This window comes from Telopea speciosissima, chromosome 8 (genome assembly GCF_018873765.1).
Source record: "Telopea speciosissima isolate NSW1024214 ecotype Mountain lineage chromosome 8, Tspe_v1, whole genome shotgun sequence".
Lineage (NCBI taxonomy): Eukaryota > Viridiplantae > Streptophyta > Magnoliopsida > Proteales > Proteaceae > Telopea > Telopea speciosissima.
The window spans coordinates 57,611,280-57,673,417 of NC_057923.1; the positions used below are offsets into that span (position 1 = coordinate 57,611,280).

At 38.1% G+C, this 62,138-nt stretch overlaps 6 protein-coding genes and 1 long non-coding RNA gene across 8 annotated transcripts; 5 read left to right on the forward strand and 2 right to left on the reverse strand.

The window, feature by feature from the left end:
• Nucleotides 1–540: 540 nt before the first annotated feature.
• LOC122670669 lies at nucleotides 541–2,262 on the forward strand. The gene is made up of 2 exons (XM_043867629.1): nucleotides 541–1,110; nucleotides 2,161–2,262. Exon 1 carries the CDS (start codon nucleotides 621–623, stop codon nucleotides 1,098–1,100), a length of 480 nt encoding a protein of 159 aa, XP_043723564.1. The 5' UTR covers nucleotides 541–620; the 3' UTR covers nucleotides 1,101–1,110; nucleotides 2,161–2,262.
• A 4,170-nt stretch (nucleotides 2,263–6,432) lies between these two features.
• On the forward strand, nucleotides 6,433–7,578 carry LOC122672476. The gene has a single exon (XM_043869941.1). The coding sequence runs from the start codon at nucleotides 6,433–6,435 to the stop codon at nucleotides 7,576–7,578; it is 1,146 nt and encodes a 381-aa protein (XP_043725876.1).
• Nucleotides 7,579–17,551: 9,973 nt separating this feature from the next.
• LOC122670947 lies at nucleotides 17,552–19,018 on the forward strand. Its single transcript, XM_043867998.1, has one exon. The coding sequence runs from the start codon at nucleotides 17,727–17,729 to the stop codon at nucleotides 18,846–18,848; it is 1,122 nt and encodes a 373-aa protein (XP_043723933.1). The 5' UTR covers nucleotides 17,552–17,726; the 3' UTR covers nucleotides 18,849–19,018.
• A 1,035-nt stretch (nucleotides 19,019–20,053) lies between these two features.
• Nucleotides 20,054–20,419, reverse strand: LOC122672477 (uncharacterized mitochondrial protein AtMg00810-like). The gene has a single exon (XM_043869942.1). It carries the CDS (start codon nucleotides 20,417–20,419, stop codon nucleotides 20,054–20,056), a length of 366 nt encoding a protein of 121 aa, XP_043725877.1.
• Nucleotides 20,420–31,580: 11,161 nt separating this feature from the next.
• LOC122670948 lies at nucleotides 31,581–32,008 on the reverse strand. The gene is made up of 2 exons (XR_006334291.1): nucleotides 31,944–32,008; nucleotides 31,581–31,695 (listed from the first exon to the last, which is right to left on the reverse strand). It is a non-coding gene; the product is annotated as an uncharacterized LOC122670948 (long non-coding RNA).
• Nucleotides 32,009–36,592: 4,584 nt separating this feature from the next.
• Nucleotides 36,593–38,115, forward strand: LOC122670944. The gene has a single exon (XM_043867992.1). It carries the CDS (start codon nucleotides 36,697–36,699, stop codon nucleotides 37,873–37,875), a length of 1,179 nt encoding a protein of 392 aa, XP_043723927.1. The 5' UTR covers nucleotides 36,593–36,696; the 3' UTR covers nucleotides 37,876–38,115.
• A 6,321-nt stretch (nucleotides 38,116–44,436) lies between these two features.
• On the forward strand, nucleotides 44,437–54,353 carry LOC122670946 (transcription termination factor 1, mitochondrial-like). Of its 2 annotated transcripts, none has more exons than XM_043867997.1 (2): nucleotides 44,437–45,469; nucleotides 54,082–54,353. In XM_043867997.1, exons 1-2 carry the CDS (start codon nucleotides 44,514–44,516, stop codon nucleotides 54,242–54,244), a joined length of 1,119 nt encoding a protein of 372 aa, XP_043723932.1. In that variant the 5' UTR covers nucleotides 44,437–44,513; the 3' UTR covers nucleotides 54,245–54,353. The 2 variants fall into 2 exon arrangements, with proteins under 2 accessions (XP_043723932.1, XP_043723931.1); XM_043867996.1 differs by having other exon boundaries at nucleotides 44,437–44,605; nucleotides 53,215–54,353.
• The last annotated feature ends 7,785 nt before the right edge of the window (nucleotides 54,354–62,138 follow it).

Sequence of the window (62,138 nt, forward strand, 5' to 3'; positions counted from 1 at the left end):
AGTGCTGGCCACACTCTCGGACAAAGTTCTTTTTCCCTAGGATTCATTACTTTTCATGATGGGTTATGTGATTGGTTTTTTTTGAATAAAAATTAGGGAAAGAGAATACCACCCCCTAGTCGCACAACACATGCTGCCCTGTGCCTAGACACAGGGGCTCACAAAATGACAGTTGCATCCTATGAAAAGATGGAAATGACTATGTATGTGGTTGGCGATCATTTTGTGCGCCCTTATGTATGGGTGTAGGGGTAGAGTGCGCTGCACAATCGGATGGTGTTCTTTCTATATGATTATTTGAATCATCTATTTTTGACATGTGATCATCCAGTAGAACTCATGTAGGATCTATCCAACGAACTGCCAACACCATCGCGTTATACCTCTACTGTCTACATAGCTCAAATAATTGACACGTGTATAGAAAGAAGCCAATGGGAACAATGAGAGAGAACCGAGCTATACTCTTTTTTTTTTTTTTGTTTTGGTAAAAGAACCGAGCTATACTCAATGGGGGAGAATTGGAGATGCGGAGGAGAAGAAAATTAAAATGGAGAGGTGGTTCTGGTTCATGCCTTTTCCAACTTCCCCAAACCTGAAGAGTCCGTGATCGGGAGAAAATGGCAATTAGGGCTGAGAAATGGCGAAAATTCGCTGTTCTCATGGCCGTCAACACCATCAGATGCAACCCTGCAACTCGTCGTCAGCTTCTACACAACGGCCCAGACACATTGGAAGAGCTCTTAGAGAGGCACTTGGTGAAGAAAGACAAGAATAGCGTCGATGACGAAGAAGACGTGCTTTTAGCTCGTCGTCGCCTCACCAGCACACGAAGAGAGGCTCTTAGTCTCTACAGAGACGTCTTAAGAGCTACTCGATTCTTTGTCTGGCCTGATTCTCGTGGTGTCTTGTGGCGAGATGTTCTGAGAGAGAACGCTCGGAAGGAATTCGAAGAAGCCCGGTTTGAGAGGGACCCTGAGGTCATCACCAGATTGATTATTGCGGGTAGAGATTCTGTTCAGTCTGCCATTGATAAGCTTGTTGAGAAGCAGAAGCAACAGGTGGAGCGCGAACGTAAAGATAGAGATCGTGGCTGGTAATACATGTAACTAGTTGTTTTTTTGGGAATCGATGTAAGGATTAAAAAATTATTGTTTATGGGAGATGATGCTGTTCTTTGATTGAAGAAACGGATATTTGATTCGATGTGCAGTTATGAATTTCTTTGGCCATTTTGTGGTTCTTAAATGCCCTAAATTTTGATTTTTGAAGAAACCCAAATAAGAAACAATGTCAAATAGTATGAATTTGGTTTTAACATCAATTATGAACCATTCGATTACTTTTATGGCAGATTTTGTTGTTCCGAATTTGAATCTTTTGAAATGGACAGTATTAGGAGATTCTGATTTAGGAAGAAGGTGGTCCTAAGCAATTAGTATCGATTTCAGGGCTTTACAATCTTCTATATAGGCTGAAAATTCCCAACTGAAATAAGAAAGATGGATGTTGAGGAAACAGAAAAAGAAAATCACTGAAGAATCTGAGGTGGGGAGAACTTCAAGTTTCAATTGTCATGTTTTTGGAGATTCAGCTGCTGTTGAGGTCTATTTTGGTTGCTTTCAATCTCTTTGTGGGAAACAAAATCGATGTTCAGTCAAACCTTGTCTAACCAGCTACTGTACCATACTTGTTGTCTTGTGTATGGTACAGTAAGAGATTTTGGTTGGACTTTGGAGAAAGGCATAGCTTTCTCATTAAAAGCTTCCTCTCTCATTCTTTCTGGCAAGTTTCAAGAGTCCCTGGATATGTTAGCTTGATTTTTAGATCGCTTACATTGACAAGTTTCTTGAGAAATAAAAACAGATGTTTCACAGCACAGTCATGGGGTTTTTGGTGATTAGGCAACTAATTGTTGCTTTAGACCAATGTAAGAGATACTTTATTGTCCTTAGTTCCTTGTCTAAATAAAAAAAAATTGAAATCATAGGGACAGCCTTGAGACATCCTGAAGGAAATTGTGGTGCTTGAGATCATTATAAAATTGTTTTATTCTCACTTATTTAATTCCATAATTGGTTTGTTTTATTGATGCCAGTGTATAGATACAATCAAACAACCATTGTTTAAAAGGTTTTTTTTTGTTTTGGGTTTGTTGGGAGGCTTAAGAATTTGATGGTTGGCAATTTTGGTGAAAGAACCTCTACTATGGTAGCAAATAGAAATGATATCTGGGTTCAATTATTCACACAATATATTTTCAAAGGGTTGTTTTCTATCAGGAGAGCCATGGTGGAAACAATCTCTGAGCTGAAATGATTCATCATTTGGAATAAAAGTGGTGTTGAAGGTGATTTTCCTACATTAATCTTTCCACTGTGTTAGCCTTCTAAACAACTTTCTTTATCTTCACAAAACTTAGTAGCTTGAACCTTGAAACTGGGGAAACATAATTGCTTTCAATATGATATTTAGCACATCGTATATTATGCTGGTTTCATTGTGGGACCTGTGCCCACTGACAAAGCTTCATGTTCTACTCTACTTAACAAAGCTGCGACATAGATCGTAGGTCATGTTGGTTTCATTCTACATCTTCCTGCTTCCCAGCTTCAGAATGTCTCGTTGAACAAAGATGTAGAACCCAAGTCTTCCAAATTGTGCTTGCTGAACATTTCTAATGGATGTTTACATTTTGTCTACTAGAAATCAGTAGAGATCTCCATATCCTCACTGTTAGGACTGGTTGAACAACGATGTAGAACCCAGTCTTCCAAATTGTGCTTAGATGGAAACTCTGCTAGTTCTTTTTCTTCTTTTATTTTTTTTTAACGTTTCTAATGGATGTTTACATTTTGTCTACTAAGAAGTCAGTAGAAATCCCCATATCCTCACTATAAGGGCTTGTGGCATTTCCTCAATAAAATATCTCACTGCTTTAGTATTTCTACCACAACATAATTTTTGCATTTATATTGTTCGAATCCAGGATCAATACTGTGAGAAGTTTATTCTCATGTATAGAAATACTCCCATCCTTATCAACTATGCCAGTGATGTGGCAAGATGATAACATGGAAGTAAAGTTTTTTTTTTGTGTGTGGTAATCACATGGAAGTAAAGTTACCACATTCGGATTGGTGCCGTTTCCCTGCCATTCTGAGAACAATTTGATTTCAAGTCTACCGCACTCCATGATTTCTATATCTATGCCATGATGATTACGCTCCAGGAAATTACATCCTGCGACGCCAAACTGTCGACAAGACAACTTTCATCCCAGAGCCAGCACATTGTCACATTTTGCTTATTTGTTGTCTAATTTTTTATATACTTACCTTTTCAAGAAGAATTTTAATTTAGTTTTATTCATACCTGACTCTAATTTTCACTGTCCCTCAATGGGGCTAACTCCACATTGGTAGCTAGGATACTTTGTAATCTTAAGATTATCTGGTCTGAGTGGCTGTTTCTGTAGGTTACGGGATAGTTACTGGGTTTCCATTTCAAACCATTGCAATCATGAACCATAGTCATCAGAAAGCAACCAATAGAATTCACTCCTTTTCCCTCTCCCGTATGGATCAATAGATCAATAAGTTATTAATAGCTTCAGCCCTGCCTCAGGGTTTTATTCACTGTTCTTTCTTAGTTCCTTTCAAGACATCTTCCTTCATTGATTACCTCTTTGCATGGCATAGGAAGGGACCTAAAAAAAACTAGACATGTGCTGTAGGATGATTCAGCTTTATGAATCCTTCTTCTTTTAGTGTTATTATGTTTATTGCTTCTTGACCATAGAAGAACGTGAGGAGCCATACAGGGACAATCAGAGAAGTTGAGTGGATAATGTTGTCAAATTCCTACCAGTTGAGGTCTGTCCATCTATCCTTCTGTGTATGAGAATGTTTTCACTTGACTGCACATATAGTTCTGCAGGAGGTTCTTTGCTCTCTGTGTGTGTGCTTGGAAGATGTTGAGTCTGCCTTAATGTTGGCATACCCTGACTTTGGACTTCCATTCACCAATAAAACAGAAGCATGTCCAGCATATTTCTTGTTGCTCCCTGTGGATTTAAACCTCAACACATTGGTCAAAGATAATGAAGAACTAACGGTCAGAGTAGTGGGAAGGGGTCATGCGGCCAAAGCAATTTCATCCTTGGCGACCTGGATCAGCTATGGTTCTGTTCAGTCTGGAGAGCTGTGCAACTAGACAGGTAATTCTTATTGCAGAGGCTCTGGGTCTCGCAGAGGAAACAAAGCCATTTCTGAGGAGATGGTTGCATTTATAATATGTTCATTAATGGGTCTGGAATGGAGTGATTTGGAAACAGCTTGAGATTGTTTGAAAGGATGCCTAATGAAGGAATTAGACCAGATCTCATCACATGGTGGGGAAGGACTGATGCTTTTACAATGAGGAACTGAAGTTGATTGACCTTGATCTTGATTTGGATCAAGACTTAAAGAGTTTGTAGGTGTGCGCATATACATGTGGATGCATACCAATACACAGGAGAGTATATGGTTGAGTTTGAATCTGAACTTTGGCTAGTTGCTTATCTTGACCGTTACTGTCTCTAGTGCTTGGAATTGCCAGATCATCTAGTCATATGGCAAAATTGTGTAGATCATTAAGGGATGCTTATCTTGATGGGTGGAGCAAGGGTAATCTCCTTTGCAGGGACTCTTAGTTCTGTCATACAATAGGAGGATGTGGCAATTCTTAACATTAGATAGATGGGTTGATAGGAGAAGTTGTGAGGGAGGACATGCATAGTCTCGGTCTTGTACCAAATATGACCTTGGATAGAACCTATTGGAGGGTAAGGATCCATGTAGCAAACCTCATTTACCTAAGATTATCCTGACTTATTGGGCTGTGCCTCATTCCTCTTACATATTTCATTTTTCCTTTTATGTTACATCTTTCATTTGTCATTTTTCATTTTTGTATTTCTCATTTCATTCCTCATTCCTCTTTTCCCTATCTCTTTATCCCCCCCCCCCTTTTAGACCTCAGTATGCCCGATTTTTTTTGTTTGGATCCATGTAACCTACCCCATTAAGTTGGGATAAGGCTGTGTTTGTTGTTGTTGTAGATATATGGGTCGATGTCTTGGATAGACAAGTCAATGTCCAGAGTGGTCAAGTGTGAAACCGAAATCAATATGCCCTATCATACATACACTTACCTTCCATGTATGTCCATGAACCCCATTGGTAGGCCTATGCATCCTCTCAGCAATCAATTTTGTTTTTTTTTTTTTTTTGGCCACTTGTTTTCTCATTCAACATGCTACATGGCAAATATGCTAGGGCCATTAAGATAAGCTTGCTTTAGTGGATTTTTTATTTTTTGTTGGGTTAAAAACAAGGAGAAAGTTTTCCTTCACTAGGCCATAAGGGTGCACTTGTTTACCCATCCATGATCATTATTTCTCTCCTTCTACTAGTTAAAGTCGAAAACACTCTCTCCACCATTCATGATATTCATTCCATCACACAGACATCTATCGGTCAAGAGGGTGGATAACAAAGAAGCATCTTCGACATTTGATCCATTAGATCATGGTATCAAGCATTTGAATTACATTATATACAAATCGTTTTTTAGAATGTGAATTCAAGGATTGAGAGAGAGAGAGACCTACTTTTGTTAGAAGGATTATAAGTTACTAAGGATATTTAAGTATCCCCCATCCTTTGTATTTTTCCAATAAATTTCGCATTTTAGTGGTACTTGTTTCGCTTTTATAACTTTGGAACATCTTTTCGCTCTTGAAATTGGAGCACATAAAATAAAACATTGAAAAATTCAGAACTACAAAAGATGCATGAACATACTTGAGAAGGTAAGCCATTATGTCACTAAAATTAACCAAGAAATTTGCCTTGTAGTCAAATGTAAAATTGACTACCAGTCCTCTCTAGTCACTTGAAATTATTGGTGAAACAAAAGGAAAAATATGGGATAGCACCAATTCCATATTCCGCGCCATCGCTTTATGAGGATCCATGGCCATGCGACGATATGAAAGGGTAGAAGATTTGCACAAAGTTAACTTAATTTCAAAATTGCATGGTGACACCCCTCATAAGACACAAATTAATATAACACACCCTTGTAAGATGTCTCATATGCCCTCTATTTGGATTCGAACCAGCCAAGTTAACCCTAATTCTGGTTGGTCCGATTTTGATCGGGAATCGATCTAGATCCGGATCGGATTCCGAGATTTTTAAACCCTGACCGTGGTTTTTCCCTGTTGAAGAAATGCAGTATAGGGCAAGGCTCGGACATAACTCAAAATGGTTCTTGAAGATGTTTGTGCCTGAAGATGTTAGACTGATTCTGGAAAACATGATTTGAAAACCGTCCAGGAATCCCTGTAAGTCGTCGATCGCTTTCATATCGTTGAAGCCTCAAATGTTTCGTTCATTTTGCAAGAAACTACTGCAGATCATAGTGGGCAGTGATTCATCAACCAATATCCCTATTCTTCAAGACCCATCTCTAAGATCCATCTCAAATGCCAAAATCCAACCTTCTGGATTGTCCCCAGATTTATCTCTTGAAGCCTTTCAAAAGGCTTTTATCAGAACCAACAGCACCAGCAGATCTGAGACAGTCCTTGCACTCTTTGACACCTATGAATTGCCCAAACCCCAAATCTCAAAGCTCATTACCATGTACCCATCACTGCTCTTTGCTGATCCCGACAATACCTTACAACCCAAATTAGAATTTTTCTCTAAAATGGGGATTTCAGGTCCCAATCTTGCAAATATCCTCTGCAGGGACCCAAGCATTTTGGATTGCAGCTTGGAGGACCATGTTATCCCTTTGGTCAACTTCCTTAAGAATTTCATTCACAGCGATGAAGATATGGCTGTCATTCTGGGTCGCTTGAGATTGCTGAAGGGGGTCCCTGAGTTAATGGGTCCAAATATTGAGATCTTGCGCGAACAGGGCTTACCTGATTCCATCCTTTCAGAGCTAATATTACGACGACCTCAGTTGTTAACTTGGAAAGCTAGCCGGTTTAAGGAGAAGCTACTGCAAACCAAGCAAATGGGTTTTGACACCTCAAGTTCCCTGTTTGTTCAGGGATTCCAAGCATTTGCACAGATGAATAAGCCTACCTGGGAAGCGAAATTGGAGGTTTTCAGGAGTTTTGGATGGTTGGAGAATGAGATTCTCTCTCTGTTCAGAAAGCAACCTGGTTATTTGACTCGTTCTGAGAATATTATCAGGACCCATTTGAATTTCTATATGAACAAATTGGATTGGACAGCTGTTGATATTGTCGAGAATTCAGAACTTTTACACCAAAGTTTGGAGAAGAAAGTTATTCCAAAGTGTCTTGTTCTTGGAGTTCTTTCCTCCAAGGGTCTGTTCGAGAAAGAAAGATTGGGCAAGGTACTGAAGATGAATGAAGTTAAGTTCTTGAAGAAATTTGTAATGAAGTACGAGAAGGAACTACCTGAACTGTTGAAATCGTACAAAAGTATGACAGAATCGCCCAGACCAGAAACTGGGTCTGAGGAAGGCAGCAGGGATGATAACTTGTAGAATGTTCACTTCACACTTTTGAGAAAGTATCTACATTTTCTTGTTTGATGATGCTCATGTAAATGTTTTTGTTTTATAAGTATACGTTCGCATTCTTCTCAAGTAAAGGTTATTGTTTTAAGTTCTCCCTAATTGGTGGATAATGATGGATAATGGAGCATGACCCAGCAAAGAAATAGTGAAATTCTTAGTTACTGTGCAGAAACATTGGGGAACTTGATATCATATCAAAATAAAGATGGGTACCTCAGAATAAGTTGAGAATTAAAAGTTACGGTGGAGAGGTTTCACTTGAAAATCAACCTAGGTCATTTCACCTTTTGAAGAGAACTCTTCCAAAATTGACAAATGAATTACAGGAGCAGCCTAACAGATAGTATATGATGTCTGTTAAATTGTTTTATGATCTGAAATCATGCCTAAATATGGAGGTAACAAAGGTGCGTTTTCTTGTCATTTTTGTTGCAGATTTGAAAATTTTGTCTTCAATTTGTTTTTCCCCCTGTACAACCTAATTTTCTATTTACTGGAGAGATTGTATGAAATAATTTTGAGTTGTATGCTGTTATAGAAAACTTATGAGGACAGGAAAACAGCTTTGTATTTTAAAGAATGGTCTTAAAGACAAGTTGAAAGCCAAAACTTTACTCAGGTTAATAAATGTACTTTTGTTTTCAATATATACTTTTGAAACACAAGAGCTGAAATATGATGACTTCATGACTACATGTACAGTATTGAGAAATGCTTTGAAGGTAGGACGTGGTAGGCTAAATTTGATTATACTATCCAATAAATGTTAATGCTCCAAAAGATGTTTGATCATGTCTAGGCCAATCTCCAATGCAGTTATACTGAAGAGGATTTTCATACGTGAACTGCTAAGCTGTATTCACAATAATCTCATGGAACTCAGATGGGCAGAAGATGTCTGCCTACCTTGTCATGGTTATCTGCCCCAGTGTGCTACTCTAAGATGCTCCTGCTTTTGCTAAACCCTCTAAGCACTTAAACGTTAGTTAACTGATTCAAGGATCTTAAACTCTGTCAGGAAACAATCCCGTACATTTTGCTTAATATCTATGAACTCTTTCTATCAGGGTCTTAGGATCTAAACCTGAAGAAAGTTCTAAATCAAATCTTTACATTTTCCTGAATGAATGGGAGGACATTAGCGAGCAGGTAACATATTGATTGTTAGCAGTTAAAGACAGGACTTGAACCCAATTCTAGGGTATGAAGCCCTACAGACTTTACAACTAGGCAAGCCAGTATCTTCGAAGTTCAGCTTTTATGAGAAATCATCATTTGTGTTTTGGAAAGCATCCACGGAAGGAATAATTGCACAAAAGATCTTTCTGGTTTCAATTATTGTGTAACATCCACAGCCAGTCTGCAACCAGGAAAGAGTCCTGATTAGGAAACAATGCACGTGATTGATGACTATCTCCTTAGAAATCTCATTAAAAATGAAACATATACTCTCAAGCACGTTCTGGATTATCGACTTCAAGATGATACTCTAATTTCTGGATTCCCTTTTTGAACCATAATCTTATATGTGTGAGTTGATCAAATCTTGAGAGTCAAATTTCTTTTTTACTTTGCTAGGGATGTTCATTTGGGCATGGAAACAAAATTCTAAACTAGTTTAAGTCACTTACACCTCCAAAACTTCAAGTTTCTATCATTACCATTTCTCATGTTTCCAACATAACCTCGAGAGATATAACTCAAAACCAGGACTAGAGAGATTGGCCCACCCAAAACTACATTTTTGCTGAGGCCCCATGAGTGTCTTAGTTTAGTTTCCACATCCAACCAGAAAAATCAGCCCTCATTCAGTTTTGTGCATCATCAACTCAGGAGGACCTTATCTTTCAGCTAAAGTATAAAATCAATCATTAGTGGAATGTTGTTGGTAGTATGATTATGGCCAACAGTTCTTGCTTAGCTTCAGAGAAAATACATATTTAATTGCCTAGGCCTCTCTGATCCAGCTAAAAAAAAACAGGGTATCCCAGTGCATGAGGCTCCCACTACTGCAGGGTCTGGGAGGGGCAAATGTACGCAACCTTACCCCCGCTTCGCTGAGAGGCTGTTTGCATGTTTCAAACCCGCAACCTGATGGTTGCAGTAGCGCAGCTTAACCGTTGCGCCAAGGCTCGCCCACGCAGATCTTTGACCTAGCTACTCCTTTGAAAATACTCTGATATTTGAATGGAAAAATACTTCTCCAATAAATTGCTACTCAAGTACAGATGCTCATTCTGCAGAAACTATGGTGAAGGCGGTGGAGTCTGGTGTAATGAGTATCATGAGCTTTTTTCATGTTTTGCTTCTTACATTCATTGGCCTTCATAATTGAGTGTGATAACTGCTTACCTGTATGGTTGAAGCTTTGTGAGGAGTTTTGAATCTTTCAGTGATTGATGCGGTTCATGATTATATTATGTTGTTGGTGATGATGTGGATCATGATTATCTTATGTTTTTGGTGAAACTTTTGTGCTCTCAGTGCTGTTCACTGAGAATGCAATAAGGTGCCCTTGCTCAAGAAAGCATAAATAATGGGCTGCGGTTTAGATTCTTTTAGATATCCCTCCAAACTCCTTTTCTAGGTTGCAGTTTCACCCCTCTAATCAATAACATTCTGTAAGCGCGCTTAGTTTGGATATATTATAGTGAGGAGCATGCACAACCCTTGAATAGTGGATTCAGAATGACTTTTTGCTTCTCTACGGAGAAAAATGCATGTGACAAAGAAAACAGGGTAAAACCTTTCATTGACATTCATTTCTATTGCCTCTTTTCTCTGCTATGATTTCAATCAAAAAGGTTAAACAAAGGTGTCCCAATGCTTAGGGGTCTGTCTCTTGCTCTTCGTCTCCTTTTGCATCTTAGTTTTCCATTTTTCTTATTTTCTTTTTCTTCTTCTCCTTTCTCCCTTTCTTTCTCACTCTGGATCAGACATCACAGTTATCTTGCTAGAAGCTGCTGCTCTGTAGTTTTATTTTCTTCTTCTTCTTTCTTTGTCCTCTCTCTCCCTTCATCCCTTCACCTGCCCCCCCCCCCCCTTTTTTATCTATCTCTGTAAACCCTCTTCTTCTTTCTTTTTTGCATGTGTATTTCTAATGTTGATGCAGGGGGAACCTGTGACTAGAAAAAAACTCAGACGAAACTCAACCAGTTGGGGTGGGTCTGTTCAACAGTCTAGGAGGTCTACTGAACTTCAACAGAGCATATTTTCTGCTGAGAAATAATAAAATTCCATAAGTCTCTTTTCCAGATTCATTCTTATTAGGGAGATTCATTTATGACCTTAAAAACTTAGAAAATTTTCCCAAGAGTAATATACCATTTGAGACAGTCAAAACATAAACCCAAATCCAGATTCAACTAATTAAGTACTGATTTTGATTTCATATTAATAATCCAATTTTTTTCCCTAAGCATATTTAGAATTACAAAAAATTACTGAAAAGACCCTCTAAAGTATCTCAAAGGTCATTTTCTACTCGGACATAATGGCTTGCTGTATTGGCCTATGTGGACTTGGGTTGTTTGTAACTGGCTAGTTCATTCTCAAAGTGCCCATCAAATTAGGCCTTTAGAGGTTGGGTTGAGACACAGTTGGGCCATGCTAGGGCCTACACCACATTTTCTTCCCTTTGATTTGCAGAATGGTAACTCTATATTAGAGTAGTTGCAAAGTTTACTGTTTCAGCCAAGTTTCCATAACGTGGCAACTATGGTTATTTTCTTTCATATTTCATCCAAGTTTGCGTTTCGGGCTAGGCATCAGGAAGTATGCAATTATTTATTTTTGGTTTTGCTGCCTTGTTAACCAACTGTGCCTACTTGAATTGGAATATTGAATAATGGTTATGTAGAATGAAGATCTATCCAAAGTTGAAAATGTTTCTTCTATGCTGAATGCATATTGTTTTGCTGAGTACAAATTTAGGTAAAATTTGAGCAAAATCATGTAAGAAGCTAGGAGGTTTAGAAGCATTTAACCCAAAATATATGGGTGTAAAAATATTGTTTTTTCCTGACTGGTTATCATGGCTGTACCATCCGCTGGTTGCTGTGAATATGATCTTGGTGCTGTATCATTTGAAAGGGAAAGGAAATCTATATTAATCGTTTATCAGTAAGATGCTTGATCATATTAGAGAAACCTTAATTTGCATTTGTGATGTCTGATCAGACCGGAGAAAACCTTACGGCTCCGTTTGGTTGCAAGGGGAAATAAAGGGAAGCGAAGTGAAATTTTCATACTTAAAAATGGAACTTTTTTCATCATTACCCCATGTGACACCATGTGACAATATATCTAACTTCAAATCATTCTATATTTGGTTATTAAATTTCACTTTACTTTGCACCCATTTCCCTTTGGTTTAAAATGTAAAATAAATATTACATCTAAAATGTATCTTTACTAGATATGGTAAGAAATTTAAGGTTATACAATCACATGGGGTAATGATTACAAAAGTTTTTTTTTTAGGTTTGAAAAATTTCCCTTCCCTTCCCTTTAATTCCCCTTGCACCCAAACGGAGCCTACATGGTTATTTTATGGTTTTTAATTTAGGAGAAGTTCTAGTTAAGGAGGGAATTGAATACTATTTACTCATTCCAAGTTTGGTTCCTTTAATGGCCCATTTGAGTGCAGATTGGGCCAAATTGAAGGCAGCAAGTGTAGCCCCAACCTGCATTGATCAGGTTCAGACATCTACTCAGTCATCTGAGACTTCCCTTGGAAAAACCATGACATTCCTCTGTTCCATGGAGGAAAGAAAACACATTTTCCACTGTAATAAAAAAAAAAAAAAAAGAGTCATGCACTGAAGACCCATGTCATGGAAGAAAATAATAAATAAAATGATAGATATTCATAAGGGCTTGCAACTCTTATCACATCTGATGAGCATACTCTGATGTGTACTATAAATGTGATCTTGTGTGACCAAGATTGTGTATGATCAAGTTAAATCCAGTATAGTCTTAGTTGACCAGAATTCATGAAAGTGTTGTGGCTAGGAATTCAAACTTTTACTCGATTACTCTGCACAGGGAGCTTTGAGGGCAATCATGTTTCTAGTCATTTCAGATTTTTTTTTGTTCAAAGATTGCAAATGATTTTAGTATAACAAATTAGATTTCTGTCAATATGTGTATACTTTATATTGTCTTTACTCATAAAGCAGGGCCTAGAAAAAAATATATTTGCTGTTTGAAAATAGTATCTTAGTTCAGAGTAGACCCTTTTTATCGGTCATCCAAACAACCCAAGCTCCATAGTTGCTTCTAGCCAATCGCATGGTTGGAAATTGGAATAAATCACATGCCTTGCAGTCTCCAACTTTTCATCCTTCTCAGTAACTTGAGTCTGTTAGGCTCTGGTTGAATCAACAGAAAATATTTTATAGGAAATTTTATAGGGCTACAAAAATCAGAAATTGTAACTAAAACGCAATTAAAATTTTGGACAATAACTTCCAAGTTATTTCTGTGAATGTTGTTTTCTGAAAAAAATGGTGGTATCTTGGTCAAGGATGTAATTGCCATCCATGGAAGACACCAATCCCATTGGATGGATTCTTTTCCTCACTCAATGAAAAACCTAAATATGCTTCATTGTCATAAACAATCCAAAAAATAGACAAATGACAAAGAATACCACCATTTTCTTCCCAGATTTTCCCCCCTGTTGAAACAAGCTGGAGCCTTACTGAAATTAGGTTGGAGAATCTTTTTTCTTTTTTTTTTATCTAGTAGGTCTAGGAATTTGTCCCCCCTTTTTTTTTTTTCCCTTTGAGGGAAACTTGCCCTATAATTGCTTTACATACATTGACTGGTACTACTTGGTGATTCTAGTCTTAAGGAACATAATTTGTTGTAATCCAGGTAATGGTTGGGTGGTTGATATATAGAATGACCCCTGGATGGCTGGATTCCTTCCCTCCCATCCTTTAGACTATCTTAGGGGTCTGGTGAATGGGATTTAAAGAAGTTGAAATCTATTTTCTCAAATGATGTAGTTAGAGAAATTCTTAAAAATTCAACCCTCAAGTTGATAATTGCAAGAAGTTCCATTTGCGCCTTTCCTAGGTGTTAGTTTCCAACTTTTTTTGGGTTCTTCCAGGACTAATGGTTGAAATTGGATATGGAAAATTAGGCTCTAATTTTTGGGAGAATTCTGCCAATGATCGAATTTTTCTTTTGGAAATTTCTGAAAGATACACTAGAGCCTAGAGGTTAGAAGACATCCGATAATATTTAAGCTCCCTTTCTGTAGTAACAAGGAAGAAACAGAATGTTTATCTTTTTTTATTTTTTTGAGGGGGTGGATCCCCCCGCTTACTCCAGGAATCTGGATTAATTTCTTTATCAGGGTTGAAGTCAAATCTTAAACCTCAAAACTGTGTTGGATCTTACTTCTTGGGTATTAAGCTTTTGGGTTTTCAATATATGAATATTCCTTTGCTGCCTAAATTTGAGGTTTATTTGATTTGTTATCCGGTTTGGATGCTTTGTAGTGGATAACTTTTTGAAAAGTCTAATTTCATCCATTGAAAATAATGTCTAAGTTCAGTTGTTATGCAATGAACTTGGTCTGTTGAGAAGAGTTTTGCCAATAAAACTCCCAACCCTAGGCAATTCATCCTTTGACAATAGTGTTCAAATTTAGTCATTATGCATTGAACTCTGTCTGTTGAAAAGAGTTTTCTCAACAAACCTCTCAAGTCTCAAGTGACCTTCCCTAGGCAATTTTTGGGGCTTCTCCTCCTGGAGAGTGGATAGCTTAATGTGATGGCTCTTTCTACCCAAAAACAAGACAAGTTGGGTTTGGCTTGATACATTGAAATGATGAAGCTTCAATTTTTTTGCAGAATCTCAATATGAATTCGCTGGAGAATGGTCACCCCAAATAATTGGAAGCTGGGGCTTTCTCAAGGAAAAAAGCAATCTGAAAGTTCAGAGTCATATTGTGGAGACAGGTATTGAAGAACTTCTGAATTAATTTCAGCAAGTGGAGTTCCACTGGAGAATGGTCACCCCAAATAATGGAAGCTGGTGCTTTCTCAAGCATCTCAAGGATTAAAACAATCTGAAAATTCATTCATATTGTGGGGAGACAGAGTCTTGAAGGACTAGTGAATTAGCTGCAGCAAGTGGAGTTCCATTGCTGATCATGAGAACTGTTCTCCACATTTTGATGGCAGGACTTGTTTAAATCACTTCAGTCTGTTATCATATCTTATATTACTAGAACTGTTCATCAATTCTGCCAATTTTCTAGCTACTCTCAGATTATATAATCCATTCTTTATCAACACTAGAGTCTTGGTTCTATGTTCTTTGTTTCACTTTAATCCTCTTGCGCTCTCAAGGTCACCCTCGGCCTTGCTTTGTGCTTTGGGCAATGCATGGTTTCCTTTTTCATGTCATTAAGGCTATGTTTGGAATGCAAGAAATGGATAAAAATAAAGTAATGACTTTATATATATATATATATATATATATTATTTTTTTTTCAAAAATGTTTTTTTCTATTCTTGTATGTATTCGAGACATTAGCCTGAGGCTATGTTTTGTTGGCAAGAAATAGATAGAAAAGGAAAGAAAAAGTTCAATTTTATTTTTTTTTATTTTGAGGAGAGAGAGATTGATACATAAATCAATCATTGTGTCATATGACAAAAAACTATGATGATACAATGATTGATTATGTGTCTATCTCTCTTCTCAAATAAAAAAAAATAAATTTGAGGTTTATTTGATTTGTTATCCGGTTTGGATGCTTTGTAGTGGATAACTTTTTGAAAAGTCTAATTTCATCCATTGAAAATAATGTCTAAGTTCAGTTGTTATGCAATGAACTTGGTCTGTTGAGAAGAGTTTTGCCAATAAAACTCCCAACCCTAGGCAATTCATCCTTTGACAATAGTGTTCAAATTTAGTCATTATGCATTGAACTCTGTCTGTTGAAAAGAGTTTTCTCAACAAACCTCTCAAGTCTCAAGTGACCTTCCCTAGGCAATTTTTGGGGCTTCTCCTCCTGGAGAGTGGATAGCTTAATGTGATGGCTCTTTCTACCCAAAAACAAGACAAGTTGGGTTTGGCTTGATACATTGAAATGATGAAGCTTCAATTTTTTTGCAGAATCTCAATATGAATTCGCTGGAGAATGGTCACCCCAAATAATTGGAAGCTGGGGCTTTCTCAAGCATCTCAAGGAAAAAAGCAATCTGAAAGTTCAGAGTCATATTGTGGAGACAGGTATTGAAGAACTTCTGAATTAATTTCAGCAAGTGGAGTTCCACTGGAGAATGGTCACCCCAAATAATGGAAGCTGGTGCTTTCTCAAGCATCTCAAGGATTAAAACAATCTGAAAATTCATTCATATTGTGGGGAGACAGAGTCTTGAAGGACTAGTGAATTAGCTGCAGCAAGTGGAGTTCCATTGCTGATCATGAGAACTGTTCTCCACATTTTGATGGCAGGACTTGTTTAAATCACTTCAGTCTGTTATCATATCTTATATTACTAGAACTGTTCATCAATTCTGCCAATTTTCTAGCTACTCTCAGATTATATAATCCATTCTTTATCAACACTAGAGTCTTGGTTCTATGTTCTTTGTTTCACTTTAATCCTCTTGCGCTCTCAAGGTCACCCTCGGCCTTGCTTTGTGCTTTGGGCAATGCATGGTTTCCTTTTTCATGTCATTAAGGCTATGTTTGGAATGCAAGAAATGGATAAAAATAAAGTAATGACTTTATATATATATATATATATATATATATATATATTATTTTTTTTTCAAAAATGTTTTTTTCTATTCTTGTATGTATTCGAGACATTAGCCTGAGGCTATGTTTTGTTGGCAAGAAATAGATAGAAAAGGAAAGAAAAAGTTCAATTTTATTTTTTTTGATTTTGAGGAGAGAGAGATTGATACATAAATCAATCATTGTGTCATATGACAAAAAACTATGATGATACAATGATTGATTATGTGTCTATCTCTCTTCTCAAATAAAAAAAAATAGAAAAATTTTCTTTTCTATCCCAACTCAGATTAAGTTTTCCTTTGCCAACGGAAAAGGATGAATTCCTTTCCTTCATCACTAGTGATGTATCCTTGTGACAGGACTCCTTGTCTTATCATGAACTCTTTTACTCTACTAGACACGTCAAATTACCCTTTCTCATGCTAATCAAAGGGTTATATCTATATGGGGAGGAGAAATTGAAATATGAAATCTCTATAATTCTCAAATCATAGTGGCTGCAGCATCAGCTGAATTAAACCAAACATCTTAAACGGTTAAAGAGAAAATAGGTTAAGGGAAAATAAAGCATGTGGTGCCCTTGTGCAAATTTCAATATACCTCTCTCACATAATAAATAATAAGGCCCACACTGACACTCTCTTCGATTCTAACAATGTGAATCCCATATAGATTTATACTATTCTCCAAACCTCATTGGTACAACATGCAAGTATCGAGATCAATTACCTGCAAAACTGGTACATATCATCCGAAATGGGCGATACAATTCCGTCATATCAATACCTTAAACCCTGGTTTCAAGAAATCCAAAATGAAACTAGATCGAAAACGGTTCGATTCGATCTAGATTTTTTTTATTCGATTTTAATCAGATGAACTGAAAAAAAAAACAAAAAATTGACACCCTTAGACCGGCAAGATAAAGTTTTAAAAAATCTGATGGAAATGAAAAGGCATCTATGAGTATGAAATTGAACACATGATTAATCCACATCATTCCCTACATATCACTATAGTTGAAATTGTTCCATGCACTTTTATCTTTAGATCTTCGTGAACCATCCACCTTATTATCTCTCTCAATCCCCCTCCCCTTCCCATCCAATTTTTTTTGTTGGAGCAAAATTGGGTAGAACCAGAAGGAACATTTAGACCGGATTTGATTACGTTTAACTTTGAGCAGGTTCCGGTACAAAATTCAAATCCTTAGGTTTCAGCTTCACGCCTGCTCATGTCACTGAGAAGACGAGAGGAGATTGGGAAGTCCATGCTTGCCTTGCTTGGAACCTGTTCGATTAAAAACCCTTGTAAGTCATTCTACTCTTAACACTCCCAGAATGTTTAGCTTCTGTAGCAGAAAACTTAATAATATGAAGTTGTTTGGTAATTTATCAACATTTCTGCTTCCCAATCGAAACTCATCTCTTAGGTTTAGCTCAAATGCCACAGAACAACCGTCTCTCACGGTTGATTATCTCATAAACAGATGTGGGTTAACCGAAGAATCTGCTTTTAAAGTCTCCCAAAGGTTTAACATGAAATCCACCACAAAAGCAGACTCGGTTCTCGCCCTGCTCAACAGTTATGGATTAACCCAACCCTATATCTCAAAGATAATCAGCAAGGACCCAAAAGTACTCTCTGCCGATCCTAAGAAAATTTTGGAACCCAAGATTGAATTTTTCTCTAATATGGGGATTTCAGGCCCCGACCTTGGGAAGATCTTCTGCAATGACTCAAGCTTGCTGGCGAGTGTCAGTTTGGAAAACCAAATTGTTCCTTCCATTGAATTCCTTAAGAGTTTCCTTCACGATAATAAGAATGTTGTTGTGGTCTTGAGTCGGTTAAGGTGGATTAAGGGGATTCAAAGAGTAATGAAACCTAATATTGAGATTTTGCGAAATGAGGGGGTGCCAGAATCTAGAATTTTGAAACTAATTATGTTAGCGCCTCAATTACTTACTTGGAAACAACCTCAGTTTAATGAGGTTGTCTCGCAAGCCAAGGAAATGGGGTTTGACCCCTCGAGTTTGATGTTTATCCATGCCGTCCGCACACTGGCACAGATGAAGAAGACTATTTTGGAAGCGAAATGGGAGATTTTTAGGAGTTTTGGATGGTCGGAGGATGAGATTCTCTGCATGTTTAGAAAACAACCCCAGTGTTTGACTCGCTCAGAGAAAATGCTTAGAATGCGATTGGATTTCTTCATGAACAAACAGAGTTTGACAGCAGCAGAAGTTGCCCGTATGCCAGTCATTTTGCTTCTTAGCATGGAGAAGAGAACTGTTCCAAGGTATTCTGTTATTCAAGTTCTTCTCTCCCGGGGTTTGATGAAGAAACAAAGTATTAGTACTGCACTGATATTGAATGAAGATAAGTTCTTGGAAAAATTTGTTAGGAAGTATCAGCAGGAGCTACCTCAGCTGTTAAAGGAGTACAAACGTAACATGGGATGACTTGCAAAATGGGATTAGTGATTTGCAGAATTTGTCCTTACAATTTTAACAGGTATTTGCACTTTTATACATGATGATACTTGGCCATGTAAATGTCTAGGTTATTTACTTGCTTTCTTTGTCTACAGGTAAGATTCTCTTCAATTGATAGTTAGGCTCCATTTGTTTCCGTGTAAACTTTACATGGGATATGTAGAAGAGATACACCGACCACAATTACTTATGTTAGATCTTTGTTGAGAATGATACGTCAGCCCTGTAAAAGTTTTCCCCATGAAAATTTTACAAACTTAAAAATGAACAATGGAAAATTTGATGTTACAGTATATTTTGTTTTTCCGGCTATTTGATGATGAAACAAACGGAGCTTTAACAGTTTATGTTTCGGTAATCCTTGGGTAATGTAGATCATGGAACATGGTCCACTGGAAATGGGAAACAGCAACAGCAACAACAACAACAACAACATCAACTTAGCCTTATACCAAATAAATGGGGTCTGCCATTGAATCCTTTCTATCCAGTCGGCTCTATTCAAAGTCATTCATGATTTGAGGACTAAGCTATACATGTCTTTCCTCACTGTAAATAAAGCAGAAAATAGAGAAGGAAGAGAGGAGGAAGAATGAGGAGAAGAGATGAGAGTGTAAGGCCAAAGAGCAGTCTTCTCGTTAGATGAGAGGGCTGCGATTTCTTTCCTATAAAGAGGGTTTACAATAGAGGGGTAAAAGTGGAAAGAAACAACAAAAACAATAAAGGAGAGGAGATCTCTTGGGATTAACACCAAAGGCTTGATGCTAATGCCGAGAGGGAATATTTATCCTCTCAACACTCCCCCTGAAGCTGGAGCATATATATCAATCATGCCCAGCTTGTTACAAATATAGTCAACCCTCCCACTTCCTAATGACTTAGTAAAGATGTCTACAAGTTGCTCTCCTATCTTGACTTGCTTTGTAGAGATTATTCCCTGCTGAAGTTTTTCTCGAATAAAGTGACAGTCTACCTCAATATGTTTGGTTCTTTCATGAAACATTGGGTTTGAAGGCAATATGTATTGCTATTTGGTTATCACACCATAGTTGCATTGGTGAGGAGTCCTCAAACCCAAGCTCAGTCAACAACATTTTCAGCCAAACCAGTTCAGAAGTTGCATGTGCCATGGCTCGATATTTTGACTCTGCACTTGATCTAGCCACTACACTCTATTTCTTGCTCTTCCAGGAGACAAGGTTACCTCCCATAAACACATAATAACCTGTAGTTGATCTCCTATCAACAGGTGATCCAGCCCAATCTACATCTGAGAACCCTTCGACTCTCCCATGTCCATGACTAGCATATACTAATCCACGCCTTGGAGCCTTTTTGAGGTATCTCAAAACTCGTATAACAACATCCCAATGAGGAGTCCAAGGAGATGGCAAAAATTGTCTCACAACACTTACTGGGAAAGCAATATCGGGTCTGGTGAACGTCAAATAGTTGAACTTCCCAACAAGTCTTCTATATTGCTCTGGATCATCAAGAACATCTCCCTCTTCGGCAACAAGTTTGACATTAGGATCCATCGGGTTATCAAGAGATCTACACCCTAGCATCCCAGTCTCTGTAAGTAGGTCAAGAGTGTATTTCTGTTGTGATATGGATATACCCTTCTTGGACCGAGCCACTTCAACACCTAGGAAATAGTTTAACTTCCCCAAATCCTTAGTTTGAAACCTCTGTTGTAAATGAGATTTCAAACTCTTAATTCCTTCAGAGTCATCTCCAGTTAGTCAATATATCATCCACATACACCACAAGGAAAATTCTGCCTATGTTGGTCCTTCGATAAAAGAGAGAGTAATCAATGTTACATCGAGATAGGCCAAACTCAAGAACTACTTTTGTGAAACGACCAAACTAGGCTCTGGGAGACTGTTTCAAACCATATAAGGAGTTCTTCAGTTTACAAACAAAGCCAGATTCCTCCTGAGCAACAAACCCGGGAGGTTACTCCATGTACACCTCCTGTAGGTCACCATGAAGGAACGCATTCTTCACATCTCATTGGTGCAATGGCCACTGATGGGTGGTTGTAAGAGAGATCAAGACCCGAACAGAAGTATGTTTAGCAACGGGAGAAAAGGTATCGGAATAATCCACCCCATAAACCTGTGCATAGCCCTTGGCCACCAGGAGGGCCTTTAGGCAAGCAAGAGAGCCATCTACATGAACCTTGACAACATAAACCTATCGACAGCCTATAGCAGATTTCCCAGGCGGCAAAGGAACAAGATCCCAAGTCTGGTTATGTTCCAATGCCTGCAATTCCTCCTCCATAGCTGTTCTCCAGCCAGAACTAGATAATGCCTCTGCAATGGTCTTAGGAATAGGATGAGATTCAACAGTAGACAGACAAGCGCAAAAGGAAGTAGACAAACCAGAATAGGAAACATGAGTAGAAAGAGGGTGGCGAACACAACGACGCTTACCTTTGCGCTGAGCAATGGGAAGATCCAAATTTGAAGGTGGAAGAACATGGACTGGTGCAGAATCTTCAAACTGCAAAGACGTGGCAGCAGATAGAGGGTCAATAGGGGCAGCAACTTCTTCCCTTGGAAGACAACTATAAACATTGCGAACCTCAGGCCGAACTCACATAGGGACAGAAACAGGTGGAGGAGGTACCAGCATAGGAGCAGGGGAAACAGGCACAGGCATAGGAGAATGAATAACATAAATGGGAATATCCTCATCTAAATTAGAGGAAATAACCCGTGTATCCGAATATGACTGATGCTCAAAGAAAAAGACATCAGCAGTAATAAAATATTTTCGAAGAGTGGGAGAATAATACCGATACCCCTTCTGAACACAGGAGTAGTCAACAAAAATACATTTAAGAGATTTAGGATCAAGTTTGGATAACCCAGGGGTGTGATCCCAAATAAAACGAACACACCCAAAAACACATGGGGGCAAATGAAATAAAGGGTCGGAATGAGGAATACCACCCTTCAACAGTAAAGAGGGCATTCGATTGATGAGATAACATGTAGTCAAAACGGTATCCGCCCAAAAGGATTTAGTCACCTTCATTTCAAAAAGAAGGGACTGAGTAACCTCCATCAAATGGCGATTCTTCTGTTCTGCCACATCATTTTGTTGTGGTGTGTCGGGACAAAAAGACTGATGAATAATACCATGAGTGGTCATGAAAACATTAAATGGAGTAGAAAAGTATTCTTGTGCATTGTCACTACGCAAAATTAATATAACAACCAAACTGATTTCTTATTTCAACAACAAATGTGGAAAAGTCAGAAAACAATTTAGACCGAAATTTCAGTAAATATAACCATGTAACACGAGAGTAGTCATCAACAAAAGTAACAAAATACTTAAACCCAAAGTTGGATGTTATAGGACAAGGACCCCATACATCAGAATGAACCAAAGAAAAAGGGTCACTGACCTGTTTATTTACTCTAGGGGAATAACTCACACAGTGGAGTTTTCCAAACTGACAAGACTCAATCTAAAACTGAAAGAGAACAAAAACTAGGATAAAGTTTCTGCAAACTCTGTAAAGAGGGATGTCCCAACCGACAATGTATCTGGTGAGGGGATAATGTACTCGAACAGGCAATAGAAGGCGTGTCCTCAAAAAGATATAGCCCCCCCGATACCCTACCTCTACCAATCGCCTTCTTCGTCTGGAGATCCTGAAATACACAACCATCAGGGAAAAAGGTTATAGAACAGTTATAAGTCTTGGTGATGGCTAACAGACAAAAGGTTAAATGGGAATTTAGGCAAATATAGAACGAAAGATAACGAAATGGTAGAAGTAGGCTGAACAGTGCCGACCCTTGACTATAGCAAAGGAACCATTAGCAAGGGTAACAACAAAAGAAGTGGTATGCAAAGAGGAAAAGATATCTGACATCCCAGACATATGATCAGACGCTCCAGAATCAATAATCCAGGGCCTAGAGGTGGAGAAGCACGTAGTGGCATTACCTGTTTGGACAAAAGTAGCAGTGGAAGGAGTCTTCTGAGATTTCTTTCCCTGGCTGTACCTAGCATACTCCTCCTCTGTCATAGTCAAAGTCACACGATGCTCCTCCATAGGCACAAAAGGGCTGCTGGTGCTAGCAGTGTTGGCTGTCTTGGACTACGGTGGTTTGACATGTAGCTTCCAACAAAAATACTAAATATGGCCAGGTTTACCACAATGGTGACATGCTCTCATCAGACCAGGTTTCTCAGATTTATCAGCCAAGCTTGGAGCACTGGCTGAGGAAGGAACAACAGGTGTGGGATGCTTCGTAGGACCACGGCTTCCTGCACGACCACTACTCACAAGGGCAGTGCTATCAACTGTGCTAGAGTTTCATGTAGTGTCTCGGGATACACGAAAAAACCCTAGAAAAAGTGTCTGCAAGCGAGGGTACCTTGTCACCACCAAGGATCTGAGAGCAAACTGAATCAAATTCTGGTCCCAAGCTGCCCAAGAAGCTCATAACAGCCAACTACTTCCATTGATTCTGCATTTGTGTCGCTTCAGAGGTAATGGGCAGCAGTGCATTCAACTCTTTATACATGCTCTTGAAATCAGCAAAGTGTTGGGTAAGTGGATTACCCTTCCTATCATATCGATAAAATTCCTGAGATAACTCATAAATCCTTGAAAGATTGTTGTGTCCAGAGTACAACACAGCCAAGTAGTCCCATAGTTCCTTGACGGTGTTGATATGAGTGACTAAATCAACAATGTTGCTGTCCATGGAATTCAGCATTTGTCCCAAAATCCGAGCATCAGTAATTTCCAATGAAGACTCATCAGTGCCCACAGGCTTCACCCCTGTCAAGTGATTTTTGTCACCCCTTCCAGTCAGAACTAAGGACACAATCTTCTGCCACTGTTGGAAGTTGTGACTCCCTTCTAACTTCTTAGATGTGAGATATGTTGATAAGGAGGATAGTCAGGATACAACCTTAGTCACCAACTTAGCATCCTTTGGTGTCTCTCCCATTACAACCAAAACAAGGCAAACCAGAAATAGTGTTTGATAGGCTAAGAGCAGCAGCAAAGAACAGTCCAAATAATTTCAAAAAATAAATCAGCCACCAACAAAGCAGTCCAAGAGAAACCAGCAATCAAATAGTTGATCAGTCCAATAGGACCCAACAATAAGACTCTCGGAATGAGGAACAAATCACCCAAAAAGGCTGTAATCACTCAAACAGTCCAATGGGACACAAATAACAAGCACCGAAGAACACCAAGACCTCAAATATCAAAACCACAGAAATCAAAGACTCAAACAGCCAAACCGAGAGTCAAAAACCACAAAAAATCGATTAACAATCGATCAAAACATGTTGTTCCTCCAACACACCACCAGTCGATTCATGAATAGCAATCTCCCAATCCAAATACATAGTTCCCAGCCATGGAAAACATGTAATCAATCCACTGTGCTTCAAAACAGAACCAGAAAAACTGAGAAGGACATCAAACCTTACCTTGGAGTGACACGATGTCTCTAATCCATCCCACGATAGAAAATAAACGCAGAAAATTTGGGGTGTTTACTGCAGAAGAGAGGCCGAGAGCCTTGTGTAGTCGATTAAACCTTCACCTTCTTGCCAAGGGAATGAAGAAGATGATGAAGAACCGAGCGGAATAGCTAGAACTTGTAACCAGGAATCAGTATTGCTCTGATACCATGTAAATAAAGCAAAAAATAGAGAAGGAAGAGAGGAGGAAGGAGGAGGAGAAGAGATGAGTGTGTGAGAGCCAAAGAGCAGTCCTCTCGTTAGATGAGAGGGCTGCGATTTCTTTCATATAAAGAAGGTTTACAATAGAGGGGTAAAAGTGGAAAGAAACAACAAAAACAATAAAGGAGAGGAGATCTCTCGGGATTAGTGCCAAAGGCTTGATGCTAATCCCGAGAGGGAATATTTATCCTCTCACCACTCACCACTTCTCCTATGGTTATTTTAGGCCTGCCCCTGGCTCTTTTAGTATCTTCAATCTGAATCAAATCACTCCTCTGTACTGGGGCATCCCTAGGCCTTCGTTGGACATGGCCGTACCACCTCAAACGTCTCCCACATAGCTTATCATGAATCAGATCTACACCTAAATCAGCTTTAATGTGGTCATTCTTTACTTTGTCCTACCTAGTCTTGCCACACACCCATCTCAACATCTTCATCTCTGCTACATTTAATTTATCTTTATGATGCTTCTTAACTGCCCAACATTTTGCACCATACATCATAGCTGGATGTATGACAGTCCTATAAAATTTACCTTTTAGCTCTAAAGGGATACGTCAATTACACAGCACTCCGGAAGCACCTCTCCACTTCATCTTTATTTATTGTTGAGCCCAGATTATCTAAAGTAATCATTTTGAGGAATCACACTCTCATCAATATTCACCACCTCATTAACCGTCCCAGTATGGCTAAGGTTACTTACCATATATTCCATTGGAACATGGTCTATTGGAAATGGGAAAATTCTCAATTTATAGGCATATTCACGGTACAAATGATGATCAGTCCAAATGAACACAACAACATGGGATTTAGTAGTAGATTCTATATTTGACTCCTCTAGTGGAAGTAAGTTCTCAGTTGACATTCAACCTGAGTATGGCTTACCAATTGTTGGGAGACGAGCTATTCTAATAGTTACTACTTACTCAATTCTCATAATGGCAAGTCAATTATTTTGTGTTAGATCTTTGTTGAGAATAGTAGTATCAGGTAATGAAGAAGTGATATTTTGTGTGTTGTTTGATTATTTTGTGATTGGCAATCATATCATGCAAGTTAATAATTTTTATTGAGAACAAGTGAGTTTGCTTCTTAGTATCTCAAAAATCTTGCATATGTTTTCTCAGATACACATTGCTTGGACTTGTCCATTTTTCATGAGCTTCACAGATGATATTGGACAAATTTGTTAATATATATGATGTAGTTAGAGAAATTCTAAAAAATTCAATCCTCAAGTTCATAATTGGAAGAAGTTCCATTTGCCCCTTTCCTAGGTCAGATTTCCAACTATTTTTGGGTTTTTCCAGGACTAATGGTGGAAATTGGATTTGGAAAGTGAGGCTAGCTCTAATTTGGAAGAATTCTGCCAATGATGAAGTTTTCTTTTGGAAATGTCTGAAAGGTACACTAGAGGTTAGAAGACTTCACATAATATTTATGTGGCCTTTCTGTAATAACAAAGAGGAAACATCATGGCAATTTATTTTTTTTTGGGGGGGGGGGGGGGGGTGTGTGGAAGAAGGGGAGAGGAATGCTCACTTCAGGAATCTGGATTAATTTCTTTATCAGGGTTGGAAGTCAAATATTAAACCACAACTGTGTTGGATCTTACTTCTTGGGTATTAATCTGTGGTTTTCAAAATATGATTATTTTTTTGCCCCCTTTCATTGAGGCTTATTTGCAATGTGGTTTGGATGCCTTGTAGTGGATAAGTTTTTGAAAAGTCTATTTTCATCCATTGAAAATAATGTCTTAGTTCAGTTGTTATGCAATGAACTTGGTCTGTTGAGAAGAGTTTTTCCAATAAAACTCCCCACCCTAGACAATTCATCCTTTGAAAATAGTGTTAAAATTCAGTCATTATGCATTGAACTCAAGTCTGTTGAAAAGAGTTTTCCCAACAAACCTCCTAAGTAACCTTCCCTAGACAATTTTTTGGGCTTCTCCTCCTAGAAAGTGGATGAATCTTAATGGGATGGCTCTCTCTAAAAAGTGCACTACATATTCCTCAGCAATTTTTACTCATCAATCTCTATTTTAATCTGGGTTCTGACAGTTAATTCATTATTATTATTGTTATTATTATTTTTAAATGGAATGATGTGTTTGTTTGGTGCAAGGTTGAAGCTTGGACTAAAGTTTAGTGATCTAATGCTTCAATGATACTCAAAAGACTGAGAGTGCTTATAATACCCGAACTCAGGTACTTGACTCTTTACTTTGCAAAAATCTTATCCCTATCCACAAGTTAAGAACTTGATGATTCAGTAACACTTCAATTGGTTGGAACTCTCAGATTATATAATCCATTCTTTATCAACACAGGAGGAGCGTTGGTTCTTCATTTTTTTATATCTTCGTTCAATGAAGTTTTTAAAGCCGTTATGGACTGCTCTCAATATTTCACTTTAACCCTCTTGCGCTCTCGAGGTCACCCTCACACTTGTTTTGCGGTTTGGGCTTGTAAGAACTTGTTGAATCGTGAATTGCCACAAACATGATTTCCTTTTTCATATCATTATGATTATTTTTGGAATGCAAGAAATGGATGGATAAGAAAGAAAAAAACATAATAAGACAAAAGTAATGATGAGTTTATATATTGTCTAAGGAATCCATTCTCATCATATTGAAACTTGAGTACCGTTGGACCAGTTGATATGGAACTAAGGTTGGATCATTTGAACCATCAACTGAAAATGCTTTTACAGGTCAAGGTTTTCTTTTTAGTAATATTGCAGGCTGAACAGTTCAGTTGGTCAGTCAAATTGTTCAAAGCACCATGGCTAGGTGCAAATGATTCAAGGTCTGGTCTGTTATACTTCAGGTAGATTGAAAGATGGCTTTTGATGATAAATTGGCATTGACCTGACTTGTCAATTTGGTCAAATTAATTTCACATAAGTTATTGAGCTAATCTAAAGTGGTTCAGGATAGGCCGGGACATTTTTGTGACTTAACCCTAGTTAACGTGTGACAGAGCCAATGAAATCCGGTTTTGACAGAACTGCTACCTTGTGTTGTTCTTTTTCCCTCCTTGGCAAATCCCAACTCAGAGTAAGTGTTTTTTTCACCGATGGAGAAGGGTGAATTCCTTCATTACTAGTATTGTGACTTGGAAAATTATCTCCTCCAGTTCCCTGCCTGGCCCAATTCCCCAATTCCTCTAATAGGGGGTGGTGGATCCCACCCAGGTAGAGTGTTCTGGTAGGGTTAGGGTTGTAATTTCAGTCCCCTTGTTTGAGGAACTGGGGATAAAGATCCATTGTGACCCTGTGATTAGACTCTATTGTGTCATCATAAACTCTTATCCTCTGCTGAACAGGTCAAATTGCCCTTCTCCATGCTAATCGAAGGGTTAGATCTCTATGGTCAGGAGATTCTCTCTTCATCATGATTCATGGATGAACAAAAACTTATCTTCAAGAGGGTCAAAACTGAATAGTGAAATCTCTATATTTCTCGAACCATAATGGATGTAGCATCAGCAGAATCAGACCAAACATCTTACATGGTCAAAGAGAATATAAGTTAAGGGAAAAGGAAGCATGTGTTGCCCTTGTGTAGATTTTAATATATCCCTCTTACATAATAAACATTGGGGCTTAGACCGACGTACTCTCTCTATTCTGTCCATGTGGGCTCTACATGGACCTCATATGGATGATACCATTCTCCAAGCCCTCATTGGTGTAACATGTGGGTTCCTTCTTACATTGGCGTTGTGGGAAACCCTCCCCCATATGTATAAAACAAAGGAAAAGACTAGGCACGCCGCCAAGGTGCCCAACATGTGTCATCCTCCCTCTCTTTCCCCTCCCCCCCCCCTAATTTTTGAAAAGATTCTCTTAACCTCCTATGTCCAGCCCTGTGATTGGTGTATGTCACTAATTTACCGAAAGTTGGTGGCATATCCTACCGTCTCCCATAAAACAATCACAATAGAATATGAGCAAAAAAAAAAAAAAATTTGAATATTTTTCCTAGACAACACACGTCCATTGTGGAATCCATGGAAGTAACAAATAAATGCCACTTGGCAAGTTTCTTGCGGTTTGAGATTCTTTTTTTGGAATTGGAGAGCTTTTAATAGGGGGAGGGGGATAGGGGATGGAGATAGGCCCCAAGGTGGTTTGAACTTATGACTTCTTATTTGAGGAGTTGGTCTTTTGCCAACTGAGCTGACCCCCTTGGGGTTCTTGTGGTTTGAGATTTTATTAACAAGCATATCCCTAAGATCCTCCAAATCATACTTCAAGATTCGACCGAGAAAGAGTCAACCAAATTGCAAGTAGGGGTATCAATCGGCGGGTTCATTCGATTAGGTTTGATGTTTAATGGGTTGACTTACTATGCTCTTATGGATTTATTATCGGGTTGTTATCGGTTCGATTTTAGTCTTCATATATATATATATACATTAAAATGATGAGAAAACATTTTTTTTATAATGTTTTTTCCTTTTTATCAGTTTTTCGATTTCCAACGGTCTGGTTTGATTCGATTTTTCTACTAGTTTCATGAAATCTAAAACAAAACCAAATTGATAAGGGTTCAATTTGATCTTTTTTTTTTTCTTTTTTTTTTTCCGGTCAATTTTAGTCGGACCAACTGATTCGATTAAAAACCTGACATCCTAGTAGCAAGATAAAATTTTAAAAATTCTGGCAGAACTAAAAGGGTATATATTATACAATTGAATTTGAGTATGAAGTTTGACACATGATTAGTCTACATCTTTCCCTACATACCCCAAACCACAACAATCATAACCATATCGCAACTAAAAGGGGTCGGCTACAAGGATTTGATATAGAACAGTAATGGAAGTAAGAAAAATAAGAAAAAATAAAATAACAAAGTAAAATGAAGTAAAAGAAAATAAGTAAAAGTACTAGTCGAAGTAGTAGTCAAAACAACATCCTAGGAATATATGGTACATTACACGGGTCCTTCCCTACATACCCCAATAATTGAAATTACCTCATCAATTTTCATATGGTACATTACTTTGCTATGAAAGATTTTTATCTCCTCCCTCACCCCCCAACCCAAAAATTTTCTTGTGGGACCAAAGTTGGGTTGAACCGGAAGGAATCCTTAGATGGTTCAGTGCAAGTCCAGGATGATCTATGGATTTAAAAAAATTAGACCGGATTTGATTACGTTTAACTTTGAGCAGGTTCCGGTCCAAACATGTATAATTCAAAACATTGGTTTTCAGCTTCACCCCTGCTCATCTCAGTGAGAAGACGAGAGCAGATTGGGAAGTCCATGCTTGCCTTGCTTGGAACCTGTTCGATTAAAAACCCTTGTAAGTCATTCTACTCTCAATACTCCCAGAATGTTTAGCTTCTGTAGCAGAAAACTTCATAATATGAAGTTGTTTGGTAATTTATCAACATTTCTCCTTCCCTTTCGAAACTCATCTCTTAGGTTTAGTTCAAATGCCACAGAACAACCGTCTCTCACGGTAGATTACCTCATAAAAAGATGTGGATTAACCGAAGAACCTGCTCTTAAAGCCTCCCAAAGGTTTAGTATCAAATCCACCACAAAAGCAGACTCGGTTCTCGCCCTCCTCAACAGCTATGGATTAACCAAACTCTGTATCTCAGAGCTAATCAGCAAGGACCCAAAGGTACTCTCTACCGATCCTAAGAAAATTTTGGAACCCAAGATTGAATTTTTCTCTAATATGGGGATTTCAGCCCCCGACCTTGGGAAGATCTTCTGCAATGACTCAAGCTTGCTGGCGAGTGTCAGTTTGGAAAACCAAATTGTTCCTTCCATTGAATTCCTTAAGAGTTTCCTTCACGATAATAAGCATGTTGCTGTGGTCTTGAGTCGGTTGAGGTGGATTAAGGGGATTCAAAGAGTAATGAAACCTAATATTGAGATTTTGCGAGATCAGGGGGTGCCAGAATCTGGAATTTTGAAACTAATTATGTTAGGGCCTCAATTACTTACTAGGAAACAACCAAAGTTTAATGAGGTTGTCTTGCAAGCCAAGGAAATGGGGTTTGACCCCTCGAGTTTGATGTTTATCCATGCTTTCCGCACGCTGTCACAGATGAATAAGACTACTTTGGAAGCGAAATGGGAGGTTTTTAGAAGTTTTGGATGGTCGGAGGATGAGATTCTCTGCATGTTTAGAAAACAACCCCTTTGTTTGACTCGCTCAGAGAAAATGCTTAGAATGCGATTGGATTTCTTCATGAACAAACAGAGTTTGACAGCAGCGGAAGTTGCCCATATACCATTCATTTTACTTCTTAGCATGGAGAAGAGAACTGGTCCAAGGTATTCTGTTATTCAAGTTCTTCTCTCCCGGGGTTTGATGAAGAAACGAAGTATTAGTACTGCACTGATGTTGAATGAAAATAAGTTCTTGGAAAACTTTGTTAGGAAGTATCATCAGGAGCTACCTCAGCTGTTAAAGGAGTACAAACGTAACATGGGATGACTTGCAAAATGGGATTGGTGATTTGCAGAATTTGACCTTACAATTTGCCAGGTATTTGCATTTTTGTACTTGATGATATTTGGCCATGTAAATTTCTAGGTTATTTACTTGCTTTCTTTGTCTACAAGTAACATTCTCTTCAATTGTTATTAAGGCTCCATTTGTTTCCGTGTAAAATTTTACATGTAAAACTTTCATTTAGAAAACTTTATATGGGATAGTGTAGAAGAGATACACTGGCCACTGTTACTTGTGTTAGATTTTTGTTTAGAATGATACATCAGGCCCGTAAAGTTATTCTCTCCCTGGGGTTTGATGAAGAAACAAAGTATTAGTACTGTACTGATATTGAATGAAGATAAGTTCTTGGAAAAATTTGTTAGGAAGTATCATCGGGAGCTACCTCAGCTGTTAAAGGAGTACAAACTTAACATGGGATGACTTGCGAAATGGGATTGGTGATTTGCAGAATTTGACCCTGCAATTTTGACAGGTATTTGCATTTTTGTACTTGATATATTTGGCCATGTAAATGTCTAGGTTATTTACTTGCTTTCTTTGTCTACAAGTAACATTCTCTTCAATTGTTATTAAGGCTCCATTTGTTTCTGTGTAAAATTTTACATGTAAAACTTTCATTTAGAAAACTTTATATGGGATAGTGTAGAAGAGATACACCGGCCACTGTTACTTGTGTTAGATCTTTGTTGAGAATGATACACCAGTGCTGTAAAGTTTTCCCCATGAAAATTTTATAAACTTAAAAACGAGCAATGGAAAATTTGATTTTACGGTAAACTTTTCTTTTCCGGCTATTTGATGATGAAACAGACAGAGCCTTAACGGTTTATGTTTCTGTAATCCTTGGGTAATGTAGATCATGGAACATGGTCCATTGGAAATGGGAAACAACAACAATATAACCTTATTCCAAATAAATTGGGTCGGCCAAATGGATCCTTTCTCTCCAGTCAGCTCTATTTGAAGTCATACATGATTAGAGGCCTAAGCTATGCATGTCTTTCACTTCTCTTATGGTTACTTTAGGCATGCCCCTGGCTCTTTTAGTACCTTCAATCCGAATCAAATTGCTCCTCCGTATTGGGGCGTCCCTAGGCCTTCGTTGGAAATGGCCGTACCACCTCAAGCATCTCTCATGTTGCTTATCATGAATCAGAGCTACACCAAAATCAGCTTTAATAAGGTCATTCCTTACTTTGTCCTTCCTAGTCTTGCCACACATCAATCTCAAGATCATGATCTCCTCTACTCTTAGTTTATATATTTGACACTTCTTAACTGTCCAACATTCCACACCATACATCATAGCTGGACCTATGATAGTCCTATATATTTTCCTTTGAGCTTTAAAGGGATACGCCAATCACACAGCATTCCGGACGCACCTCTCCACTTCATCCATTCTATTTTAATCCTTTGAGCAACATCATCATCTATATCCCCTTCATTTTTTACTGTTGAGCCCAGATATCTAAAGTAATCACTTTAGGAATTTCCCTCTCATCTATATTCACCACCTCATTAACCATCACAGTGTGGCCAAGGTTACATACCATGTATTCCAGTGGATCATGGTCTACTGGAAATGGGAGAATTCTCAATTTATAGGAATATTAACGGTACAAATGATGATCAGTCCAAAATGAACATAACAATGTGTGAGTTAGTGAGTAGATTCTCCATTTGACTCCTCTAGTGGAAGTAAGTTCTCAATTGACATTCAACCTGAGTATGGCTTACCAATTGTTGGGAGAAGAGTTATTCTAAAAGTTACTACTTTCACAATTCTCATATTGGCAGGTCAGTTACTTGGGCTAGATCTTGGTTGAGAATGATAGTATCAGGTAGCGAAGAAGTGATATTTTGTGTGTTGTTCGATTATTTTATGAGTGGCAATCATATCATGCAAGTCAATGATTTTTATTGAGACCAGGTGGGTTTATTTTCTTGCAACCTAGTGTTTCATGTTATGGGGTAGTTATATGGACGAGTGAGTTATCTGTTATTGAGATCTTTGAAGACATTAAAACAGCTGTAGAATATAAGCCACAGCCTTCGAGGACTTACTCGTCCTTATTAAGGCATTTAAAATTGTTCATTGCAAAATGTAGTCTTAGAATTTGTATTAGCAGCAGTAGAAGTGTTAAGCTTGAGTGAACTTCAATAGTTACTTAGAAAGACAATTTTTTGTTTTTTGTAGTACAACCTACTAAAATTCTGATTTTTTTTCAAAAAAGTTAAAAGAAAATTCTTAAACACATTCCATATGGTTTGTCAGATACACATTGCTTGGACTTGTCCATTTTTCATGAGCTTCACAGATGATATTGGACAAATTTGTTAATATATATGAGATAGAATGATGGTATAAATGGATGTGTCATATTTATATATGTTTCCATGATCCACCATTACTAGATAATTATCCATTTCTATTTTCTATAGAACTCATGACCTTAAGTGAGATGATTTCATTACTACTTTTACATTATTTAAAAAAGAAAGACGTTGACGAACTCTTTGTATAGAATAGAGTGAATTTTATAATGGTCAGCAAGGAATGTGAAGGATCTTTGTTTCCTGACAAAGTGGATACTCACCCCCAAAAGATTTCAGAATAGATCCAACCAATCTCCAAGGCAAGAATCCTGATGAGGTGAGCATGAATGTCAAGCACCAAGCTCAGTGCAGGGGATCTATTCAAATGCAGGTGGCTTTGAAAAATCTTCCTGGCATGTTATTATGTATTTGCTTCATTATGTCTTGAAATAATCCCCATGTACTTATTTGCAAACCAGTTATCACATATACGTTACTTAATTGATTCAAATTTGCTATTTAATTTGCATAGTTTTCTGAACTCTATCCATGAACAGAATCAATCACATTGCAGGTCTAAATTACTTCCTCCCTTTCTTCCTTCAACCCCCCCCCCCCCACCCCCCCACCCCAAAAAATGAAGAAAAGGTTCTTCCAGGGAAGGGATGATTGGGAGGCAGATATGTTTAGTGGTTATTTGTTAACACTGTGATACTCTATTCATTCATGTTTTTGTTGTTTGCAACCATAATGATTCATGTTGCCAAATTGATTTAGATCTCTGAAGAACTGGATTTATCAAATACGAATACAGGGCAGTAACCTGGTACGAGTCCCATGTTCACAGGGTCATGGGAGACTTCAGTTTGCCTGGGGATCTTTAATGCTTTCAGGGACTCATGTTTAGGAAATCTCATAGTACTATAGATTTTCTCACAAGAGACAGAGATCTGACAAACCTTACAGGTTGGTGTGGTGTGGTACAGGTCTTTTTAAATCTTCTATTTTCTTTGGATTTCTGCCCACATATAAAATTACACCTGATGATAATTGTTCATTTTCCACTGACTTGTATTTGGCCTGTCTGTTTAGTCATAATCATATCCCAATTGATTTCTTTTAGTGTTTTCCTTGTGAAATGCTTAGACTTTCAGCTCCATGTTACCAATTGTAAAATTCTTTAATTAATTATTTGATTGTTTTTGTTTCATGCTTCATTGTGGATCTTGTTGTTTCTTGCAGAGACGAATAAATTGCAGATGAAGATTTCCATGAATTTGAGCGTGAAGATGCACCTCTAGATCCTGATTTATTAAACCCCTCTCATCGAGAGTATATTGGGTCTACATCAACTAGTAGCCAACGGGATCGGGCAAGAGAGATGAATGACACTAGAAAACGAATTGCAAATGAGCTGGCTAGATATCATAGGATACAAGAAATTCCATGAGTATTTTAAGAATATGGACATTGTAATGGAATTTATGTAACTTGTATGTTGAACATTGCTGATGGATTAGTCATGTTATGTAGTTTTGAGGTTAAATTGATCATTTCAGTCAATTCTGGACTTATTTGGGTTATTTTGAGGTTAGATAATTACCTCTGGCTATCTCTCTCTCTCTCTTGCTTAATCCATGAAGAGTTAATTGCTGTTTTGTTCATTTTTTATCTCTTTCAAACAACTTTATTCTTGATTATTGAGAGCCAAATCCTTTGATACAAAAACATTAAAGAATTGATGTTAAAAAGAAGATTCAAGTTAGCCATGCACGTGGGGGCGCATCTATGTACACACATAAAACTGAAAGGTTGAGCAACATTAATTCCAAAATTGCACAAAATACAAAAGATAAGTTGTTTGAAAGAGAAAAAAAATCGAGATAAGTTGTTTGAAAGAAAAAATATCAAAAAAAACAATTAACTTTTCGCGAATTAAGATACACAAGAGAGAGATTGTTTGAGATTTAATTAAGGAATATTTTAAGGAAAAAAAATCAAAAAACAACAATAAACTCTCTCTGAATAAGGCAAGAGAGAGAGAGAGAGAGAGAAACAATTATCTACCTTGCTTAATTTATTATATGGTTTAGCAAATCTCAATTTAGATCAAATTTTTCTTCATTGATGGAGAAGAAAGAATTCTTTCATCAGTAGTAGTGATGTGATCTTGTGATTGGACTCTCTTATATTATCCTCTAGTGAATATGTCATCAACTCTGTAATACTACTGAATAGGTTAAAATTACCCTTCTCATGCTAACAAAGAGTTAGACTTCACGGTGAGAAGATTCTCTCTCATCTTGGGTGAAGAAAAACTTGTCTTCAAAAGGATCAAAATTGAAGTGTGATCTCTACGTTAAAAAAAATCTCTACATTTCCCAACTCATAATGGATGTAGCATCAACTTAATTAGACCAAACATCTTGTTACATGGTCAAAGAGAAAATAGGTTAAGGGAAGCATATGTTGCTCTTGTGTAAATTCTAATATATCCCTCTTATATAATAAACAATGGGGCTAACATTGACACTCTTTCTTCTATTCTGACTATGGGGGCCCCTTGTATACCCCATATGGATTATACCATTTTTTAGACCCTTTTGGTGTAGTGTGCAAATTACTTCGTATTTTCCATTACCAAACAAAAAAACAAAAGTGGGAAACATCCCCGATTAAGATGGTCATTTTCACCCCCTATGAGAGGAATTGTACCAGCCAGAGAACCGCCACGGGTACAGTTCCTACAATTCTCTAACAAGGGGGAGCGAAATGACCATTCCACCCTCTGACCAAACACTTTGCCTGGGTGAGATCCACTCCCCTTTTGTTAGAGGACTGTAGGAACCGTATCGAGCAGGGAATCATAGACGATAAAAATTCTAAAGATCCCTTAGATGGATTAGTGCCAACTCAAGACTACGGATATAAAAAAAAAGGGAGAATGTTCTTTGTGCCGCAGTGCAGACTGTGCCCAAGCACATGGGCCTGCCACTCAGGGAGTAGGGTGGTCATTGCACCCACCCCCATGTGCCTGGGCGCAGCCTCCGCTGCGGAACAGAGAATAGCGCCCCTAAAAGAAATAAGACCGGATTTGATTACGTTTAAACATTGAGCAGGATCCGGTCCAAACTTGATAAGTCACCATTGGTTGTATCCAATTCCAGCCCTTCCACAATCCAAAATTCAAAACCTTGGTTTTCTGCTTCACCCCTGTGCTCATCTCACTGAGAAGACGAGAGCAGATTGGGAAGCCGATGCTTGGAATCTGTTCGATTCCGAACCCTTGTAAGTTTTTCTACTCTAACACTCGCAGAATGTTTAGCTTCTGTAGCAGAAAAATTCTTCATATAAAGTGGTGCGGTGATTCATCAACAAATCTCTTTTTTATTCGAAACTCATCTCTTAGATTTAGTTCGAATGCCGCAGAAATACCTTCTCTTACGGTAGATTACCTTATAAACAGATGTGGGTTAAACCAAGAATCTGCTCTTAAAGCCTCCCAAAGGTTTAATATCAAATCCACCACAAAAGCAGACGCAGTTCTTGCCATTCTCAATAGCTATGGATTACTCAAACCCTATATCTCAAATCTAATCAGCAAGGACCCAACAATACTCTCAGTGGATCCTAAGACAATCTTGGTCAAAATGGATTTTTTCTCTAATATGGGTATTGCAGTCCCCGACCTTGCAAGGATGTTCTGCAGAGACCCAAGCATACTGGCGGGTGCCAGTTTGGAAAAGCAAATTGTTCCTTCCATGGACTTCCTTAAGAGTTTCGTTCACAATGATAAGAATGTTGCTGTGGCCTTGAGTCGGTTGAGGTGGATTAAGGGGATTCAAAGAGTAATGGAACCTAATATTGGGATCTTGCGAAATCACGGGGTGCCGGATTCTGGAATTTCGAAACTAATTATACGACGCCCTCAATTACTTACTTGGAAACAACCTCACTTTAATGAGGTTGTCCTGCAAACCAAGGAACTGGGGTTTGACCCTTCGAGTATGATGTTTATCCATGCCATCTGCTCGCTGTCACAGATGAATAAGACTACGTTGGAAATGAAAATGGAGGTTTTTAGGAGTTTTGGATGGTCGGAAGATGAGATTCTCTGCCTGTTCAGAAAACAACCCCATTGTTTGACTCGCTCAGAGAAAATTCTTAGGATGCGATTGGATTACTTCATGAACAAAATGAGTTGGACTGCAGCAGAAGTTGCCAAGAACCCAGTCGTTTTGCTTCTTAGCATGGAGAAGAGAACTGTTCCAAGGTATTCTGTTATTCAAGTTCTTCTCTCCCAGGGTTTGATGAAGAAACAAAGTATTAGTACTGCGCTGATATTGAAGGAAGAACAGTTCTTGGAAAACTTTGTTAGGAAGTATCATCAGGAGCTACCTCAGCTGTTAAAGGAGTACAAACGTAACATGGAATGACTTGGGAAATGGGATTAGTAATTTGCAGAATTTGTTCTTACAATTTTGAGAGGTATTTGCAATTTTGTACTTGATGATATTTGGACTTGTAAACATCTAGGTTATTTACTTGCTTTCTTTCTTTGTCTACAAGTAACATCCTCTTCTATTGATATTTAGGCTCCATTTGTTTCCGTGTAAAACTTTCATTTGGAAAACTTTACATGGGATAATGTAGAAGAGATACATCGGCAACTGTTACTTGTGTTAGATCTTTGTTGAGAATGATACATCGACCCCATAAAATTTTTCCCCATGAAAATTTTACAAAAAAATTCACCAACTGTGAAAATTTTTATTTTACGGTAATTTTTTTTCTGGCTATTTTATGATGAAACTAGCAGAGCCAAACGGTGTATTTTTCTAAATCCTTGGGTAATGTAGATTGTGGAACATGGTCCACTGGAAATGGGAAAATTCTCAACTTATAGGCATATTAACTGTACAAGTGATGATCAGTCCAAAATGAACCCAACAATGTGGGAGTTAGTGAGTAGATTCTCAATTTGACTTCTTTAGTGGAAGTAAGTTCTCAGAGGGCGGGCCTTGGTGCAACGGAAAGGTTGCTTCATTGTGACCAAGTGGTCATGGGTTCGAGTCTGGAAACAGCCTCCCTGTGAAAGTAGGGGTAAGGCTGCATACATTATGACCCTTCCCAGACCCCGTAGTGGCGAGAGCCTTGTGCACTGGGTACGCCCTTTAGTGGAAGTAAGCTCTCAGTTGACATTCAACCTGAGTATGGCTTACCAATTGTTGGGAGAAGAGTTATTATTGAATTTACTGTTTTCTCAGTTTTCATATTGACAAGTCGGTTGCCTGTGTTAGATCTTTGTTGAGAATGATAGTATCAGGTGAGAGGAAGAGATATAACGTGTGTTCGATTATATTCTGATTGGCAATCATATCATACAAGTCAACGATTTTTATTGAGACCAGGTGGGTTTGCTTCTTATTTTCTTGCAACTTAATGTTTCATGTTATGCAGTGGTTATGTGGACGAGTTAGTTATCTGTTATTGAGATCTTTGAAGACATTAAAACAGCTATAGAATATAAGCCACAGCCTTTAAGGACTTACATTTCCTTATTATGGCATTTAAAGTTGGTCATTGCAAAAGGCAGTTGACAAGTTGTATTAGAAGCAATGGAAGTGTTAAGCTTGAGTGAACTTCAATAGTTTTTTGGAAAGACAAGTTAGTAGTTTTTGTAGTACAACCTACTAAAATTCTGAAAAAGTTAAAAGAAAAATCTTAAAAACCTTGCATGACCATTTTGGGTTATGGTTTCTTAGGTAGACATTGCTTGGCCTTGTCAATTTTTCATGAGCTTCTTACATGATATTGGTCAAATTTGTTAATATATATGAGATATAATGATGGTATAAATGGATGTGTCATTTTCATGTATGTTTCCAGTATCAACCATTACTGTGAAAATTATCCATTTTTTATCTTCTCTAGAACTTATGACTTTAAGTGAGATGATTTCATCACTACTTTCACATTATTAAAAGAAAAAGGAAAAAATAAAAAATAAAATGTTGATGAACTCTTTGTATAGAATAGAGTGAAAATTTTATAATGGTCAGCAAGGAATGTAAAGGATCTTTGTTTCCTGACAAACTGGATGCTCACCCCCAAAAGATTTCAGAATAGATCCAGACATCTCCAAGGCAAGAATCCTGATGAGGTGAGCATGAATGTCAAGCACCAAGATGAGTGTGAGGGATCTATTCAAATGCAGATGGCTGGAAAATATCTTCCTGGCATGTTATTGTGCATTTGTTTCATTATTTCTTGAAATAATCCCCATGTTCTTCTTTGCAAACCAGTTATCGCATCTATGTTACTTAGTTGGTTCAAATCCGCTAGTTAATTTGCATAGTTTCCTGAACTCTATCCATGGACAGAATCTCATTGCAGTTCTCAACTACTTCCTTCACCGCCCCCCCCCCCCCCCCCAACCCAAAAAATATATATATTAAATAAAAGGTTCTTCCAGGGAAGGGGTGATAGGGAAGCAGATATGTCTAGTGGTTATTTGTTATCAGTGTGATACTATTCATTCAGTTTTTTGCTGTTTGCAACCATAATGATTCATGTTGCCTAATTGATTCAGATCTCTGAAGAACGTGATTTATCAAAAATAAATAAGAGTGGCAGAGACCTGGTACGAGTCCCATTTTCACAGGGTCATGGGAGACTTCAGTTTGCCTGGGGATCTTGAATGCTGTCAGGGACTCATGATTAGGAAATCTCATAGTACTGTGGTTCTAAATCATGTTATGAGGGATGGTTGCAGACAAGCAGGGGTAAATGGTCATTTGTTAGCTGTTAATGACAAGTTTTCCCAGGTATATAGTATGAAGCCATAAAATAGTAGGTAACTATGGTCTTGACGTCATTGTGATAGTTTCTTTTGTTTTTATTGATATTTCTTGGTTCGATCAAATCTTGAATTTTGATTTTTGTATTTCATTCTACATACCTTTGTAGCATTAGTGGGAGTCTTTGTTGGAGTGATGCATTTCATTAAGATTTCTATCATTCGAGACCTTTACACTGATGGTCGAGAAAGATTGGAATTACCAAACTGTGTTGAAACTGAAATAATTCAAGAAATCATATAAAAAAGCAAGGGGTTCCTTGCAAGGTAGGCAAGGTGTGAACATTGTATTCATTGATGTCTCTATTGGATTTCATTTTTGGACGGGTGCACCTTTGGTGTTACTTAACATGATTTGATAAGGTATGCATAAGAGCTCACAGAGCTTATGTTCTTGTTGATTGTGATTCAGTTAGTGCTTTTGATAACTTAAAGGGGATAAGCTTGGGTAACTGCTCTCTACCTTCCTTCACATTTGTGTTGAGGAAGCTTAAATCCAAATACAATTTGCGTATGCTTCATTCCTTCTTTGTAGTGCATCTCACTTGCAATTAACGATTTTTAGTGGAAGTTGAAAAAATCTTACTCCCTCTGTTGACAGAATAAAGGTTTTTAGATTTTAGCATGCTTTGCAATGTATTCATAAGCTGTCACTTCATCTTACCAAGGCTAATGAAATATGGTCCTGAGCTGTTCCACATGGATGGTGATACAAATTGCAGGCTGAATACTTAGCAGCAACAGTTGCAGTACATTTGGCAACATCTAGCTACCAAACTTATTTTCATTAATCAACAAAAGAAAGTTGTTCTTGGCAATAACCAAATCAGTGTTATTGAAGAAAAGTGAACATCATTTTCTCCAATGTTTCTCCCATGACCAGAAAACACATGGGAGATTCACCCATCGAATCTCAAACAGCATTCAGCCTGTCCTGCTAGGAAACTACAACATTTACTTGGTTCAACTCCAAATTCTTCTGATCAAGGTAATAAACTGCTACAATTACAGTCTTTACCTTCTCCAGCAAACCACAAACAGTGACAGTTTTCAAGTCCATGCATGGTGAGATGTTTCTGGCAAGGTACTATTTTACTGTAAGTAAATTCCTCAACCGTCGCACTTCTGAAGAGAATAAACAAACTATGACACTGTTAGAGCTTGCTGATTTTGACAATTAACAAGAATAGGTGAATTTTAATTTACTTTATCCTCCCCCCCCCCCCCCCGGATCTTTTCCCCTGAGGTTCGCTGACTGGTACGGTTGTGCTGTTCCTCTCATTAGGGGGGGGGGGGGGCTGAAATGACCATTCCACCCCCTGACCGAACACACTGCCTGGGTTGGGCCACCCCCTTTTATTAGAGGCACTAGGGAACCGTACTGGGCAGGGGAACTGCAGGTGATAAAAAATCCCCCCCCCCCCTCTTAAAACCTAATTTTTGAAGTCCTGGAGAGATTGTATGGAACAATTTGAGCTCTGTGCTTTACAGAAAACTTTGACAGTAAGACAGCTTTGTACTTCAAAGAGTAGTCTTGAAGACAACTTACAGCCAGAAATTTATTCAAGATTAAAATATGTACTTTTGTTCCCAATATATATTTTTTGGGAAAAAGATCTCCGTCCGGGAGTGTGGCTTACGCTAGCACTCCCATATTTTTTAAACACAAGAGCTGAAAATATGATGACTTAATGCTTACATGACTAACAACAAATAGGAACCTTCCCATTGTAGAGAAAAAGAGGGGTTCCCTTTTTATGCATTAGCCACCTTAGAAATAGAAATAAGAAGTTCCTTATCTGAAAAATAGAAACTGATCCCTATTTTTGTGCAGGCTCCAAAGTCCCTCTAAGTCGGGCTTATAGAATGACCCGTTACAATAGAAAAATAAAAATTACTTGGCCGATGACCCATATAATCCATTGGGGACTTAAATTTGGGTTTATGGACATGTGGGTTCAATTTAACCCAAAAAACTGAACCAAACCCAATTCGAAAATTGTTCTTCTTTCACAGGTTGTGATCTGCATCACAAAGTTGTCTGCCTACCATTATGGGTTATCTGCCTCAGTGTGCTACTCTAAGATGCTCCTGCTTTTGCTAAACGCTCTAAGCACTTACATGTTGGTAACTGATTTGAAATTTTGAAGAACCAGTAGGAGACTTCTTAGTTTGCCAAGGATATTGAACTCTGTCTGGAAACGATCCTGTAATATTTTGATTAGTATCTGTGTATTTTATTCGATGTGATACTTGGAGTAAGACCTAAACCATGCATGTCTTTCCTCACCACTTCTCCTAAGATCATTTTAGGTCTGTCCTTAACTCTTTTAGAATCTTCAATTAGAATCCCATCAAATCTTCTAACCTGAAGCATTCAAAGGCCTCCATTGAACATGGTCATGTCACCTCAGTCGACTTTCTTGAAGGTATCTTGAATCGGGGCTACTCCCATGCCAACTCTAATAACGTCATTCCTTATATTATCTTTCCTGGTTTTGCCACTCATCCATCTCAACATCTTCACCCCTTCTCCTAAGGTCATTTTAGGTCTGCTCTTAACTCTTTGAGAATCTTCAATTAGAATCGTGTCTAATTTTCCAACCTAAAGCATTCAAAGGCCTTTGATGAACATGGCCATGTCACCTCAATCAACTTTCATGAAGTTTATTTTGAATCAGGGCTACTCCCATGCCAACTCTAATAACTTCATTCCTTATTTTATCCTTCGTGGTTTTGCCACTCATCCATCTCAACATCCTCATTTCTACTAAATGTAGTTTATTTATATGACACTTCTTGATGGCCCAAAACTCCACGCCATACATCATAGCCGGTCTAATGATTGTCCTATGAAATTTTTTTGTAAAGTTTTTTTTCACACATTTATTGTATTTTGTTCAATATTTCACAAAAAAATTTTTCATTTTTTTCTCCCATTTTGATTTTTAAAATTTCTGCTTTTTATTTTGAAGTTTTACCTTTTTATTATTTTTTCGACTGATACAAATGAGGTTTTCAAAAATTGCAAGTTATTCCAGACCGTATGGGCTAATTCATATCGGTATTTGCGGAATCCAATACTGATTACTAAAACCATAAAACACACATTTAAAAAGTTTCTTTCTCATTCTGTTTTACTTCAATATATTGACTATAGTAAATATACAAACAAAAAATTTAATTCCTTTAATTTCCCTCACTTCTAACTAAATTGTGCTAAAGTGAAACAACATTTGTGTACTATTTGTGGGATTCATTGGATCATGATTTGAGGAATCGGTATCGGATGATCAAATACCAATTTTATCAAAATTTTATTATATTTTTAAAATTAATATCACTTGTCATTATCTTATGGGTCGTACACTCGTACCACCCATCCTAATTGATATCACGATACCGATTACTAAATCCATGCATTGGAATCGTTTGCTTCAACACCTCTCATGCATGGTTTGAGGGAGAAATGATACAGATTCTTGTTTGGTCCCATATCGATGGATCAATTCAGATAAAAAGCAAAATGGTAAAAATAATTGAGCAAATCCGGACTTCTTATTGTTCCACACTTTCACTCATAGTTGGAAAATCAGGTTTTTTAATTCGACTTGTTAAATTTAATAATTAGATGAGTCACATTTTGTTTTCTTATTTTTTAATTTAATAAATATGTACAAATTAGTAAAAAATAAATAAAAAACTAAAAATATATGAAAAAACCAGAAAAAATCAAGGAAATATATATCAATGTATTTTGAGTTTGTACCATTGAACAAGAGAAGTTGATGATTTCTTACTATTTTAGAATACAAAATGTACTATTTTACCAGTGAATCGATTTTATGTGTTTTTAAAATACGATTGAATTCGCTAAATCTATCATGCCTTGGATAAAATTTTTGAATATTATTTGACTTCAAAGATTTATAATCGAGTCTAGTCATTTTTTACCTTAAATTAAAAATTAATCTACACGACTCTTGATTAGATTTTTCAAAGAATTTTACTTGACTCGGGCGATTCGACCTAGTCAAAACCCGTTTCCAACTATGCTCTCACTTATAGAAGTACCTATGACGCACTAACAATTGAATCCTTGGTTTTCAGCTTCAGCCCTGAACATCCCATTGAGAAGACGAGAGGAGATTGGGAAGTCCATGCCTGGAACCTGTTCGATCCCGAACTCTTGTAAGTGATTAACCCTCTCCCAGAATGTTTAGCTTCTGTAGCAGAAAGTTTTTTCGTATAAAGTGGTCTGGTGATTTATCAACATTTTTCCTTCTCATTCGAAACTCATCTCTTAGGTTTAGTTCAAATGCCACAGAACAGTCGTCTCTCACGGTAGATTACCTCATAAAAAGATGTGGGTTAACCCAAGAATCTGCTCTTAAAGCATCCCAAAGGATTAATATCAAATCCACCACAAATGCAGATTGGGTTCGCGCCCTCCTAGACAGCTATGGATTACCTAAATCCTGTATCTCGAAGCTAATCAGCAACCACCCAGCAGTACTCTCTGGGAATCCTAAGAAAATCTTGGAACCCAAGATTGAATATTTCTTAAATATGGGGATGACAGTTCCCGACCTTGCAAAGATTTTCTCTAAGGACCCAAGCATACTAGCGGGTGCCAGTTTGACAAACCAAATTATTCCTTCCATGGAGTTCCTTAGGAGTTTCCTTAACGATGGTAAGAATATTGCTTTGGTCTTGAGTCGGTTGAGGTGGAATACGGGGTTTCAAAGACTAATGGAACCCAATATTGAGTTGTTGCGAAACCAGGGGGTGCCGGAACCTGTGATTTCAAAACTAGTTATAATATGCCCTCAAGCACTTACTTTGAAACAACCTCGGTTTAATGAGGCTGTCCTGAAAGCCAAGGAAATGGGTTTTGACCCCTCAAGTTTGATGTTTGTCCATGCCATACGCACGCTGTCACAGATGAATACTACGTTGGAAACAAAACTGGAGGTTTTTAGGAATTTTGGATGGTCTGAGGATGAGATTCTGTGCATGTTCAGAAAACAACCCTATTGTTTGACTCGCTCGGAGAAAATTCTTAGGATACGATTGGATTTCTTCATGAACAAACTGAGTTTGACTGCTGCGGAAATTACCACAAACCCTGTTGTTTTGCTTCTTAGCATGGAGAAGAGAACTGTTCCAAGGTATTCTATTATTCAAGTTCTTCTCTCTCGGGGGTTGATGAAGAAAAAAAGTATTTGTACTGCATTGACATTGAATGAAGATAAGTTCTTGGAAAAGTATGTTAGGAAGTATCATCAGGAGTTACCTCAGCTGTTAAAGGAGTACAAACGTAACATGGAATGACTTGGGAACTGGGATTGGTGATTTGCAGAATTTGTTTTTGCAATTTTGACAGGTATTTGCATTTTTGTACTTGATGATACTTGGCCATGTAACGTCTAGGTTATTTGGTTGCTTTCTTTCTCTATAGACTGCAGGTAACATTCTCTTCAATTAATAATGTCTTTGTTTGTTCCGTGTAAAATTTTACATGTATAACTTTCATTTAGATAACTTTACATGGGAAAGTTTTGTAAAATTTTACATCTTGAAAAATTTTCAATGTTTGTTTGGAAGCAAGATATGCTGTAATCTTTTCAATGTTTGTTTACCATCTATTTAACATGGTGTAATTATTTTAAATAATTATATGAAATGTCATTTTAATCAAATTTGAATTATACAGTCCCTAGAATATAGTTGTGAGAACCATACATGGCCATTGCCACGTGGGACCTATAGATACATCGGCCATATGTGATCCATTTAAGGCCACAAAGGATACCTTCAAGATATTGAATTGTTTTTTAACAAGGGAGGATTTTACAGTCAAATTGCGCATAGAATTTGCCAAGGGAAATTTTGGAAAATGTATGTTCCCCCTGTAAAAAAATTTTCCCATGAAAGTTTTACAAACTTAAAAACAACAACTACTCAGCTCTATCCCAACTACATTGATCCTTGCCCTCCAATCGGCTCTATTCGAGGTCATACTTGATACAAGGCCTATACTATGCATGTCTTTCCTCACCACTTCTTCTAGGGTCATTTTAGGTTTGCCCTTGGTTCTTGTAGTTCCTTCAATCTGAATCAAATCAGTCCTCCGTACTGGGGCATCCAAAGGCCTCTATTGACCTCAAACGACTTTCTCGTAGCTTATCGTGTATCAGAGCTACTCCCAAATCAGCTCTAATATGATCATTCCATATTTTATCCTTCCTAGTTTTGCCACATATCCATCTCAACATCCAGTCGTCAACATCTCTGCTACACTGAGTATATCTATATGATGCTAGTGCCCAACATTCGGCACCATACATTAAAGCCGGTCGTACGACTATCCTATAAAATATCTTTTAAGTTTTAAAGGAATACATTCACACAACACTTCGGATGCACCTCTCCACTTCATCCATTCTATTTTAATTCTCTGTGAAATATCATCCTCTATATCACATTCTTTATTTATGATTGAGCCCAGATACCTAAAATAATCACTTTGCAGAATCTCCCTCTCATCAATTTTCACCACCTCATTATCCTTCCTATTGTAACTAAAGTTACACATCATATACTCCATCTTCGTTCTACTTATCTAAAAACCTTTTGATTCCAAGGTTGATCTCCATAACTCCAACTTGGTGTTAATCCCTGCTTTTGGCCCCATCCACCAAAACAATATCATCAACAAAAAAATTTAATTGCCTAGGCTTCTCTGACCCAGCTACTCCTTACAAAATACTGAGTTATTTGAATGGAAAAGAGCTTTCTCCTAATAAAGTAGAACTAATTACAAATGCTAATACTGCAGAAACTATGGTGAAGGCGGTGGCAGTGGAGTCTGGTGTAATGAGTTTGATGTGCTGTTATCATGTTTTGCTTCTTATCATTGGCCTCCATATAATTGAGTAAGATAAATGCTTACCTGTATGGTTGAGGCTTTGTAAGGAGTTGAATCTCTCAGCGATTGATGTGTTTCAGGATTATTTATGTTTTTGCTGTTGATGTGGATCATGATTATAATATGTTTTTGGTGAACCTTTTGTGCTCCCTGTGCTGTTCAAGTTGGAGATTCGGATACCTTTTGGAAAAATTTAATCCTTTCTTGAAGGTCCCCACTCATGTTCACAGAATGCAATAAGGTACACTTGCTCAAGAAAGCATAAATAATCAGCTGCGGTTTAGATTCCGAGGCATCCCTTCCCATTATCAGTTATGATAAAACAGGGACACTCTTCCATTTGGTTCTGTAGTTAGTAATCTAGATCATCTGTATAGGGAGTTTCTTTCCTTTAGTATGGAAAATTAGGGATCGGGACTAGACCACCTCTCCAAACCATATCCAAGCCATAGTTGTCAAGGTGCCGCCTAAGCATCCAGGTGCCTTTTTTGTGGGATGGGTGCCTTGGTCACTAGGCGGTGCCTTGTTGGTGTCGCATTAGTTTTTTACCCCCCTGCAATGCCTTGGGTTGCCTAGCGCTTTGATAACTATGCTCCAAACCCCTTTTCTAGGTTGCAGTTTCACCCCTTTGATCAATAACATTCTGTAAGCCCTTTGTTTGGATAATATTATAGTGAGGAGCATGCACAACCCTTGAATAGTGGATTCAGAATGACCTTTTGGTTCTCTACAGTGAAAACTGTGAACGTGCTCTAAACCACTCACATATGACAAAGAAAACAGGTAAAACCTTTCACTGGCCTCCATTTCTGTTGCCTCTTTTTCGCTGCTATGATTTCAATCGAAAAGGTTAAACAAAGGTGTCCCATGCTTAGAGGTCTGCCTCTAACTCTTCTTCTCCTTTTATGTCGTAGTTTGCCATCTTTCTTCTTTCTTCTCCTCCTTTCTCCCTTTATTTTTCACTCTGCATCAGGCATCACCACTATTGCAGCAGCAGCTACTGCTATGCAGTTTTTTTTTCTTATTCTTCTTTCTTTTTCCTTTCTCTCCTTTCTTCCCTTCACCTGCCCCCCCCCCTCCCATATCTATCTTTCTACTTCTTTCTTTTTTACGTTTGTGGCTTGTCTTCTTTCCTAAGCTTTTCTCACAAATTCAGAATTCTATATTTATGTAATCTTGATCTTACTTTTCCTATTGTGTAGAACTAATCTTGATGCAGGGAATACCCGCAACTTGAAAAAAACTGAGAGGAAACTCAACCAGTTGGGGTGGGTCTGTTCAACAGTCTAGGAAGTTTATGGAACTTCAAAAGAGCAGATTTTTTGCAGAGAAATAATAAAATTCCAAAAGTTCCTCTTCCAGATTCATTCTTAATGATTTTGTAGAGAGTTACATTGGGAGTTGCATTTATGACCTTAAAATAGTCACACAAACAGAGAATACAACATTAGTTTCCCAGTTTTTTTCCTCCTGTTGAAACAAACAGAGACCTCATTGAAACTAGGTTGGAGAATCTTAATAAAAAAGGATTGAGTTTCCATCCTCAAAGTCTGATAGTTCCTGATCACCATAGTTGTCACAGCGTCTAGGCTATCCTTGGCAATGGAGGAGGGAAAAAATCAAGGTGATACCAACAAGTTGTTGCCTAGGTGGCCAAGGCGGCCTTCTACTGTGCCTGGACACCTTGACAACTATACTAATCACTGACATTTCATCCCTTTCTTTCCCCTTGAGTGAAACCTGCCCTGTAATTTCTGTACATACATTGAGAGGGTACTTCTATTGTAATTCCAGTCTTAAGGATCCTAATTTGTCATAATCTAAGGAGAACACAGTGGAATCTGATCAAGATAACTGAAGAGCTACTAAAGAATGCAAATAACATTTACTAAATTTAAGTATTAAGACCAATATGTAGTATCTTAGTCAGTATATGTCTACATAAATTAATCTGAAGGCTTTGTATTTATTTTTCTTTTATTATTATTGTTATTATCATTTTTAAATTGAACGATGGGTTTCTTCTAATAGCAGCAGCTATCCTAAAGCTGGCAGAATGACACTCAGGTGCTTGAGTTTGTACTGCTGCAAAAATCTTAGCCCTATCCACAGGTTAAGAACTTTTTTTTTGAAGGTTGGGGGGGGGTGTTTGGGGTTGAATAACAGTTTAAGAATTTGATGATTTACTAACACTTCAATTAGTTGGGAACTCTCAGATTATAATCCATTCTTTGTCAACACAGGAGCCTTGGTTCTTCATTCTTTATTTCATTGCTCAATGAAAGCTTAAAGTCTTTATGGACTGCTCCCAATATTTCACTTTAGTTCTCTTGGGCTGTCAAGATCACCCTCACACTTGCTTTCTGCTTTGGACATCTAGGAACTTACTGAATGTGAATCGGCATAAGCATGGTTTCCTTTTTCCCATCATTAAGGAAATCATTCCTTAACTGAAAATGCATTACAGGCCATGGTTTTTTTTAAAGGAATATTGCAGGCTGTACAGTTCAGTTGGTCAGTCAAATTGTTCATGCCACCAATGGCTAGGTGCAAAGGATCCAAGGTCTGGTCATTTATTTTTCGAAACATTAACTGCAAGAGTACATCATGCTGATTGAAAGATGGTCTTTTGAGCTATGTTTGGAGTGCATGAAAAACAAACGAAGAAATTTGCAAATTTTTGAAAAAGAAGAAGAAATACTGCTTTTATAATGTTTTCCCTTCTTTTCTATTCATTTCTTGCATTCCAAACATGCAAGTTGGAATCGATGGAGTTTTCCATACAAGTTGTTCGTTTTGGACAGGTTCAGAGTAGGACTGGACATTTTGTGACTTAACCCTGGTAACCTATGACAAAGCCAATGAATTCTATTTTGATAGTAAGAGTTGGTAGCTCTGTGGGAGTGTTTTTTTTTTTTTTTTTAATGGTTTAGCAAATCCCAATCCTGTCTTCAAAAGGGTCAAAATTGAAGTGCACAATCTCATCATGTCCGTATTCATAATGGATGTAGTGGGGTCATTTGAATCAGACAATACAACTTACATGGTTTAAGAGAAATTGGGAAAATTTTCAAATTTTGTATAAAACAGTCATTGGAGAAAAAGAGCAATTTTCCTAGACAACACTTTCATTTTTGGAATCCATGGAAGGCACAGATAAATGCCACATTGCAAGTCAAATGCAGTTCAGATTTTGTCGAGAATTAGACCTCAAGATCCCTAATTTATACTTCAGGCATCAATCTATATGAAGGCAACAAACAAGATAAAGTTTCTAAAAATTTTATCAGTCAACTACCCTGTTTTCATCTTTCTGAGTCTCATAGCTCTCAACTGAGCGGCAACTAATCCGTAAGTTGTCTTCTTATGATGAGATGCAGGAGCCTCTTGTTCTTCTCAGTCTACTGCAGCCATTCACGTAGCATCAATGATTGTGTTGGTAGAGAGCAAGAATGTTGTTTGCAATTTGGGAGTAGATTTCTTTCATTTCAGGAAAAACTACGATAAGGTAACGTCCCCTTTGTGTAGTAGTAGGGCTGTTGCTTGTTGGGGCAGGGCACTCTTCATTCTTCATTTGAGACTAACGAATGTCAGGTTGAGGGTTTCTGCCTTGTTAACCAAAGAGGGTAGTTGGGTAAAGCAAACTCCCTCATTGGATGAGCATGGGGTTTAGTCAAAGTAGAATCGGGTTGCATTGCTTGATGCTCCGATCAAAAACAAAATAGTGGGGACATGTAGGTTCGATAGAATAGGTTCCGTCTCCTAAGGAGCTTAGCTCGCAGGGTACGCCCAAGGGGCATCCAAGGATGGGGCTTTGCTGCATACATCTCGGTGCACATCTAGGGATGTGTGTAGCACGGTCCAACGGCTGGATGCTCCTTGGGCATGCTGGGCTCCCTAGAAACGAGCTCAATACAACAGAATATGTGTTTGAAAGATCAATCCCTTCCCTACTTGCCAGAGAGCATCTCTCCATCGAGATGTTAACAGTTGATCTCAGGTTCCGATGTGCTTACGAGATGTGCTTACGAGCTGGTAGAAAAAGAATCTTTCATTTTGGATTATGAAGGTGCTGGGATTAGTGTAATAATGAGTGGAGGGATATTTCTGATATTAAGAAGAGACGATTGAAATGGCTTACCACATGGATTGTCCACTTGCACACTTGCACATTTACTTCTGAGCAGCTTCTGAAATATGTATATATATTTTTTTGGTACGAGTCTTCTGAAATATATTTTAATAGAAAAGAGAACACTATCTGAGCACATGCAGTGTGTTGTCCCTCTGCCTAGACAAAAGGGTGTGCGAAATGATCACCGCACTCCCAGGAAATTATGATTCTCTATGGAGGTGTGGCGGTCATTTCACACCTTTGTGTCTGGGCGTAGGGGCAGTGCACCGAACGTGCCTAGATAAGGTTCTTTCTCCCTACTCTAATTTTAGGAAAAATGACATGATTAGCTACTTTTGGGTTTTCATTTACAGAACTGTCCACCCTATGTTTGAGTTAATAAAAATATACAAAAACAAGTATAGTTTTACAAAACTAGACAAAATAGTGACTCTTCTTCCTTCCTCAGCAGTTCCCCTCTAAAAAATCTCTTTTTTTTCCTCTGTTACTTGGGGTAGCAGAGAATGGCGGTGGCTGAGACAAGGGTAGGGTTGCAGGGAATGGAGGATGCCTGGGCGAGAAGACAATGACAGGGGTAAAAATGTCTAAAAAAGTGAGTGTAGGAGGGAGAGACACTATTTTGTCCAGTTTTGTAAACTTTAACTTGTTTTTGTCTATTTTTGTTAACTCAAACATAAGGTGGATAGTTTTGTAAATGAAAACCCAGAAGTAGCTAATCATGTAATTTTTCCTTAATTTTATAATATTCATGTTCTCTTTTCTTTTACTTTTTCATTTCATTTTACTGCAATTTACAAAAAAAAAAAATTATCACTCAACTACCCTCAGATCTAACTAAATGGTACTAAAGTGAAACAACACTTGTGTTAGTGGTGAGCTATATATAGCTAGAAAATTCTACAATAATTCTACAAAAAGATAAGGATAAAGTTTTCTTCCACCCATAGAGTCAGAGGACGGTTCACCCACCTTTTTAGGGTTTACAAACCCCTCCTAGGTTTTTGTATGTTTCAAAATACCCTCTTGATACCCATTCTTGGCTTCTCCTACCCCTCAGTGAATGAGATGCCATTCACTGGGTGGAGGGAAACTTGATCCAAAAAACAACTAATGTTTATGTGATTAATTGGATTCCTTCCCCAACCCTTCGAAAACAATGAAATAGATCATATTTGGATTTACAAGAATCATAATCGAATTGTTGAATCGGCCAATTTGGATAGCTGTGATCAATCTCAATTTTGATTCATAAAAAACGGCCAATTCATGACTAGGAATCGGTCAGGCAACGATTAGGAACGGTGGAAATTGGGATTACTGTCATCCGATTCTCATCCAAATCGGACGATTCACCGACCGGATTTGTAAAACAATGGGGTTCTTAGAGATGATCTTGCCAGGTCGGGGGCCTGAAATCCTCATATTACAGAAATATTCAATCTTGGATTCCAAGGTTTTTTTCACGATTTGCAGAGAGTACTGTTGGGTAACTTGGGCAGTTGGTGATTAGCTTTGAGTTACAGGGTTTGGATAATCCATAGCTGTTTAGGAGGGCGAGAACCGAGTCTGCTTTTCTGCTACAATTGCTATATATCACCTCCTCACATGAACAGTGATATGTGAGGGAAAATGCAATCCTTGGTTTTCAGCTTCAGCCCTGCTCGTTCAACTGTGAAGACAAGAGGAGATTGGGAAGTCCATGCTTGGAACCTGTTCGATCCCGAACACTTGTAAGTCATTAACCCTCCCAGAATGTTTAGCTTGTGTAGCAGAAAACTTCTTCATATAAAGTGGTCTGATAGTTCATCAATAACATGTCTCTTTCCCATTATTGGAAACTCATCTCTTAGGTTTAATTCAAATGCCACAGAACAACCGTCTCTCACAATAGATTATCTCATGAACAGATGTGGGTTAACCCAAGAATCTGCTCTTAAAACCTCCCAAAGGATTAATATCAAATCCACCACAAAAGCAGATTCGGTTCTCGCACTCCTAAACAGCTATGGATTACCCAAACCCTGTATCTCAAAGTTAATCACCAACTACCCAACAGTACTCTCTGCGAATCCTAAGAAAACCTTGGAACCCAAGATTGAATATTTCTCTAATATAGGGATTTCAGGCCCCGACCTGGCAAGGATCATCTCTAAGGACCCAACCATACTAGCGAATGCCAGTTTGAGAAACAAAATTATTCCTTCAATGGAGTTCCTTAGGAGTTTCCTTCACGATGGTAAGAGTATTGCTCTGGCCTTGAGTCGGTTGAGGTGGAATCGGGGGTTTCAAAGAATGATGGAACCTAATATTGAGATCTTGAGAAATCAGGGAGTGTCGGAATCTGGGATTTCAAAACTAATTATACTATGTCCTCAATTACTTACATGGAAACAACCTCAATTTAATGATGTTGTCCTGCAAGCCAAGGAAATGGGATGTGATCCCTCAAGGATGATGTTTATCTATGCTGTCCGCACGCTGTCACAGATGAGTAAGACTACGTTGGAAGCGAAACTGGAGGTTTATAGGAGTTTTGGATGGTCGGAGGATGAGATTCTGTGCATGTTCAGAAAACAACCATATTGTCTGGCTCGCTCAGAGAAAATTCTTAGGATGCAATTGGATTTCTTCATAAACAAACTGAGTTGGACTGCAGCTGAAGTTGCCAAGATCCCAGTTATTTTAAATTTCAGCTTGGAGAAGAGAAATGTTCCAAGGTGTTCTGTTATTCAAGTTCTTCTCTCCCAGGGTCTAATGAAGAAACAAAGTATTGGTTCTGCACTGCTAATGAATGATGCGAGGTTTTTGGAAAACTTTGTTAGGAAATATCACCAGGAGCTACCTCAGCTGTTGCAGGAGTACAAACGTAACATGGAATGACTTGGGAACTGGGATTGATGATTTGTAGAATTTATTCTTACAATTTGACACGTATTTACATTTTTTGTACTTGATGATACTCAGGCAATGTAAACGTCTAGGTTATTTACTTGCTTTCTCTATTTACAGGCCACATTCTCTTCAATTGATATTAAAGCTCCATTTTGTTACCCAAAAAAAAGAAGATATTAAGGCTCCATTTTATTTCCGTGTAAAATTTTACATGTAAAACTTTCATTTATAGAAAACTTTACATGTAAAATTTTAGATGTTGAAAATTTTCCTTATTTTTTTTTTGGTAGAAGGTAAAATATCATTGTAAGATTTTCCAATGCTTGTTTGTCATTTATTTAATATGTTGTAATTATTCAAAATGTCATTTTAATCAAACTTGAATCATCCTGTCCCTACCATATGGTTGTGAGAACCATGTATGGATATGGCCACATGGGGTCCATACATATAATGGCAATATGTCATCCATCTAAGGGAATAAAGGGTGACTTCAAGATGTTGAAAATTTTACGAGGGAAGATTTTATGGTGTGTAAAATTTTCCAGTGCCCCTGTTGCCTTAGTTATCTCCCAGTTACTTCTCTCCTCTATCCCTCTCCTGGCCTTGATCCGAGCTTCTCCCACCCCCCCATCCCTTCCTGCCACACCCCATGCCAATTGTACTACATGGATGCCCTTCCCCAATGGCCTCTTTTCTTCCACTTCAGCTTGGAATTGTCCTATGTTACTGCCCCCCCCCCCCCCGGCGGCTCTTTAGCACAAGGTTGTTTGGTTCAAGAGCCACATACCCTGCTACAGCTTTACAGTCTGGAGAGCCCTCACCCATTGTCTCCCCACCCAATCCTCCCTCATCCACAGACAGGTCCCCGTCCCCCCCAGTTGTGCTCTTTGTTGGAATGGTATAGAGCACACAGACCACTTCTTCTTCTCCTGTCCCTTTTCAACCTTCATTTGGAAGCTAGCCCTAGACACTTGCTGGCCCCGTTCTAGATGATGTCTCCCCTTCTCTAGGGAGTGGCTCTGGATTGACATGACTTTCTTTGGTAGATCTCCTTGTGATATTACTGGGAAGCTTATTTTTGTGTCCTACTATCTCTCACCTCTGGATGGAGTGAAATTTTCGGAGATGGACCTCCAACTCTCGGTCTCTTGACATGATTTGGAAAGCCAACTTCTTCGATAACAGTTCCAAGCTGCACTTGATTCCCCCTTGTACTGTGTTTGACACCCCAAGGAATAGGCGTATTATTGTTTCCTGGGGGCTGGAGTTTACATTTTACTTTCTCCCATCATTCAGGTTCATCCAAAAAAATAAAAATGAAATTTCCACGGCCACGTTGTTATTTCCACGTATGGGTCAGTCTAAAATGAACACAACAACATAGGAATTAGCGAATAGATTCTCAATTTTGACTCCTTTAGTGGAAGTAAGTTCTCACTTGACATTCAGCCTGAGCATGATTTACCTTTTGTTGGGAGAAGAGTCATTCTAAAATTTACTGCTTTCTCATATTGGCAAGTTGGTTACTTGTGTTAGATCTTTGTTGAGGAAGATAGTATCAAGTAGTAAAGAAGAGATATAATGTGTGCTGTCCGATTGTGTTCTGATTTGGCAATTATGTTATGCTAGTCAATGATTTTTATTGAGAACAGGTGAGGTTATGCTTGTTATTTTCTTGCAACCTAATGTTTTATGTGTTGGGGGTGGTTTTATGGAAGAGTTAGTTATATTTTGTTATTGAGATCTTTGAAGACAGTAAAACAGCTGTCGAATATAAGCCTCAGCCCTTGACGGCTTACACGTCCTTATTATGATATTACAATTGGTCATTGCAAAAAGCATTGAATATGTTGTATCAGAAGCAGAAGAAGTGTTAAGCTTGAGTGAACATCAGATATTTTTGTAGTTTCTTAGAAATGCAGTGTTAGTAGTTTTTGTAATACAACCTACTAAAATTCTGAATTTTTTTTCAATGAAGTTTAAGAAAAATCTTTAACACCTTGCTTGATCATTTTGGTTTATGGATTCTTATATACACATTGCTTGGCTTTGTCCATTTTTTCATGAGCTACTTACATGATACCGGTATCAATCATTACTGGATAAATTATCAAATTTTTTTTTTATCTTCTATGGAACTCATGACCTTAAGTGAGATGATATCATCACTACATTTACATAATTTAAAAAAGAAATGTTGACAATCTCTTTGGATAGAGGACAGTGAAAATTTTATAATGGTCATTAAGGAATGCGAAGGATTCTTTTTTTCTAACAAAGTATATGGTCACCCCCAAAAGATTTTGGAATACATCCTGCCAATATCCAAGGCAAGAATCCTGATGAGGTGATCATGCACATAGTTGTCACTGCGTCTAGGTGACACTAGGCGTTGGAGGGGGCTAGGTGCAAGGCGACCAAGGCGCTCTCCTAGGCGACGCCTTGACAACTATGATCATGCATGTTAAACATCAAGTTGACTGCAAGGGATTTATGCGAATGCAGATGGCTGGGAAATATCTTCCTGGCATGTTATTGTGCATTTGCTTCATTGTGTCTCTAAATAATCCTCTTGTTCTTTGGAAACCAGTTTGAGAAGAGAGACTCATAGCTCGGTGAACCAATTTGGCTTTATGTTAGCTAGATCCATGACAGAAGCTATCTACTTAGTGGAGGCTTATGGAACGATATAGAGATAGCAAGAAGGATCTCCATATGGTCTTTATAGACGTGGAAAAAGCCTATGACCAAGTCCCTAAAGATTTAATCCGATATGTTCTAGTGAAGAGAGAGGTGTCGAGTGAATATGTGGATGTAATTAAAAATATGTATGAGGGCGTGGTGACTAGTGTGAGATCTGTGGGAGGTCAGGGCAAAGAATTCCCAATTATGATTGGGTTACATCAGGGATCAGCGTTAAGCCCTTACCTTTTTACGCTTATTATGGACAACCTAACCAAGAGCATTCAAGACAAGGTCCCATGGTGCATGCTCTTCGCAGATGATATCGTTTTGGTGGATGAGACAAAAGCAGGGATTAATGCTAAGTTAGAGCTATAGAGATCAACTTTGGAATCGGGAGGCTTTAAGATTAGTAGAACAAAGACGGAGTATATGATATGTAATTTTAGTCACACTATGACGAATATTGATATGGTGCAAATTGAGGAAAGAGAGATCCCGCAGAGTGATCATTTTAGATATCTAGGGTCAATCATAAGTAAATAAGGTGACATAGAGGATGATGTCTCATTGAGAATTAAAGTTGGATGGATGAAGTAGAGAGGTGCGTCCGGAGTGTTGTCTGATTGTCGTATTCTTTTAAAGCTTACAGGAAAGTTCTATAGGACTGGTGTACGACCGGCTATGATGTATGGGGTAGAATGTTGGGTAGTTAAGAAGTGTCATATTGATAAGCTATATGTAGCAAAGATGAGGATGTTAAGATGGATGTGTGAAAAAAAAAGAAGGAAGGATAAAGTATGGAATGAACGTATTAGAGCGGACTTGGGAGTCGCCTGATCAATGTCAAGCTCCGAGAGAGTCGTTTAAGGTGGTATGGTCATATTCAATAGAGGCCTAGGGACATCCCAGTAAGGAGGAGTGATATGATTCCGATTGGGGATGCTCTAGATGATCCAGAGAAGTATTGAAGGTTAGTTGGAAAATTGAATTACTTGACTGTGGCTCGACATGATATTGCCTTTCCAGTCAGCATTGTGAGTCATTTTTTGTCTTCTCCTCAGACATCTCATTGGGATGTTATTATTTGAATTCTAAGATAGCTCAAGAAGGCTTTGCTATATTCTGATCATGGACATGGAAGAATTGAGGGCTTCTCAAATGTCGATTGGGCTGAATCTCCTACTGATAGAAGATCAACTACAGGTTATTGCACTTTTATTGGAGGGAATCTTGTGTCGTGGAAGAGCAAGAAACAGAGTGTAGTGGCTAGATCCAATGCAGAGTCAAGAGTATCGAGCCATGGCACATGTAACATACGAGTTGATTTGGGTAAAGCAGTTGTTGGCTGAATTTGGGTTTGAAGATCCCTCTCCCATGCAATTCACATTACATCAAATCCAGTGTTTCATGAGAGGACGAAACACATTAAGGTAGACTGCCATTTTGTTAGTGAAAAGTTACAACAAAGGATTATTTCTTCAAACCATGTTTGAACAAGAGAACAACTTGCAGATGTGTTTACAAAGTCTTTGGGAAGGGGGAGGATTAATTATATTTGTAACAAGTTGGGCACTATTGATATCTATGCTCCAGTTTGAGGGAGAGTGTTAGATGTTATCAAGTTGAGGGGGAGGGAGTCGGGATTAACGCCTGGCGCTAATCTCGACTCTCCCGCCTCCCCTTCTCTTTTTTTATTTTATGTTTTGATATTACTTTTTACCCTTTGTGTTAGGTCAGCCCTAGTGTTGGTTATGTAATTGATTTTGGGGAGTCACATCTCAACAGTTGTGACTCCCAAAGTTGCAGCAACCTCTAGCGCCTCTCTCTCCTTCTTCTCTTTCACTTCTTTATTCTTAACGGATCTTACTTCTTGGGTATTAAGCTTGGGTTTTCAAAATATGAGTATTTCTTTGCTGCCTTTCATTGAGGTTTATTTGTTATCCAGTTTGGATGTCTTGTAATGGACAAGTTTTTGAAAAAGTCCAATTTCATCCAGTGAAAATAATGTCCAAGTTCATTTATCTGTTGAGAATAGTGTTTCCAACGAATCTCCCAAGTAACCCACACCAGGCAATTCATCCTTTGAAAATAGTTTTGAAATTCAGCCATTGTGCATTGAACTCAGTCTGTTGAATATAGTTTTCCCAACAAACCTCCCAATTAACCTACCCTAGGCAATTGAGGCTGGTAGATGGAAAAAGCTTTGGGCTTCTCCTCCTGTAGAGTGGATGAATCTCAACGTCATGGCTCTCTCTACCCAAAACAAGACAAGCTGGGTTTGGCTAGATACGTTGAAATGATGAAGGTTCAATTGTTTTTGCAGAATTTCAATTTGAACTTGCTGGATAATGGTCACCCCAAAGAATGGAATTTAGGGCTTTCTCAAGCATCTCAAGGAAACAAGCAATCTGAAAGTTGGTCTTGAAGGACACTTGAATCAGTTGCAGCAAGTTGAGTTCCATGGCTAGTCAAGGGAACTGTTCTCTACATGTTGATGGCAGAACTTATTTAAACCACTCATCTGTTATCATATCTTATGTTCCTAGAACTGTTCATTTCTTCTTCAAATTTTCTATCTACACAGCATGTAGCAATAGAGTAGGTTGGCTGTGGTTAAATAACTTTCCTGTGTAGTTAGTAGAACATGCACTCTGTATGGTGAATGTACACTATGCTAGACTCTTGATAGTTAATACATTCTATGTCCTCTTCTACAATGTGCACTAAATATTTCTCAGCAATTGTCAGTCATCATCTCTATTTATCCTGAAGGGTACTTTATTTTTTAATGAAAAGTATAGTTAAGATATTTTATTAGATAGTTTTCCCATGTAATGAGAGGTGTGGGGTGTATCATTTCTTTCATCAATTATTGTTTACTGTGGCATGTGATATTTGATCAAGTTTATAGACATCTTACTAAGAATAACACAATGGAATATGATCCAAAGATAACTGAAGAGCTACTAAAAACTGCGAATGATATTTACTAACTTTAAGCATTAAGACCGATATTAGTATCCAAATCAGTATATGTCCATGTTCACCCGCCTTTGGATGTTCACGATTTGATTCAGATTGAAAGAACTAAAGGAGCCAGGGGCAGATCTAAAATGACCTTAGGAGGAGAAGTGATGAGGAAAGACATGCATAACTTTACGCCTTATATCAAGTATGACCTCGAATAGACCTGATTGGAGAGCAAGGATCCATGTAGTCAACCCCATTTAGTTGGGATAAGGCTGAGTTGTTGTGGTTGTCTACTTAAATTAATCTGATGGCTTTTTTTTTTTCTTTTTATTATCGTTATTATCATTTTTAAATGGAATGATGTGTTTGTTGTGCAAGATTGAGGCTTGGACTAAAGTTTTGCAAGCCTAATGCTTCTAATAGCAGCACCTATCCTAAAGCTGGCAGAATGACACTCAGGTGCTTGAGTTTCCACTTCTGCAAAAATCTTTATGTACTGTTCTCAATATTTTACTTTAGTTGGTTGATATGGATTAGGGTTGGATCATTTGAACCTTCAACCGAAAATGCATTACAGTCCATGGTTTTCTTTTTAGTAATATTGTAGGCTGTATAGTTCAGTTGGTCAGTCAAATTGTTCAGGATCCAAGTCTGGTCTGTTATTTATTTTTTGAAACATTAACTGCAAGAGTACTTCATGTCGATTGAAAGATCGCCTTTCTGAGCTATGTTTGTTAACCTGTGACAGATCCGATGAAATCTGGTTTTGACAGTAAGATCAAAACATTAACTGCAAGAGTACTTCATTTTCGATTGAAAGATTGCCTTTTTGAGCTATGTTTGTTAGCCTGTGACAGATCCGATGAAATCTGGTTTTGAGAGTAAGATCAAAACAGTAACTGCAAGAGTACTTCATGTTCGATTGAAAGATCGCCTTTTTGAGCTATGTTTGTTAACCTGTGATGGATCCAATGAAATTCAGTTTTGACACAGTAAGACCTGCTACCTCCAAGTTTTTTCTTATAGCTTAGCAAATCGCAACCTCGTCTTCAAGACGGATCAAAATTGAAGTGCACAATCTCTATATTTTTCCCAATTCATATTGGATGTAGTAGGATCAGTTGAATCAAACCATACATCTTATATGGTCAGGAGAAAATGGGTTAAATACCAATTTTTGTATAAAACATTAAATGGAGAAAAATGAGCAAATTTGCTAGACAACAAGTCTATTTTGGAATCCATGGAAAGCACAGATACATACCACAAGGCAAGTCAAATGCAGTTGAGATTTTATCGACAATTAGACCTCAAGATCCCTAATTCATACTTCAAGCATCATGAATTCATGAAAAGATATAGGATCCGGCTCCTCTCCAATGACCTGATCGACCTCTCTCAATCTGAACACAACGCAAGGGCAAAATGACTGCCCTACCCCTTTGCGGGTGGGATCCACCCTTGCTTGTGTTTGGAAGGAGGGTGGGAGGGAGGGAGGTTAGGTTGTTGGAGAGGAGCCGGATCCTATATATAATCAAATTTAAGTCTGAAGTTAGTCTACATCATTCCCTACGCATTCAACAATTGGAATTAAACTATGAATAAAATATGATACGACTGATTCTGGATTGTTTTAGTGCTCGGTATCGGATAAGGTATTAGTCACCTATAAAACTGATACGATACCAATATAGTGCAATAGTTCCACATCGGTCCCATAAGGGATTGGATGTGGGCATATATGATATTGGGTTCCCTCCCCTTGTAGACCGGTTTATGAGGGTGAGTTCTTCCAATCGTAACATTGGTGCTTTCATTGACCCGTCCTTTGCGGTTGGCTACTCGGGAGGGGCGACTTGGTGTCAGAGTGCGAGTCACTAGAAAAGGGCTACTTGCTGCCAGGAAAGGCTCCTGGAGCAGAGTGGGGCCGTCTAGAAAGGGCTACCTGATCCGGAGTGGGCCAACTAGGACGTCGGCCGTTAAAGGGTCGGATAATGTTATGTGCAATAGTCCCACGTCTGTCCCATAAGGGATTGGATGTGGGCATACATGATATTGGGTTCCCTCCCCTTGTAGACCGGTTTATGAGGGTGAGTTCTTCCAATCGTAACATTTGGTCCCGTTGTATTGGTATCGGTACAGATTGTTTTGTTTATTGTTTACCCTTGTCCGTACCGTTTCACCGATACATTACCAACACCTCAAGGCTCAAACCATGGATTCA

Coding starts and splice junctions, on each gene's coding strand:
- LOC122670669 (XM_043867629.1), top strand. CDS start 621: ATGGCAATTAGGGCTGAGAAATGGCGAAAATTCGCTGTTCTCATGGCC.
- LOC122672476 (XM_043869941.1), top strand. CDS start 6,433: ATGTTTCGTTCATTTTGCAAGAAACTACTGCAGATCATAGTGGGCAGT.
- LOC122670947 (XM_043867998.1), top strand. CDS start 17,727: ATGTTTAGCTTCTGTAGCAGAAAACTTAATAATATGAAGTTGTTTGGT.
- LOC122672477 (XM_043869942.1), bottom strand. CDS start 20,419: ATGGATCCTAATGTCAAACTTGTTGCCGAAGAGGGAGATGTTCTTGAT.
- LOC122670944 (XM_043867992.1), top strand. CDS start 36,697: ATGCTTGGAATCTGTTCGATTCCGAACCCTTGTAAGTTTTTCTACTCT.
- LOC122670946 (XM_043867996.1), top strand. CDS start 44,514: ATGTTTAGCTTCTGTAGCAGAAAGTTTTTTCGTATAAAGTGGTCTGGT. Junction 44,606..53,214: donor ATTCGAAACTCATCTCTTAG/GTTTAGTTCAAA, acceptor CTCATCTCTTAG/GTTTAATTCAAATGCCACAG.